Here is a 72,089-nt window from a genome sequence, read left to right on the forward strand (position 1 = left end):
GCAATAGGAAACAAAGACCCACAGCTGAATTTCTTATAAAAGGACAGGCTATTCAGTTAATGGTTGACTCAGGGTCTCTGTATACCATTATACCAAAGGGTTTATTTAAATCCAAGTGGCCAGACGCTAAGCTTTTGCCGAAGGATATCAACCCTGGTGGGTATCAAGGGGAAAAAATTGATATCATAGGCTATATGTTAGCTGATATCACCTTTGGTGACAGGTTTACTCAAGGGAAGGTGTATGTTGCGGAAGCTGGTCCGCCGATCCTCGGGTGGGCTCATCAATTTGATTTGCATATCACTATAAATCCACGTGCCGAGAATCCTGTTATGGTTGTTCAAGAGGTGGCATTGGAAGACATTATCAGGGGTGCAGACTATGTGTTTCGTGAGGAAATGGGTGAACTTAAGGGGTACGTGCATAAGATTAAATTGAAACATGGGGCGATTCCAGTCCAACATAGAGTAAGAAGAGTACCTGTTTTGGTAAGAGAGGAAGTAAACAAATTACTAAATGACATGTTAGAAAGGGGAATAATTGAGCCTGTGGAGACATCTGAGTGGATTTCTCCAGTAGTAATTACATGCAAAGCTGATGGAAAATTGAGATTTTGTGTTGATTTGAGGAGCCTGAATCAATGCGTTGTTGCAGACAATTTTCCACTCCCCAATATCAACGAACTCTTGACTCTATTGAAGGGCGGAAAATTCTTCACGAAACTAGATCTGAAGCATGCATATCATCAGATCAAGTTGCACAATGACTCCAAATCTCTAACTTCATTTATAACCATGGAAGGAACGTTCCGATTTACACGCATGCCGTTTGGACTATGTTCGGCAGCCAGTGTGTTTCAAAGAGTGATGACTGAAGTATTCCATGATATAGATAATGTACTATATTTCCAGGATGATATTTTAATTTTTGGAGATACAGTGGAGAGTCATAACTTCACTTTGAAACAGGTTCTGGATAGAATCTCCAATGCTGGACTGACTTTGAGGAAGGAGAAATGTGTGTTTTTGGTCAGAGAGATAGAATATCTTGGGCATACACTTTCGGGGGAAGGTATCAAGCCTAAAAATAACCTACTAGATTCCATTAAATTTGTCCCACCACCGCAGGACAAAGATCAATTGAGGTCTTTTTTAGGTATGATAGAGTATTACTCGAAATTCGTGAAGAACTTTGCCTCTAAGACGGAGATTCTGAGAATGCTGTTGAGGAAAGGGACAAGATTTGAGTGGTCCAGGGTGCAGCAAGAGTGTTTTGAGGCCATCAAGGAAGAGGTGTGCTGTGCTGGCATTTTGACTCCTTTTGACACTGGTAAAAGATCTGTAATCACGGTGGATGCGAGTGCATGTGGGATAGGGGCTGTGTTAGCGCAAATACACCCAACAGGTGAAAAGACCGTTGCGTTTGCTTCGCGTTCTCTTACGGATTCAGAGCGAAATTACTTGGTTATCGAGAGAGAGGCTTTGGCTGCAGCTTGGGGCATGGAATACTTTAGAGTTTACGTATGGGGAACGTGTGTGACGCTACGTTCTGACCACAAACCTTTGTTAAAGATTCTGTCTTCTGGTGGTGCTGGGAAGTGTTCAGCAAGATTGGCTCGACTAGCAGCAAGGTTACAGGAATATATGTATGTTCTTGAGTACATACCAGGGTGGAAGAATGTGCAGGCAGACTGTCTATCAAGGTTACCTTTAGATTGGGAGGTAGTTGATGGAGAGGGTGTGTTGAAGCATGAGAGAGAAGGTGCAGTTGCGAGTGTCTGTGATGTAGTTCATTGGACTCTTGGTGCGGTGAGTGAAGAAGAGTGGGAGCGAGCTTTGACACAGGATGAAGTGTTGAAGGGGGTGGTCAAAATGATAGTGGAAGGAGGAACGAGAGAAAGCACATTACCCCCAGCTCTTAGGCCATACGGTAAGGTCTTGGACGAGTTGTCCATTTTGGGCAATGGAGTTTTGGTACGGGGAGAAAGGTTGATACCTCCGCTAGGGGTCAGGAAAAGGTTATTTGATATAGCCCATGAAGGTCACTTAGGACAGACAATGTCAAAGAAACGCCTCAGGGCTGAGTTTTGGTGGCCAGGCATGGATGATGACGTGGTAAACTGGGTGGAAAGGTGTTCTGAGTGCATAGAGAGTGAAAAAAGGCTGAAGGTGAGCAAACAAACTGTGTGTGGGACCATGCGGGATCCAGGCATAGCTTGGCATACGGTCTGTGGTGATTTTATTGGTCCTATGGCAGGTGTGGGTTACAGTCAGAGATTTGCGTTTGTTCTGGTTGATTTGAATACCAAATGGTTAGTTGTTAAGTTTATGACGGAGGTGACAACAGTTTCTACGATAAAGATTTTATCAGAAATTTTCAGTGAGGAGGGTTTTCCAGACTGTCTCGTCACTGATAATGGTACTCAACTTACCTCAGATCGCATGAAGCAGTTCTTAAACGAGTGTGGTGTAAAACATGCACACACGTCTCTTTATAATCCCCAGGGAAATAGCACTGTAGAAAGGGCTAATAGGATGGTTAAGGGTGCCATTCAGCTTGCTTTGGCAAATAGACTGAGTGTAGGAAAAGTGGTGAGTGATTTGGTGTGGGCCTATCGCACTACAGCAAACAACACATCAGTATATTCGCCTTTCGAGTTGATGCGAGGCAGGAAGCCTAGTACCAAGCTGACTCCGTTCTGGATTAAAGCTCTTTTAGAAGGTAATGGAGTAGAGTGTGATAGTCAGGAGAGGGAAAGGAATATGGGGAAAAGAATAATTCCCGGTGATTGGGTGAAGATAAAATCGGGAAGGTGTGTTGGAGGATTAAACAAATTTCGAGGGCCATTTCAAGTTAAGCATATCGGCAGGTGGCATGTTGTGTTGGAGAATGGTGAAAAGTGGAATTTTAGGAGAGTGGCTAGATTTGGTGCGCAGGACTCAAAGTTTGGCACACAGAGGGGTGAATGTGAGGGATCAGTTTTGGGTGAGAGTGAAGGAGAAATCTCGGAATACTTGAGTTCCACTAAAGAAGGTGGTTCTAATAAAGAGGTTGAGTGCCCGAGTTCTTCTAATGAGGTTGGGTCTAATCCTATAGTGTTTAATGTGGAAGTAGGTGGATCCAGGGGTGGGACGTCACAGGACATGAAGAAGGGCACTACATGTTGGTCAAGGGTTCTTGTAGAGGACAGTGTATCTTCTTCTCAATCATCAGGGGGTAAATCTCCTGACATAAATCCAGGTGGTGATGAGCGTTTGTCTACAAGAGAGCAGAGGCTGAGACACCCTCCTTCATACTTGCAAGATTATGTGAGATAACCACATTTAGTGTGGTAGAAGTTGTAAGTGACATTTAATATCGCTATCTGATGTTTATCCAATCTATGTTTTTTTTTGTGTTGTATTTACTGTTGTTATAAATCAAAAAGGGGGAATATATTTTTATGTAAAGGAGGAGGATATGTTATAATGTGTAGCTTAGGTACATTAGAATGCTCGTATGTTGTTATAGGAACGTGGTTCCCTAGGAACGGTGACATTCCACTGGAGGCTGTTATTTTCATCCTGGCTGTGGTGGAGGTCACACTTGTTTCGTGTTAACTAAATAAACACTTAATGAAGACATCCTTGGTGTGGAGTCCCCTTTACAACAGGGAGGAACCCCACGGAGGGAGCTCTAGCTCTCCCTCCGGGCTCCAGGCCGAGGACGTAATGGTTACGTCCTCGGCACAGGAGCACTGTGCCGCAGGACGTAACCACTACGTCTGTGGCACAGAAGGGGATAATGCAGTAGTTGTCTCTAAAGCTGAAGAATGGTTGGCTTTACTCTTGTCAAGAACAGTGATACCCACAATCAATATCAGACACAATATCACACACACAATTGCCAACCCAATACTCGAATATTTACAGCACCTGTTCTTCCTACCCTGCTGACTAAAGTTACTCATGATCTTTAAACAATCAGAAAGTAGAAGAGAAGATTTAAAACCATGCAGCCAAATCAAAAACAAAAATCTTTTTTACAGCTTTCAGTCTCACTTTCAGGATCCTTTTTCTCAAAAATTGGTAAGCTTGTCAAAATCGGTTTAGCAGCTTATAAAATCAGGTTATCTTGTCAATATCAGTTTATCAAAGTCTTTTCCAGTTACTTTCAACAGTCTCTTTCTCTTTGCACTTTTCGCAAATTTGTCTCAACAGTTCAATTCATTACTTTCCTTCAAGTGCCGAAATATTGACTTGGAATGCCTTGATCAAAACAAAAAGACAAAAATTATCTTTGCCATTCACTTGTTGTTGCATATGCCCATTCAGGACCTGGGTACCTTTGACTTGCTATTCTCTTTCTTTTCAATTTTCGATCTCCATTCAATTCACCTTCACTCAGATCCTTTCTCCTTGTCATATGTACTTCTTCCTCTATTTTTGGCACAACAACTTTTTCCTTTCTCTTTGCTTGTGACTCTGTCCACTTATCTCCTTTCAGTGGACCCTTGGTCATTCCTCTTTTCAGTGTTGAACTTGAAACTTCTTATTGCTCTGCAGGATTTTCTCTTGACAGACCTGCAACTGGTTCAGGCGGAGTCAGACCGCATTGGCTTTGATCCGCCTCAACTCCTTCCTCCTAGGGCTCTTCTGTTTGCTCTCTTCGTCTCTCAAATTCATCTAGTTCTGGGAGAGCCCTCCTCTGACTAGACTCTCCTGCTGCCTCAATTGGGATTGGCTCACTCTCACCCTCCTGGAGGTCTTCTCCTTCGTCTCTTACAGGAGTGACTGAACTGTCCTCAATGTGATCACATCCGGTCTCAGTTTCTCTTTCCCCTCCTTCCGGCTCTAAGGCTTGTTTAGTCATTGTTGGTACTCTCAACAACTTCTCTTCATCATCCAAAGTACATGCCACTATTCTTGTGTGGTCTGCATGCATCCAGTTCAGAACTCCAGCACACTTCACAGCTGTGGTAGTAGTTATAACTATCTGGAAAGGGCCTTTCCACCGAGGTTCCAAAGACCTATTCTGCACATGTTTCAGGACCACCACCCAGTCACCCGTCCTCAGGGTGTGTCCTTGATCTTGGATCGGTGGCAGTGTGGTGGCTTGCACCTGCTGAGAGAAAGAGATAACCACATCAGCCAGACCTTTGCAGTAGTCCAACACCATATTATCTGTAATGTTTGCAAGCACATTTGCAGGTACTGCTGGTAACCTCATTGCTCTGCCCATGAGGAGTTTGTGCGGTGACAATCCTGTCCTCCCGTCGGGTGTGTTTCTCATTTTCATCAGAACTAACGGCAGTGCGTCAGGCCATTTCAGATTTGTGGACACATTTTCGCCATTCTTGATTTCAAGGTACCATTCATCTGTTCCACTAATCCTGATGCTTCAGGGTGGTAACTACAATGCAATTTCTGCTCAATGTTTAATGCTGCACATAGTCATTTAACTACTTCATTGTTGAAGTGACTTACCCTATCTGATTCTAAAGAGATTGGAAAACCAAAACGAGGTATCAGTTCCCTAAGCAGTAATTTCGCTACTGTGAGGCTGTCATTTCTTCGTGTAGGGTACGCTTCAATCCAGTGACTAAAGATGCAGACATTCACCAACACATATCTCAAACCTCCACAAACAGGCATCTCAATAAAATCCATTTGCATTCTGCTGAATGGACCTCCTGCTCTTCCAATGTGGCTCAAATTAACCACTGTCCCTTTTCCCGCGTTCATTTGCTGACAAATGATGCAACCATGGCAAACTGCTTCAGCAACTTGTCTGAACCTTGGATTGAACCAATTATGTTTAAAAAAGCAAATCATGGCATTTCTCCTAACGTGTGCTTGAGACAACAGGCTATTTGGCAAAAGCAATTGTCCCTCTTCTGAAACCCACAGTTCATCTTGTCACTGTACACAGTTCATTTTGCTCCATGAGCGTTTTTCATCCCTGTCAACATTATTCTGTAATGTTTTCAATTCGTCCAATGTATCTATTACTTGCAATGCAAAACTTGGACATGTTTCATCTTCTTCAGGACACAATTCCCTCTTATCTTTAAACAATATACAGTTCAATGCACAAAACCTTGTGATCAGTATAGGGAAAGGTGCGGAAGACATTGTGACGCAAAGGGTTAATTAGCTTGAACAGTGTAGATGAGCGTGATGCCTGCTGAAGCCAGAGCAACATGGAAAAAATTCACGATGGTCGCTTTCAAGCTTGTTTTTTTATTTTGACATTCCGTAGATAAACTTATTCGCAGCTGCATGTGTGAGAAACAGGTTGTGAAGGAGATTCAGTCTCAACCTTGAGAACGAGACCACAGTAAAAGATGGAATGAAAACAATGGCCAGGGAATGGCAAGGCAGCCAAGAGACATGTGCTGATAACATAGCTAGAAAATACTGGAAGTGGGTAGAATCCAAGCTTCAGGTTACTTAAACACTGAAAGGCGGGTGAGGGAATTGAAGCTCGCAGATGGAGTTGTGAAAACTGTCATCTTCAGACCTAGAACTGCCTCCCTGTTGTGCTGTTCAGAGACCGTGACGCTCGAGGGGGAGAGAGGTCCAAGCAGGCGGTAGAGGGCTTCCCAGCATTTAGTGGACTAAGTTAAGTTCCGCCCAGGGATGCAAGGCCTTTGTTTCTCTGCTCTATTATTATGGTAGATTATTATGCTTGCACTGTGTTTATAATCTGAAGTATTCAGCTCGTTTATATTCTGCTTTCTAAACATCGTAGTGTGAGCCTGCTACAGTAATCGAAACATACATTTTGGTATACAGTTAAGCAAAGCTAATCTGAAAAATGCAGCTCGTTTATATTTTGGTGACTGAACATCGTAGTGTGAACCTGCTGCAGTAATTGAAGCATGCATTTTGGTGTGCAGTAAATCAAAGCTTATCTGAAGTATTCAACTCGTTTATATTTTACTTCCTGAACATCGTAGTGTAACACATTTTGGTATACAGTTATTCCAAGCTTATATCTGTCAATGAACTCTTTGATCATTTATATACATAAATGCTTTTGTAGTGTACTTATATATAAATAGATGCTTTTCATTGCTATTCTTATTCCGTCAATGAACTATTTGCTCATACGTATACATAGATGCTCTTTGTAGTGTACTTATATTTAAATAGATGCTTTTCATTGCTATTCTTATTCCACTATTGTTAATGTGCTAAATGCCTACATTTACCTGAAATTCTAGTAAAGCTAAATTGTATTCATAATTGGCCTGTGGCCCTTCATTGAGCGTCCTTACTGACTTATACCGAACAGGTGTCAACCGGTCACCTGGATAAGACATTTTGGTACCAGAAGTGGGGCATAAGTCAATAATGCCTCTTTGGGGACGTAAGAAAAGTGAGGCAGAGAGCGGAAGGCAGCATGGGGCAGAAGTCAGATCCATTCCCGGGTGGTTCGCAACTGACCCGGTCTCTGGTGTGGCAGGACTCCTGAACCGGTGGGCAGCGCCGTTGTTATGGGAGGCATTAGATGAGAAAGTGACTCCTCTCTTAGTGGAAGATGCGGTTGAGAGTGTGAAGCTAAGAGGGGCGAAGCTAGAGCTGAAAGCAGCAGGGCAAGTGGGATGGCTTTTTCTGTTTGCGCTCCGTATGGTATACAGGAAAACATTAAGACAAGATGCAGAGATAAGAAAACTGCGGAATGAGGTTGCAGCCTTGCAGGAAAGTAAGTTACTTATGAAAGAAACTATAGAAAGTGCAGTGACTAGGGGTGATCAAATGGAGGCAAGGTGCACCGCATTAGCAGTACGAGTAGCAAAACAGAAGAGTAGGCAGAAGCCTAAAATACCCTCAGCTGTGCAAGTGAGGGCATTGGTACGCAAAGAAAACTGGGATCCTTATACTTGGGAAGGAACAGTCTCTGATAATGATGATGACTGGAATTGGGAGGATGAGGTGGAAGTACGTGTAGCAGAACTAGGTGGAGTTGAAAGTGGAGAAGGATGTGTAGGTGAAATTGAAGGTGAAAGGGGGAGTGTAATGGAGGTTCGCCCACTCGTGCAGAATAAATCAAAGGGAGTGAATGGTAGGCAAATACAGAATTCACGTTTGGTAAGAGATTGTACACCGAGTGAGTTGTTGGAGATAACTCGTATGCTTAGGCAGATGCCTGCAGAGCCTTTGTTTAAATGGTTGGTGAGATTGTGGGACACTGGAGCAGATGGTACATATTTGTCACCAAACGAACTTTTGAAAATGGGATCAGTAACTACACATGCTATGTTAGGGCAACGGTTACGAGGTGCACAGGGCCACCAAGCTTTCTCTCTAATGGGTTGGTTGATGGAAGGAGTGAAGAAATTGTACCCAACTGCTATAGATGTGGAAGGGAGTTGGGGCCCTTGGCATACGATTTCAGAGGCAAATGAATAACTGCAAGAAATGGGGATGCAGAACGCAGTGTATTCCCAACAGTTTTTAGGACCTGATGTTGAACCAGTGACAGCAGGGATCAGGGCACGGTTAATCAGAAATGCCCCTCCGCATATGAAAGGTGCCTTGTTGGCTCTTCTAGGACACGCTCAGGTAAGACCAGTGGGGGATGTGGTATTATTAATGGCACAATTAGAAGGGCTTGACAGACAAAAATCAGCAAGAGCAGTGGGGCAGGACAATAAGTATAAGGGAGGAGAATCTACAATAAAAGTGACCAGACGACAAATGTGGATAGATTTCTTGAATGCTGGGGTGAAGAAAGAGGAGATAGATGGAAAGCCTACCCCTTATCTGCTTAATAAGTGGAAAGCATTGCAGCGTAGACAGAAAGAGAAGGGGGCATTTGATGAGAAGCAGCCCTCAGCACCACCCATGGAAGAGTCTGAGAAGGAAAAAACAGAATCAGGGAAAAATAGGAAGGTGCCTGTCTCAACTCTATATCCCGACTTGTCCAGCGGTGGCTGGGAAGTCCCAAACCCCTTATTATGAAGGTCAGGCCAAACCCCAGGGGTCAGAGCAGTGCAAGAGGTAAGCCCCGGGGACAGGCGGCCATTTGTACCTCTCATTATTTATTGGCACAAGGGAACACAACATGTTATGGCACTGCTCGATACAGGTGCGGAAGTAACTTTGATAAATGGAAACCCTAAGAGGCTGCCAGGGAAGGGTGTGATCATTAATGTTTATGGGGTCCAGAGACAGAGGCCAAACCTGTTAAGCTCAAATTGTCAATTGGTAAAGGACCCCTATTCACGGCAGAAGTATTAATAGCCGAAGTACCAGAATACATTATTGGCATGGATTTGTTACTAGGCAAAACTATTGATACGCAATGGGGAACATTTACTTTTGGTGTGAGGAGCGTACATATAAAGAAATCTAGGACAGTTCTGGTTGGGCATGCAAAGTGGAGTCCATTACATGTGCCTCCTCCAAAGGAGCCGGTGTGCATTAAACAGTACCGCATACCTGGAGGTCATAAAGAGATTTCAGAAACCATACAGGGGCTGCTAGATGCAGGTGTGTTAAGGCCGGCTGTGAGCCCATTTAACTCTCCCATGTGGCCCGTGAAGAAACCAGATGATACCTATCGAATGACTGTCGACTATCGACAACTGAATAAAGTGGCTCCACCCTTGGCAGCAACAGTCCCAGACATCATCACACTGGTGGAACAGTTGAGTGAAAATGTGGGGGAATGGCATACCGTGATTGATTTAGAAAACGCCTTCTTTTCAATTGATATTGATGAGGCCAGTCAAGACCAATTTGCAATAAGCTGGCAGGACAGATAATTCACATTCAGGAAGTTGCCCCAGGGGTACGTGCATAGTCCCACATTGTGTCATGGGCTAATAGCCAGAGATTTAGCCAACTTCTCGGCTGGAAACACCCGACTTGCACACTACATTGATGACCTCATGATCACTGGGGACACTAAAGAGCAAGTCTCAGACACGCTGGAAAGATTAATTGAATACTTACTTCAGAGGGGATGGGCTATTAACCCTAAAAAGGTCCAAGGCCCGGTGCAAGAGGTGAAATTCCTGGGTGCTATTTGGTCAGGACCAGTAAAAAGAATACCACAGGAAGTGATTGATACAGTACAGCAGCTAAAGATTCCTTCAACTAAGGCAGAAGTACAACGATTTATTGGTTTGATGGGATTCTGGAGACAACATATCCCTCACTTAGGATTAATACTGAGACCATCATATCAAGTTACACGAAAAAAAGCACCCTTTCCAATGGGGACCTGAACAGCAAGAGGCCTTTGAGGGAGCAATAGATGCATTACAGAATTATTTTGAGTTAGCTCCCATCACAGAAGGAGACCCGTTTGAGCAGGAAATGATAGTACAGGATGATGTAGTGATGTGGAGCTTATGGCAGAAGCAGGGAAAAAAGAGAGTGCCACAAGGATTCTGGTCAAAGAGATTAACTACATCCATGAGCAATTACACCCTGTTAGAAAAAGAACTAGCAGGAGCATATTGGGCATTAGTAGAAATAGAGTGCATAACTGGTGACCGGCGGGTTACCTTAAGAACACGGGTCCCCTTACTAGGCTGGATAAGATAAGGAGGGGTTGGCACTAAAGTAGGCAGGGCGCAGGAGTCTACCATCGTAAAGTGGAAATGGTATCTGCAGCAGAGGGCAAAACCAGGGCCAGCAGGAGAATCGAAGTTACAAGAAGATATGCTGGGGGCAGTGGACTTACAGGCAATGGTCCCCCTGCCAGAGCCATCTGAGATGGAGTCCTCACTATTTAAAACAGCCCCACCTTCTGAACAACTCACAGAAGAAGAACAGCAAAATGCATGGTTCACAGATGGTACCACCCGGTACAATCAAGGAAAAAGACAATGGCAAACAGTCGCATTCCAGCCTGCTACAGAAACGCTGTTGCTGCGAGGAGGAAATAATGGATCAAGCCAGCTTGCAGAACTGCAGGGGGTAGCAGCAGTGATCGAACAGGCCCCCATCGGAGAGAAAACGTTTGTGTACACGGACAGCTGCGCCATCTACCAAGGACTAGTAAGTTGGGCCCCCGACTTGGCATAAGGATGGATTGGAAAATCAAAGGCACCCCCATTTGGGGAGGCGAGCAGCTATGGGAAGAGATGTGGGAGAAAGGGCAAAAATGTCAAATCTATGTGGGACATGTGGATGCCCATTGCCCATCAGACACCTCACTTGCATCTCTATTCAACAACACCGCAGATCAGATGGCCAAAACACGAATAGTGGTCATCAATGAGGAGGCTGAAGCTGCTCTGGCAAACTGGGCCCATGCAACATCTGGACATCTAGGAGAGAATGGCACTTATGCATGGGCACAGCAACGACAGATTCCAGTTACTAAAGAACAGGTGCAACAAGCAGTAAAAGAGTGCCCCACATGCAACCAGATAAGACAAATGCCCCTGCAAAAGAAGTCTGGTGGCCATATCAGAAGAGGAACCGCAGCTGCTACAGTGTGGCAATTGTACTATATCGGGCCGCTACCAAAGGAAGGAGGAAAAAGCTACGTATTGGTCATGGTGACACCTACTCTGGCCTTATGTTGAGTATGCCCTGTAAGTCTGCAGACCAAAAGTCCACTTTGCGAGGGCTAAACTACCTGATAAAACATTATGGGGTACCTGATGAAATCCAAACAGATAGGGGCACACACTTCTCAGGGAAAACAGTGCAGGATTGGGAGCAGGAACAGGGAATTCAGTAGATTTTACACCTTAGTTAGTATCCACAAGCTGCAGGCATGATTGAGAGATATAACAGATTGTTAAAAGAACAGCTAAAAATGTTATCAGCACATCAGACTCTAAAAGGATGGAGTAGTAATTTAAACAAAGCATTGTTCGAATTGAGCAATAGACCAGTTGGGCAGCAGACTCCTTTCATTCGGATGACAGGGTATGATAAAGAAATCACCCACACATTGATTGTCTGGAAAACAGACCCTTGAGCTCGATTACCTTTACAGGCTACTTCTGGCAGTATAGGACTGGACCTGTTTGCTCCAGAGGATGGAGAAATACCCGTAGGACAGGTGAAAATTGTTCCCTTAGAAATAGGAGTAAGAGTACCACCTGGAACATATGGTAGAATTGCCCCTCGATCCAGCCTAGCCATCAAGGGTGTGTCGGTGCTGGGGGGAGTCATAGACCCAGATTTTAGAGGAGAGGTTAAAGTAGTATTACTGAACCAAGGAGATGCTACTGTATCGTATCAAGCACATGACAGACTTGCTCTATTGATTTGTGAACAAGCGTATACACCCACATTGAAGAAAGATCTGCCCCCGATAACACCCAGAGAGGTGAGGGAGGATTTGGAAGCACAGGAAGAAAAGTATGGGTGCATCATCCAGGGAAAAAGCCAGAGGCAGGAGAGATGTTTAGTCAAGGGGTGGGGAGTACGTATTTTGTACTTTTAAAGAATTCTAATGTACCTGTATTTGTACCTGCAGTGAGACTTACCCCACGGTCGTAAATGATGACATCTGCATCGATGACGTGGTTCCTGTTTGCGGTCATGATTATAACCGGAGAAAGTGTATGGGTCCGACCGAATATAGCAGAGAATGTCATTACGGACCTTCATGTCACTTGTGCACCTCAAGCCGCTAATGTAACTGATGACCAGGGAAATGTTTCACTTTGCAATGTGAAGGTACCTGGAGGCAAGTGGATGGCTGCCAAAGCTGTAACCTGGAAGGTAAATGGACAACAAATCTGACATGCCAACAGACTGAGGGGCATATTTATTCTCCGTTTGCGCCGAATTTGCGTCGTTTTTTTCGACGCAAATTAGACGCAAAACTAACTCCATATTTATACTTTGGCGTTAGACGCATCTAGCGCTAAAGTTCATGGAGTTAGCGTCATTTTTTGGCGTGAACACCTTCCTTGCGTTAATGAGATGCAAGGTAGGCGTTCCCGTCTTAAAAAATTACTCCCAGGCATGTGCGTGGTATTTATACTCCCGGGCAAAAATGACGCCCGGGAGTGGGCGGGGCAAAAAAAAACACATTTGCACCTCTTTTTAACGCCTGGGTCAGGGCAGGCGTTAAGGGACCTGTGGGCTCAGAATGAGCCCAGAGGTGCCCTCCCCTGCCCCCAGGGACACCCCCTGCCACCCTTGCCCACCCCAGGAGGACACCCAAGGATGAAGGGACCCATCCCAGGGAAGAAAAGGTAAGTTGCGGTAAGTATTTAAAAAAAAAAAAATTGTGGCATAGGGGGGCCTGATTTGTGCCCCCCTACATGCCACTATGCCCAATGACCATGCCCAGGGGACATAAGTCACCTGGGCATGGCCATTGGGCAAGGGGGCATGACTCCTGTCTTTGCTAAGACAGGAGTAATGCTAATGGCATCTGGGCGCCCCAAAAAAATGGCGCAAATCGGGTTAAGACGATTTTTTTTGCCTCAGCCTGACTTGCCCCATTTTGGGACGCCCAAACGCCATTTTTCCCTACGCCGGCGCTGCCTGGTGTACGTCGTTTTTTTTCACGCACACCTGGCAGCGCTGGTCGGCTAGCGCCGGCTAACGCCATTCAATAAATACAGCGCCCGCATGGTGCTTCAGAATGGCGTTAGCCGGCGCTAATTTTTTTGGCGCAAAACTGCGTTAGCGCAGTTTTGCGTCAAAAAGTATAAATATGGCCTGCAATGAGTTGCAGGGGATGCCAGCAACAGTACAGGCTTTGAATTATACGCTAAACATGATATATAAATATTGTGATACCATTGTACCTTTTACACCAGTACACACATATCCGTGTAGACCTTATGATTGTTCTAACCAAAGAGACATTTTACCAGGACCTATGGTGGTTGTTACAATGACCAATAGAACCAAAGGAGTTCGATACTCCAAACCGCCCACCTTTATGTTTTATGTAGCGGAAAGACGCATGGTTAGCAATTTAGGCAACGTTTCCATAGTTCGATATAGAATAGGATGTAAGCAAGCTTTGCATGCAAGCATAATTAACCATATTGTGTTACAGATAACTATTGCCAAGGGGAATGTTTCTAAGTATGATCCATTATGCACACAATGGACACTACAGTTATGGCCCTTGCCGAAGTTACGCATCAGTAGAGATCTAGGATCCTTGATAGCCGGGGCACCGGAATTGGGGTAGGGGCCCTGAACGCTTTTGATATTGAAGCCATTAGGAATAAGCTATCTTCTACAGGATATAGTACAGGGGAGACCATAAAAGTAATTTCACAATGGGGGCCCATACACTCACAAGAAGTATGGAAGGTTTTGCGTGGGTTACATCGTGATTGGCAATGGCATAATTTCACTTATGAACAATTTGGAAAAAGCTTTCAAAGCACACAAACAGTGTCCAAAGGCATTCAGTGCATACTATGGCAAAGCATTGTTAACCAACAGTATGTAGACTTCAAAGCGGAATGGGGACAGCTTCAGGGTGAATATTGGAGACAACAATTGCATTCGCCTGAGGAAATATGGGTAAAGCCCATACAATTTCATTGTGAGGGAGAGATGTGTTATGCTCATTTTGATATAGCTAGAAGTGACCTTCCTCCTGAAATATGGTGCCCCTTTATATTGCTCCCTGTAGTAATAGGTGAAGAATGGTGGATACCTCACACTGACAAAAAGTGGATTGATCAAACAAATCACACCGTAGATCCCACTAGATGTGCTGATTGGTCTAAGTGGTGGGTATGTAGCCACAATGGACGGGTGCTAGATCCATGCCTTCACCCAATACCAGGAGAATGTGAATAGTTACCTTATCCTATTAATGGCACAGACTTATATCAGATAGGAACAGAGAGTATATGTTACGTTACTAAGCATCCCTTACTTATTAACGGATTTGTACAAACCACCGGAGAGCAGGTAATGTGTATGTGCAATATTACCAGCATTATTGACATAAGTACTCACATCCTATACCGACCAACTAAGTTCACCACAACCACATTACAGACGCAAATGCAAGCACAGTTAGAATGGAACATCCTGCTTGTTGTGAAGCTACCTAGACTAGAGGCAATCAGGCGCTACGCACAAATCACATTTGCTAAATTCGACATGGCTGATAAATATACCAAGGATACCGCCATACAGATGACCATAGATGCCAAACAGCTTATGCACACTGCTTCACGCATCCAGCAAGTAACTGAGCACCATTGGTATGACATCTTCTTAGGTTGGGCACCAGGAGCAGGAGTGTTACATCCGCTAATTTGGTTATTGATTGTCTGTGTCACGCCAATGATTATACTATGTAGACTATATGTACGTACAAACCAGCTTTATACTAAGATGCAGGCGCTTAGAATAATGCTAACAAGTATTCGTAGCAATCTAGCTAGTGAAGTGCTAAAATAAATAATTATTGTTTCACATGCATCGCGCTCATCTAAGGGGTGGAGTGATCAGTATAGGGAAAGGTGTGGAAGACATTGTGACGCAAAGGGTTAATTAGCTTGAACAGTGTAGATGAGCGTGATGCCTGCTGAAGCCAGAGCAACGTGGAAAAAATTCACGATGTTCGCTTTCAAGCTTGTCTTATTCTTTTGACATTCCGTAGATAAACTTATTCGCAGCTGCATGTGTGAGAAACAGGTTGTGAAGGAGATTCAGTCTCAACCTTGAGAACGAGACCACAGTAAAAGATGGAATGAAAACAATGACCAGGGAATGGCAAGGCAGCCAAGAGACATGTGCTGATAACATAGCTAGAAAATACTGGAAGGGGGTAGAATCCAAGCTTCAGGTTACTTAAACACTGAAAGGCGGGAGAGGGAATTGAAGCTCGCAGATGGAGTTGTGAAAACTGTCATCTTCAGACCCAGAGCTGCCTCCCTGTTGTGCTGTTCAGAGACTGTGATGCTCGAGGGGGAGAGAGGTCCAAGCGGGCGGTAGAGGGCTTCCCAGCATTTCGTGGACTAAGTTAAGTTCCACCCAGGGATGAAAGGCCTTTGTTTCTCTGCTCTATTATTATGGTAGATTATTAGGCTTGCACTGTGTTTATAATCTGAAGTATTCAGCTTGTTTATATTCTGCTTTCTAAACATCGTAGTGTAAGCCTGCTACAGTAATTGAAACATACATTTTGATGTACAGTTAAGCAAAGCTAATCTGAAGAATTCAGCTCATTTATATTTTGCTGACTGAACATCGTAGTGTGAACCTGCTGCAGTAATTGAAACATGCATATTGGTGTGCAGTAAATCAAAGCTTATCTGAAGTATTCAACTCGTTTATATTTTACTTCCTGAACATCGTAGTGTAACACATTTTGGTATACAGTTATTCCAAGCTTATATCTGTCAATGAACTCTTTGATCATATGTATACATAGATGCTTTTGTAGTGTACTTATATATAAATAGATGCTTTTCATTGCTATTCTTATTCTGTCAATAAACTCTTTGCTCATACGTATACATAGATGCTCTTTGTAGTGTACTTATATATATATATATAGATGCTTTTCATTGCTATTCTTATTCCACTATTGTTAATGTGCTAAATGCCTACATTTACCTGAAATTCTAGTAAAGCAAAATTGTATTCATAATTGGCGTGTGGTCCTTCATTGAGCGTCCTTATTGACTTATACCGAACAGGTGTCAACCGGTCACCTGGATAAGACACCTTGCAACTTGATCTGGATATGCATTTCCTATTGACACAAAATCTTGCAATTTCCGATGTGCACTGCATTTCACCACAGCAATCTTTTCAGGCATTTGGATGGCATGCAACAATTCTTTAATCCTTTCCCCATTTCTCATTGGTGAACCAAAAGAGGTCAGGAAACCTCTCTGTGACCACAGCTGGCCACATTCATGGACTATTCCAAATCCATACTGGCTATCTGTATCTATGGTAACTTTTAGCTGAGTAGAAACATGGCACGCTCTAGTAAGGGCTACCAATTCCACTACTTGAGCAGAATATACTCCTCAAAGTCAGGACACTTCCAGTATGCCAGTAATTGTGCACACAGCATATCCTGCTCTCAGTACTCCTGTATTGTCTCTTTGACAAGAACCATCAACAAAGATCATTTGGTAATTTTCTTCTAATTTGGTGTCTCTTATATCAGGTCTCAATTTGTCCAAGTCAGTTACTTCAAGACAATCAAGCTCAATGTCTTACAACTTTTCAATCTCAACATCTTCATTCGGAAGTAAGGTTGCCGGGTTAAGCACTATACATCTTTTCAATGACACATTTGGTGACCCTAGAATACTCGTTTCATAACAAGTCAACCTAGCACCTGTCAGATATTGGGTCGTGGTTCGGGTAAGTAAAACTTCAACTGAGTGGGGGACCATTATTGTTAGGGGATGTCCCATCACAACGGCTTCATACTGTGAGAGGCTCTGTCCAACCGCTGCAGCTGCATGCAAACAGCCTGGTAAAGCTGCTGCAACTGGGTCCAAAGTAGCTGAAAAATATGATACTGGGCAGTTTATACCTCCAGGGACCTGCGTCAAGACAGACAAAGAACATGCATCACGCTCATGACAAAACAACGTAAAGGACTTTGTGTATTCAGGCATACCTAAAGCCGGAGCTTTGCACAGACTCTCTTTCAATTCAGAAAACGCTTTCATGCAAGCCTGGTCTAACACTAGGGGATCGGTGACCTTCTTATTGGTCAGCTTCTGCAATGGCTTGGAAATGAATGAAAAGTTGGGAATCCATTGGTGACAATAACCTATCATCCCCAGAAATATCCTGATATCTCCCTGTGTGGTCGGGAAACTCATCTGCAATATGGCTGTGACCCTTTCTCTGGATATTTTTCTTATTCCTTTCTCAATCTGGTGACCCAGTAGTTCACTTCTTTCTGACAGTATTGCAAATTAAGTGGAGACACTTTATGACCATTCTTTCCCAAATGGTTCAGCAATGCAATCGTGTCATGCTTGCACTCATTCCTTGTTTTGTACACAACCAAAGTCATCAATGTACTCTACTAATGTTGATTGGAATGAAATTCCAATGACTCCAAATTATTTTTCAAGATCTGATTGCATATGGAAGGTGACTCTGAAAACCCTTGAGGAATTTGACACCAACAGTAAACTTGGTCGAGAAATGTGAAACAAAAGAGAAATTGGCTGTCCTCGTGAGGAGGCACAGAAAAGAAGGCTTGGGACAAGTGCATGACAGTGAACCACTCAGCATCACATGGAATCTGAAACAGAATCACAGCTGGATTTGGCACCACAGGGCAATATTTGATAACTATGCCATTTATGTTTCTCAAATCCTGGACAATTTGAACTTTCCCACAGGGCTTCTTCAGTCCCATTATCGGTGAATTACATGGGCTGCTCAACACTTCCTTCAAAACCCCTTGCTTTACAAATTCTACAATTATTTGAGCAACCTTCATAAGGATATCCTGTGGAATGTGGTACTGGGGAATCTGAAGAAAAATTGCATTCGGATTTACAGGAACTTTAACTGGCTCAACTCCCTTTATCAGACCTATTTAGTTCTCTGTCAGATCCCACACTTTTTCTTTACCTTTTCCCTGTAGATAGGGAGGAAGCTCCTTCACTATGAACACTGGGAAAAAAAATCAATCAGGGTACTCCTCATTTATCGTCTCTCACTCGGTCTCTGGAGCTGGGTCATCCTCATCATCACTATTTGCCTGTATCTCTATTCTATAGTTTGAACAAGTAATCGAGCACCTGGTTTTACACAGCAAGTCTCTTCCCAGTATGGATACTGGACTTGAATTTCAGACTATGAATTTGTGCAATCCTTTAAAATTGCCAATTTTAACCTAAACTGGTTCTGTAATTGGGTTGGTCAAATACTGATACGCTACTCCTACAATCTGGACTGTCTTTCCTGAAAGGGGCAAGTTCAGAACTTTTGCAGTTCCCACTGTACAGTGTGTAGCTCCTGTGTCAACCAAGAATGAAACCTTATGACCAATTACCTTTCCCTTCACATATGGGCTTTTCTGATCTACTTCTAGAGAAGCTGCAAGCACCCACTCCTGTTCATCCGAACTCTTGCTCACCCAATCATCATTTACTCCATTCTCACTGTGTAACAGAAATTGGTCAACTGTATTAGTGCTTTGGTTGGACCTCTGACCTCTTGAGGATGCATCACCTGTTGCTGTTCAGTTGTGGCTTTAGGTATTTGAATTTGCTGTCTAGGTACCATTGGAATGTGCTGTTGCATTGGCTGCAACTGTGTTGTTTGTACAAGTGGCATTTGCACCTGTTGCAAGGGGTGAACATTTTGCATTTGATTCACACTAATATAAAAATTTGGATTATGACCTCTCATTCTCGGTCCTCTAATATTTTGGAATGAATCGATGTCAAAAGTTTGCTGAATGACACCTTCCTGCACCATCATTGGACACTCCCGCTTCCAATGTCCGACCGCTCTGCAAGCGTGACAAGGCAACACTCTCTTCATTCCCTGCATATCATTCTAGACCACTGCAGTATTCAGATCAGGACTACGGTTTCTATTACCTCCACGACCTCTACCTCTCATCTGATTTTGAAACACCACGTTTCCCTGCTGCTGCTGTGGAAAATTTCCCTGCATCCCTGTTTGTGGCGCTTTAATCTGCATCACCATCGCATTTTCCTTCAACTTTCTCTGCTTCGAATCAGTTTCATCACAACAGTACTTTGCATCCTGCAACACATCATCAATCGGCTTTGCTTGTCAGCAAATCAAATGACTCTCAGTCATCTGGCTAATTTTAGGTCTCAATCCTTCCACAAATCTGAACACAAAATGAATCATGTCTTTCGGCTTGATCATCTCTGTACCACTGTAATGCTTGAATGCCTGCAACAATCTCTCATGATATGCATGTATCAACTCCTTTGCTTACTGAGCTGTCCTGTCTATTCTCTGCCAGTCAATGTTTTTGGGCGAAATTCTCATCTTCAAGAATTTGATCACTTTTTAGTAAAATGTCATTGCTTCAGGAGATGGCGCACCTTTAACCTGATCTCTCGCAGGTTCTTTTGTCGGCCAATCTGTGCTCCTCTTACACTCTATCCATAGATCAGCTGGGACTACTATCTCTAATTGAGTGTTCAAGTCTTCCCACAGGCACTCTGCAAGTTTCACAAACCTGTCTGTCTGCTGGTACCATTCTACTGGCTTCTCTCTCAACCCGGGATAATCATTTGTGAAGGGCAGTTCTGCACCAAGGGAAGTGAACAAAATTCCCTCCTGGAATCTCTCCTATTGGTAAAATTTTCACTGGATCCTTGCCCTGCGGCACATTTGCAGTCATCTCTGCAGAAACCCTTTTTCTTTTATTTGCCCATTTGTCTAATGCCCCCCATTTCGGGACACTTTGGAGTAAATCCCTAAGGTGTGCCTTCATTGCTGCAGATCTCAGGTGTTCGAAATCTTTTGCGTCAAAATTGAACCTGTAACTCCTTTTCAAATGCTTCATTTTCTCAATTTCTATGCCGTACTTTCCTGCCAGGTCTGCTAACCTTTGATGCACATTGCTCACTTCCCTCGTAATTTTCAGACACAGATAGCTCAACTCTGCTTTTGTGTAGGACTCTAATCTGTTCACACCCATAGTCCCTTCAATAAGCTCACCCGCTTCCATTCCTAGTCTTGTGTTGTTCAAGTACTCCTCTCCCCTAGGAGCACTCTGCGGGGTATTCTGCTTGCCTAACCATTCAGTCAATTGTTGGGCTGTGTCAAACATTGCAACAAAATGTTATTGGCCTTGGCTTGTGGCACTTGTTGTACCACTGTATTCGTAGGCTGCGGTGTCAGTAAATTCAGACTCTAACTAACATTCAACTCTATGACTGTTTCCGGAGGAACTCCAAATGGACTAAGGTTTAGCAATGATCTTGATCCGTTAAAGGTCTGTCCCACAGGAGAGACTACTCGGATATTCTCATTAAGTCCTTCCCTCATCGAATTCTGACTCAGGATTCCCTGTCCATCTGCACTGGGTTTTTCTTGAGTGAACAAAGGTACAACTGGACCAACGGTAACAGGTACAGATACAGCATCTGGGCTTGGTCTGACACTCAAGTTCTGTGGGTGCATAGTTCCCATATTCTGACTCATCAATACTGACATGTATGTCTGTGTCCCCGTTATCGGAGTGTACTTTGGCACTGCTTGTGACTGTACTTGAAGCAGTAAAAGTGGAGTTGGCTCTGTCTGAACCAACATTGGCTTTAGAAAAACGTGTCCCGTGGCCACTATTAGGTTTGTGGTAGTTTCCACAACAGGTACATCAGGGTATATTCCCGGGACATTGGACTGTGGCACCTGATTTTGTGCTACTGGAGTAATGGGTGCATTAAGACTACTCTGCATTGGGCTCTATGTGACACTCAGATTAAGCTGCACTGGACTCATAGCCATGTTAACCTGGGTCAGAGCTGAAGGATTTACACTGGTGCTCGGACCACTCTCTTGTGCTGCATATGGTGGGGGACGATTTCTCAATAACTGCAAAATAAACTCATCATTGTCTGACTCTTCCTCAAATGTCAGTGATCCTCTAGACTTCTTTGGTCTCTGCTCCTTACTCTCGGAAGGGCTCCTGTTTGTTTTTCTGATAGCTTTCCTTCCTTCCCTCTCGCTATCTTGTGTAATCGCTGGGAATAACTTAATCCCCTGTAAAGTCTTGGTTCTCCAAAATTTCTGAGCACTGTCCCACCTAGCCTCCGCTAGAGTCTTCTCTGCCTTCCTCATCCTCCTCTTGAATTTCTGTTGCTGTTGCTGACTGGCTACTAATTCCCAGATTGCTAATGCCTCGAATTGTGCTGGTCTCGGAGGGGGTTTCAGATCATACAGCACCCTCCTCAGATTCTCCAAGCTACTCAAATTACATTTTCCATGGGCAGGAAACTCTAAACTCCCATCTTTCTCTGTTACTTTGCACCATTACTTCAACCAAAGACATGGCACAACACCTTTTTCTTCAATTACGATATAAGTTGGTGACCTTCTGGCGGTGCAATATCACCTATAATCATTGTAATGTACGTATCTCCCCTTAAAGCACTTTTTAAAGCTTTGAAAAATTTCATTTTTGTGACCTTTATGTTATTCAAATCAAATCAATAAGTGACTTTTAATCCCAGAGTTCTCTTCACCCACCTTCTCAACCAATTGTGCTTCACGGACGGCTGTCAATCCGTGGGCTACCCTTCTCACTAACCAACCTATCCCAGCATGGCTCCAATAAAGTCACACTCACATGTACTGCGGCTGACAAAGTCTTGCAGCTTGTCCTCCCAAACTCAGATTCACACTGAACTAATGCAAATTATTGTGAGCACTAAACAAAATCAAAGCCCGATTTGTCCATTTACAACAGGTAAGGTAACACAATCTCTTCAGAAACTTTACAGATTTTTCACTGACGGTGTTTCGCTCTAGCAGCTACTCCTTCTTTCTCAGTTTCCCTGATTCACAAGCAAAATTCGACTTGCAAATTTAACTCTCAACTGATCAGTGGGTCTGTCCTGGTACACATAGGACTCACCAGATCTCATTTGAAAATTCTTCCACTCACTTTGACTCACACTCTGACTTATCGACCACACCCAATTGACCTATTAAACCAGAAAAATTACAACAAAAAACAAGTGTCTCACACACTTTTCCAGTATACTCCTAGTCTTAGACCACGCAGGGTCCGTATACCAACAACCACATGGATAATTTTTTAGCACAAAGCACCACACACATGTGAAGTTCAATGACTTCTCTACTCTCACACTTCGGAGTATGCACACTCCTTCTATAACTTCATTTGGAGTAGACAAACTCCCTAAACCATCACAAACATCACAATTCACCTGCGATTTGCATAAGCTGTGCAAGCGCACAACCTACCTCATTCACACTGTCACTAGAGTGCCGAAAACATTCTCAATTAATCATTGGCAAGCTCTGAGGTTCTGGGAAAGTCATTTTAGATCCATAGGGGCACATTTTCCTGCCACTTTGTATCATTGAATCTTAAAAAAACAAAATGTCACCAATTTTACCAAATCTGTGAATTATTTTGCTCTTACTACCATCTCTGGGAACACCTGTTATTCCTCTCTTACTATCTCCGGGACCAAATATTCTAGTACCTCTCTCTCTGGACTGTATGATAAGCTCTTAAGGAGACAAGCATGTACCCGGCCTCTATGATGGGCTCTTAAGGAGACAAACCATCAATCTATGCTACCATTTCTGTTAGCGCGGCAGACCTTATTAAGTAAACTTACAAGGGAGACGCGTATAGGCCAATGGACCTTTTGACTGTGCTTCAAGTTTTTCTAAGCATATATCCCGTACCAATACAGATCAATAACATCAACAATCAATAACATAAATAATCAACAAGGGTCAGTAGTTCCCACACACTATGACCTCTCGACCATGAGTTTCCACACCTTTATGTAAAAGTTAAAATGTTTATTTCCCTATACTAACAATGCTAATGTCACACAACTTAGTCTCAAAATCAATTGATAAACATACAGAAACAATACTGGCTGTCCAAAGTGGCAAAATAATCAGTCTAATCAAATCAAAGTTTGAGCTACTATACATTCCAAAGTTACAGTGCAAACTAATGGCAATAATAACTGTGCAAATTATATTACATACATTTAGATTCAGCAAAGAAAAGACATCAACTGTTATTACATATAGCGAACTTCATAAGTGAGAACCCTAACTAACACCAGATTAGGATGGCATGTTTGGGCTTCATGCAAAACAATTTAGTCACACAAATTTCGAAAAAACATCTAACTTAGTCTAAATAGTGGTTGGTACCTAGAAACAAAAGCAAATAGACAGAACAATCAGTGACATTGTTTGTATACCTGTTCTCAATATGGTTCAGCAAGCTGTGACAGTCTTTATCAATTGGACATCAGTTCGGTCAGCAAGACATCGGGATTCAGCATTAAAGTTCAGAATAAGCAAAGTCTCTCTACTCAGTAAAGTTAAGCATGTCTCTTCTCAGGACGGTCAAGAAAATAACAGACTAAACTCTCAAGAAGAATGGGGGGTATGGCCTCTCCTCTCTCTGTGCAGTCTGGCTAAGTTAGATTTCTTAAAACTACTTCCCACATCCTAATTGGTCAGGGAATCGCATGTCCACACTTAATCCAATAAAACTAAACCCTCAAATCTACAATTTTACTAGTACATGGTTGACATGTCAATGATTGTCTCCTCTTCTCCCGCTCTCGTCATTCAGTTCGTCAGGTAACAATATTGTTGCAGCTTATACTCCAGTCAGTGCATCCGTTGGCTTCTCCTGGAAAAGTCAGTCTTACACACTTTACATTAAACATTGTTTCACTAACAGGTACAGCATCTTCTAGCAAGCAGTTTCTCATAGGAAAGAACTTTATCTAGGAGCACATGGTCAGGACAGTGGAAAATCACAAATTTACTCTCTAAGCACCCAGTTATCAAACGCCTAAGAAATTCAGCTTGACATGAGGCTGTGCAACTAGGCAAAGACCTCGCTAAGTTAAGGCCTACTATTAAGAAAGCTAATACATAATGCATAACCCTCAATATGACATATTACCACATTAATAAAAAAAAAAAACTCAACATTTCATATTAATAAGCCATTAATAAGTACACTTTGTGAACATTGGCGGACACTGTGGTGGGCGCAACTTCATATGTGTGCATTTTGTTTTCTAAGTTAATACATTTTCTACGCAAATCCAACACTCAAAATACATGAATAATGATTAATAAAATCATTAATAACTCAGTGTTAACAATTACAGAAGAAGGCGATATGCAGGTAGACGGAGAAAGTGGGAGCAAAATTGTGATGATTGCCCTGAGAAGAAATCTACTCATTAACGTCATAAGTGACATTGAAGTGCTAGGCACTACTTTTCTCACAATGCTTCTAATCAGGGCTATACCAAGTTGATGACGACAGATGTGATGCTTCAACCAATAGGCTGTAAGTGCTCACACAGTAAACTTTAAACCTTCACATTCTACAATGCTCTTGAGTCTCTATTTGAAACTGCATGCAATGTTATCATGGCTGAAAAGACCAAAACTATGACAATGCCAAAGGATTAGTCGGGCACGTTTAGAAAACTTTTAAATCTGAGAGCATATTTTCTAATATCTAATTTAGTAATGCAGCTTATAACATTTTAGAGTTTGGGTTGCCCTGCCACAAATGCAACATATATTCTGTCTGCCATAAGACATCATGCACTCGTATTAAGGTGGACTGGATATCTGTCACATTTGTGATGGAGTGACACATTTCAAAACTCTTAATTAGGCCCTAGATGTTTAAGGTTTCATTTCAGTTAAAAAAACGTATTGTATAAATGAATTGCTTCTGTGAACTCTTGAAAGAGAGGAACCATAGTTAGCTGTGCATGATGACACATGCACATTACACTTGTCTCTTTTTAACTTAAACTTCACAATATTAAGGATTGCCGCTTTCAGAGCAGATCAAGAAAGCAAAGCATAGCCACTCCATAGCCCATCCTAACAATTCATAGACACTGGCAGGACACAATACAACACATAAGGCAGGAGTTCGAAAAGGTGTGGTATTTCAGTTTTGCTGTGAAAGTGGTATGAGGCTGGGTGTCAGTGACAGAGCGTTATCTAACTTCTCTCTTCTTGCGTTTTGTTCCGTGGATCACTGGGCATTTTCTTGGTTAGAGACGAGGAGACTAGATGACTGGAAGCTTTGGAAATTGTTCTGCAGGGATAAGGCTGAACAGACTTTAGATGCTTGTATCTGAGTCACTTGAAGGAAATTCTGGCCTACACAGGAAGAGAGTGAAAGCTTCTTAACTGGATATTGATTACTGATGCATCTTATGCCTGTCTAACATGTTCTCGGTAGCAGTGAGAGCTTTCTTGAGGTGATTGTTTTTTGGTATTTTAGGAGACTGGCAATGGGGGTATTGCGGCGGTGTGAGCACAGTTTTCTTGATGTGATAACAACAATGGGGTAGTTTTATACTGGGGAGAAGGGCCGAAATGTTGTAGAGTTTGGTTTAGAAACTTGATACCAATACGTTTTCCATTTGGGGGTTGAGGCTGAAGTTCACATCTCATTTAACACCTATTACTGATTCCATTGGTGTTGACGGGGACTGATTCTACAAAGAACACAGGTCTACTAATTGTGTCTCAATTTTCAACACATTAAAGTTTGTTCTGTTGTGGCCCATCTAGGAATCTGATCCCATATGTTTCTTTGGCATGGCTGAGAATTGGTCCTTAGCTCATTTCCAAATAGAACATTGTTACACTCTCATAATATGACTGTGAATTTGAATATTTTAAAAAATATATATATAATCGTAATTTTTCCTTTATTTATAAAAACCTGCTCTCTTTTCATTAGTGTTTATGTATATTTTATGTCATCTTTTTCCACTATTTCATCATTCGCCTCTTCTTTTACTACCTCACCCTTTGTCTCTGTTCTTCTACCATTCTAATCGCCAATGTGCTGCCTTCCCTGGCTCACATCGACTTGTATAGGTTGCTGTGCTCTATACAGTGCTCTGTTTTCCCCAATGTATGCACCATATCAATACCTAAAATAGGAGTGGAAGTGACAGTGCTGGGCACTAAGAGGATCCTGTGAGCTTGACATCGATGCAGAAGATAGAGGATAAATTGGGGAAACCTTGAGGTACTCTGACTGAATATTACATGTTTGGTTACTAAAGATAAAATGCCAGGTTTCAATTTTTGGCTGTGAGCTGCGATGAAACATCTAAACTTTTTGAGGGAGTGTGTCTAATATGTTTCTTTCAATATGAACCTTTTTATTTTTGTCCATTATAAATCAAATGCAGAGGAAGAACAAGGATGGTCTTTTAAAATAGGAGTTTTAATTAGATAACTTATGATATAGGCCATTACAGAGAAATATATTCTTCTTCTTCTTAGATTTAGATACTGGGAGATTTCAATGTAATTTAATCTTTCTTTTTCTTTTAGGCACATTTGAGTAGAGAACGAAGTGCCCAGATATCTTGTGTCATCCTGTCAGCTTCTATCCTGAGACCAAGGTAAATATAAGTTGGCTGGTAAAGGTTATATTGCTTATGCAAATGAACATATTATTTGTCACTAGATGTGCTAAGAGGAGCAGTCTTTCCAGAACTTTCTTACTGGTTATTCACTATTACCGTTATTCTCAACTAGTTTACTAACATGGATCCCACTCGGTTTTCTTTTTGACTTATACACCAATTTAAGCCTGTGAAAATGTTCACAAAGCTCACCATCACAAGCTATACACACCAGAACAAGAGGTACTTACTCGACACATGGCTGATACAACATGCCCAAAGCACACAGATGTGCACACTATACTCCCACAATGAAACGATCAACCACGTCTCCAGAGTGTGCCAACTGCAACACTGGGAACACAAACTTTAATGACGAAAAGAAAAATGCAGTGTCCAAATAAGGCCATTGGCCAGTCCAGCTGTAACAGGCTGAAGGGCCCAAATGGCCTGGACTTGACCTCCACATGTGCACATGGTACTCCATCATAAAGGTTTATCAATGGGGCAGCTAGACACTTCAGGGAACAGGGGTAGGGAGTGGCGGGTGGGGACTTACATCTGGGAGGGGGGGCTTGGGCTTACGTTTGGGAGGTGGAGGGGTCTTGGGTTTGCTCTTGGAAGGTGGGGGAGCGGGCTTGGACTGGGGGTTGGCAGATGGTCCTGGGCCAGCACAGGGCTTCTTGCTCACTGGGGAAGGGGCATGGGAATGGGAAGGGCAGACTGGGGCAGACCTCGACGTGGAAGGAGTGGACAGGGCAAGGAAGTGGGTACGTTTAGGGAAGAGACAGCGTGGGCCAGTGGGTTCGAAAAGGTCAACACGGGACAGGAAAAGCTTTTATGGGGCAGTTGGGGTGAACATGGTGGAAGGTTTAGGAGTGGAGGTTGAGGGAGTGCTAGTAACTGATGTAGGTGTGCTGGTTGTGGATTCAGGTGCCTGTGCAGGATGCTGAGGTGTGGTGAATGTGTGTTGGGTGGGTGTCTGGGAACGTTTGAGTGTTTTGGGAGGAGGGGGTGGGGACAAGACAGGCTGTCAGTGTACATGGATGTTGTTTGCAGCAAATTAGGGGGTCAGGGCCCAACGGGCACACCTTCATCGTTGGGAGGACTTCCCTAGCTGGGCCTCGCAAGTCTTCCTGGCTTAGCGCTGCAGGTCCTCCCACCGCTTCCTGCAGTGGGTGCTCCGCCGGTTGCAGACGCCCAGGGTCTGCACCTCCCTGACGATGGCCTGCCAGAGTGCCCTCTCCTGATGGGCACTCACCTGTATGGGACACACAGAAAAGAAAAACAGAGTTCAGGATATGGCCATGTGATACCACTGACTATACGTCCCCCTATGGGATCATTTCACCACCTCACTCAAGATACTTGCCACACAATCTATGCCTGTGCAGGTACATACCGACCACACATGCATACAGGCATCCGCCACCATCACACACATCCATGCACGTCATCCGCCTACTCACCTGCACCTCTGGTCGCCCATATAACTTGGCATACAGGGGTATCCACCAGCTTCTCCAGCTTCTCCGTGGTGAAGGCCGGGGCCCTTTCCCCTGTGACTTGTGCCATTTGAGTAACCAGAGTTAGGCCACAGCAGCACACTCAGTGGAGTACTTCCATGCAGAGGGTCCAGGAGTCAAGTGAACTTGGGGCGACGACATGGTGTACACTCCACGGCGGTGTGCACCGTCACCGCCGGTGGCGATCATGATAGGCCCAGGTTCCCCATTGATAACTATGTTAACCAATGAATGGGTACACGGCGGTGGACACCACCTTACACCATAACAACAACCGCCAGCGGAATTAGGTCACTTCCACTCCTACATAGCTGGATGGCAGGAGCCTGCCATTTTGCTAGCATGACGCAGCTATTACCTGGTCATCGGCCCCATTCAGGCCCTATGGACCCCAGCCCTTAGTCGCATGCCCACATGAGTGTTTATTTCCCACAACAGTCCAGACGTATCACTTCATACATGCCCCTACAGTTGTAGATCATACATCGCTTGTGTGTGTAACTTACATATTGTACAGCAGTTACTCATACATAACATGTTTTGCATGTGAATGTGTGTTCCTCACATGTGTTCTCTCCTCCCTCTAGGTACAGACCCATGTGGCGAGGGAGGACCCCATCTGTGTACAGACCTCTTGTTCCTTATGGATACCATGGTGGAACGTCACATCATTGGCACCTACAGACTCAATCGTACAACAATCCGTGAGCTTTGTGCATTACTGGATCCTGTACTGCGACTGGCTAATCGGAATCAGCATGCCATCCCTAATGAAGTGAAAGTGCTCTCTGTACTCCATTTCTTGGCCACAGGCTCATTTCAGGTGACACTGGGCATGGGTGCAGGATTCTTACAGCCTATGTTTAGCCTCATCCTGTCCAAATTCCTGGAGACATTTGTAGTACACCTAGGGCCAGATGTAGCAAAGTGTTTGCGCCTCGCAAACGGCAAAAATCGCCGTTTGCGAGGCGCAAAAGCCACTTTGCTATTCAGAAATGCATTTTGCGAGTCGTCTCCGACTCGCAAAATGCATTTCCGATTTGCAAATAGGAAGGGGTGTTCCCTTCCTATTTGCGACTCGCAGTGGGATGCAATTCCATTTGCGACCGCGTACGCGGTCGCAAATGGACTCGCAGTTACCATCCACTTCAAGTGGATGGTAACCCACTTGCAAATTGGAAGGGGTCCCCATGGGCCCCCTTCCATTTTGTGAATGGACCCAAAAATATTTTTTCAGGGAAGGGAGTGGTCCAAGGGACCACTCCCTGCCCTGAAAAAATACCGAAACTAAAGTTTTTTTTTTTCTTTTTAAGTGCTGTTCGTTTTCCTTTAAGGAAAACGGGATACACTTAAAAAAAAAAAAAAAACTGCTTTATTTAAAGCAGTCACGAACACGGAGGTCTGCTGACTACAGCAGGCCTCCATGTTTGCGAGTGCCTATACTCGCAATGGGGCCGCAATTTGCGACCCACCTCATGAATATTGATGAGGCGGGTCATTGCGACCCCATTGCGAGTCGCAGTTGGTGTCTGAGACACCATACTGCATAGCAAATTGCGACTTGCAATTTGCGAGTCGGATGGACTCGCAAATTGCAAGTCGCAATTTTGCATTTTGCTACATCTGGCCCCTACAGACATATGTAAAGTTTCCCCAAAGGGCTGAACTCACTGCCATCATGTATGACTTTTATGCCTTTGCTAACATTCTCCATGTGATAGGTGCCATCAATGGCACCCACATAGCTCTAATACCCCCAAGACTAAATGAACAGGTGTACAGAAACAGGAAGAACTTCCACTCAATGTTCATACAATTGGTGTGTACTGCAGACCAGTACATATCACATATGAATGCCATGTTTCCAGGATCTGTCCATGATTAATTTTTCCTGAGAAACAGCAGTGTACCACACATGATGGATCAACTACAAAGGGACAGACGATGGCTTATAGGTGAGTGTGTATGACACTGGATTAGTACATAGCTGACAACCAGACTGTCTGCAAGTAATGGAAGTTTGTTACAGTTCTGTTCCAAACTCTTTTGCAGGTGATCCTGGCTACCCCAACATGCAATGGATACTGACACCTGTGAGAAATCCCAGGACAGATACAATGAGGCCCATGGACGTACTAGGAGGGTGATAGAGCGCACTATAGGTCTCTTGAAAGCTAGATTCTGTTGCCGCAATCTCTCTGGGGGTTCCCTGTGCTATGGCCCTAAGAAGGTGTGTAAAATAGTGGTGGTCTGCTGCATGCTGCACAACGTGGCTGTGAGGAAAGCTATCCCCCTACTCTAGGAGGAGGGTGCTGTATATCCAGACCCACTTCCTCTGAGAGGGGATGAGAGTGATGGTGAGGATGATGAGGGGGAAGATGTCCACTCCAGGAACCAGCTGATTCAACTATACTTCCAGTGACTATGAGGTACCGTTCACTGATGATGTTGTCTGCACTGCACAATGTCTGTCTGACTTATTCACTATGGGGATGTGGGGTTTGTAGTCATTAACACTGTTACCTGAAGAATAAGGTGGCATGTGCCATGGAAACAAACATGGTGTACATTTATGTTTACTCCACACAATGTTGTGCATGGGGTGACATTCCTGCAATAAATGTCTGATTATGGAATTGATTGACAAATGCATTGACATTTACAATTGATTCATCATTATGACAGGGGACATACGAATTGGTGTACATGTGTTTTATTTGGTGTCATATATGCATTGGTGTGCTTTACAGAGATAGGGAGTGGGCTAATGGTGGATGTCCATACTAGGTACATGGGCTCAGCGATTGGTGGCAGTGGGTATAGGTCCATCTGTCCCTTGCAAGTTGTTATGTTGCTATTGGCGGGTGAGGATGGTGGCACAGTGGCACAATTAGGAGACAGTCCATGTCAGAATCACTTCTTAGTGGGGGTCTTGGTCTTGGCAGGTGTTCCTGTGCCATATCTAGGTCTGAGGGACCATTTGAGTGTCTGGTGCTGGGCTGCACGGGTAGGGGTGTGGGTCTCCTATGTGTCCTTTGCCAGTGCCACCAGTCCAGTTGCTGCTGCTGATGTTGATGGCTGGTCGGTGTCCTGGGCAGTTGTAGAGGCTTCCAGGATTGTGTGGGTCTCAGGCTGGGTTAGGTAGTGGTGCTGCAGCAACCCTGCAATAGTGGCCATGGTGGCATTCAGTTGTTTCCTCTGCTCCATGGTCTCTTGATGATGGGCTATCTGCAGCCTTTGACTCTGTTCCAGGGTGGCCAGGATCTGGCCCATCCTGTATTGTGTATGGTGGTATGCTCCCAGGACCTCAGAGATCACCTTCTGGGCTGCAGCATCCATCCTTTGGCCTTCCCTGTGGGCCACTGATACCCTCCCACTTGGCCTGGCCCCCTGTGCCTGTGTCCCCTGCGTAGGTCTGACAGTACCACTTTTACTCGGGCTATCGCCATCCTGCCTGTTAGTAGGTGGAGACTCTGACCTCTGTACTTGTGTTCCACCAGTCTGTGGCCTGGAGACACTGGTGTGGGGTCGTTTGGCCAGAGCTGTTGTTGATGCTGGGTGGTAGGGGTGTCAGTGGTGTCCTGGGTGGGGCTGCTGAAGGGTGACAGTCCAGGACTGTGTGACGGGCCAGGGTATTCCTCACTATCCACACTTCCCTGTCCAGTGTCCTGAGTGGGGCCTCTGTCTCCATGTGGGGTGCTGGCACTCCTTGGCGTTTCCGTCAGGGTGCCATGGGTGGTAGTGCCTGTGGGGGTAATGGACATGTATGTTACATGTACTAATTCGAATAAGGATGCACAGCTCAGCCCTATTTTGTGCTGTTTATTCCCCTGTTGGGCCATGCAGGGACCTAGTGTGGGATTGCCATTGCATTTTGCATCGGATGTGGTGGTGCATTGTGGGTGGTGTAGTGCCATTGTGATTCCTTGAAGGGGTAGGGGGATATGCACAGGGGAAGGGATGTGGGCATGTTGGTGGGTTTGTGGGCATGCAGGGTGACTGGATATAGTGATTTTGGCCTGGGTGGGGTAGTGGTCCTGGTGGTAGTTGGAGGGGTGGGGTGGTGCATGCATTACAGGTGTGGTGGATATGGGTTAGTTGTAGATGACTTACCTGAGTCCATTCCTCCAGTGAGGCCCTCAGGGTGCAGGATGGCCAGTACCTTTTCCTCCCAGTCAGTGTAGTCGGGTGGTGAAGGGGGGGTCTTCCCCCAGTCTTCTGGACCCCAATGTTGTGCCTGGATGCCATCAACCTCACCTTCCCGCGCAGGTCATTCTGTCTCTTGCGGATGTCGTCCCTCTTGCATGGATGGTTTTCCACTGCGTTGACCTTGTTGACAATCGTCTGCCATAACTCCATCTTCCTGGTGATGGGTGTGTGCTGGACCTGTGCCCTGAAGATTTGTAGCTCAACCTTGAGTATTTCGTCCACCATTGTTCTTAGCTCCCTATCTGTGAAGCGTGGGTGCTTAGGGTGTGCCATGGTGTGTGTTGTGTGTAGTCTGTGGTGTGGATATTGGTGAGGGTGCTGTTGTGTGGTTGGGTGTGCGACTTGTGTGATGTTTCATTCTGTATATGCGTGTTGTGTTGTGAGTCTCAGTTGTCCTATTGGCGATGCAAAGGATTGTGGGGTGTGTATGTGGGTGTATTATAATGTTGTGGATGTGTGTCAGGTGTGTGGGTTTTAAAATTGCCAATATGTGCATTTCTTGCTGTTGGGTCCACTTGCTGGCCGTGGCAGTCCGTACCGCCAATGGTTGTTCGACATCCACTATCCGCTGCAGTGATTTGTGCATCATTATTTGGAGGGAGGGAGATTTGTCTGCTTGGTGGTGGCGGGTGGGGTGTTCAGCCTTTCCGCCATCAAGGGCCCTGGCGGTTGCTGGAGGTAGCAGAATTTTTGGAGGTTTCTGTTTTTGGCATCATTATATGGCATGTTTCTGTTCATCGCCAATGGCGGCCTTCTGTTCACCGTCGCCACGGCGGCCGACAGTGTTTACCCCCATGTTCATAATGAGGGCCTTAGTGTATCATGAAACTCACAAATGTAACATATTTTGAGCATTAATAAACAATTCGCACAAGCCTAGCTTTCAGGTAGCTTTGGACACGTATGTGAGAATAATAGAATTGGACATTCTGGAAAATAATATGCTGCACATCGTTAATGTAGGTATACACAAGAAACACAAAAAACATTTGCCTGACACAGTGAAGTAGACATAAACAAAGTGAAGCTGAGGGGAGATTCCTGAGGTTGTCCATATTTTAGTCTGTTAAAAGTGGATCAGCAATGAGGGTTTGCCGCTGCCTTATGGCAGCAGCCTTGAATAAAGTTTGTGAAACTGAAAAACTCTGAATTACTGTGTCCTTCACTTCATCAGGGTTTGAGATGTTTCAACAAGATGGCAAATGACTCCATGATGAACTGACAGAGTGATACAAAAATAAGGTTTTTGGTCATTACCTTCATCAAGAGCCCTGTGGAGGTTGTCAAAGCAGCCACCAGAACCTACTTGTTGCAGTGGTTGTAGTGGCCAAGACAAAAAGCTGCTTGGGAAAGCTTCCTCTTAAAATCATCCATGTAAATCATAGCCACAATAGGAAGTCAGTATATGTCATGGTAGTTTTATAAAGTACTTAAGTCAGCAGGTGGTTTCTTCTGCAATGAAACCACTGTGGACGGTTGTTTTTGAGAGGCAGTAACATGGTAGTTTTTCAGAATGAAGTTATCTGTGAGGACTGGTACCATAATGTGAGAGACGTCCTTGTGAATTCTAGTATGCCAAGGTTGCAGTCAGAACTCAATTTGGTGACACTGTGTGTACCAGGTGTACTGGGTAAAAAGAGAGATGCAAAATGGGTGAAAAAGGGAGAGCCAGAAGGAATGGTTAAAGGGGTATTTTCTGTTGAGATAGAGTAAATACATTTTGTTAATTTCAGAAAGTCTTATTGATTTTTTAAATTTGAATATAGACATAGACATAAACATAAATATAGCGAATGAGTGCCTGCACAAAAATAACATATCACATAATAGTGTATAAAACATCGGGGTCGGCTCCTTAGCAATGGCGAAGGAGTGTTGCCCCCCCCCCCCCGGCTAAGCCAGGAGATGAAAGATAAAACGATATTTAATTATCGTTTTATATTTCATCTGCTCGCTCAGCCAGCAGTGCGTTCAGGGTGGGATGGGGCTGGGATGTGGGAGGAGGGGAGAGTGCACTAAGTGAGCATGTGTGTTTGCCGGCTGTCTGAGGCATCCAAACACACATGTGCACCTAGGTTTCTCCAGCCCGGCTGTATATACATCGGGCTGGAGAAAAAGCACAGATCCCAGGCTTGAGCCTGAGTGGCACTCAGAGCCGCTCAGGCCAATCCTGACACTGCTTACATGCTATGTTTAGCATGTAAGCAGCATAAGGATTACTAGGGAGCCTGTGCTGGTGTCCCAGCAAAGACCAGAGGAGCAACGCAGCAGGAGGCGGTGGTGACAACGGGAAAAAGGTACTTTTTTAAAATTACATTTTTATTTCTTTAGCCCCCCTCCCCCCTACTCCCCTTGAAATTTACAGTAGCGATCGCTGCAAACTATATAATTTATTGTCTGTGAAGAGCCCATATCCTATAAAGTAGAAGAAGTAGTAGAAATAGTGATTACAGGAATATTTTCTTTTGGGAAGAACAGTAAAATTAATTTTTACAGTGCAGAAGTTGGATAGTTCTTGACATAGATACTGCAAATGGGGAACCAATACCTTACCATAAATGCTTGCAAAAAGTTTGGAGACTATGGCAAAAACATCTTTAGTGATATGTGTGTTGCCTATTTGGCTTTTATGCATTTTTGTAGATTTTAATAGCATTTCAATAATCCATTTTGACCTTATGATCAAAATCAATCTGTTATTGGCACGGTAGTGTTTTCATGGTTTTGTTTAAGTGATCTAACTGCAGTAGAACCTGTATCAGCACCTGAAATTCTTTGTTTGACTTTGAGAGCCACTTTAAGGTGTACGAGAGACAGTACTATTCTCTTTATTTCAAGGCTCCTCCCTCTAATGGACTTCCAATGCACAATCACTTTGATTCACACTTGACTTACACCAATACTTCAAAGGACACACAGGCAGAAACAACATGACTGCATGGCACCAGCACTCTGTCCTGACAAAAGGAAAACTTGTGTCTCCTGAAACTAACTTGAGAACAACAGTGCAAGCCTTGGTCATTTCCCATATATAGCGAGGGAACATTGTAGCCTTTGAGCTATTGCCACCAACAGGCTCCCCTGTAAGACATCCTACATGCTGACGCAAGTCTCATCAAGGGTTTCAAGAACTTAATCACATTGCTCCAAAATTGAAAGAACTTCATTGGTACACCTGCGAGTCCCACATCATCCTCAAGACTAGATCCATCATGCACAAAGTCATCTGAAAACAATCTCTTGCATATTTGGATGAGGACAAATACCACATCAGGTGGACAGCACCACACCAAGACCCAGTGGAAAGCAAGACTGGAGAAGAAGAAATGCATGAAGAAAAAGACCAGGAGGCAGATGTTTCAGCATTGTACTTTGATAATTCCACTTTTCATGAGTGGTAGAACCTGAAGTGTTTTGCAACTGGGATTTTGTCAGAAATCTGTGAAGCTCTTTGGTGTTTCATATTATCTTTCTTCACTGGGAACTTGGGACTTCCTAGTTAATTTCATAAGTCTTAGAACTGTAAAATAAAAAAATAAAAAGTCTGATTTACAATTAATAACCATGCTTATTCTCCTCTGTTGTAAATATTAGGGTGTTACGTATGCCTTTGTGTTCCTGCTGTACTGACAGGTCTTTTAGTTTGAACATTCATAGAACCAACTTTTTCCTCCACCGATGAGCCCTATTCTTCTTCCTTTAAGTGGCTTTATATCAATGTGTCTCTCTGGAAGGTTGCTCTTCTGAATGTAAAGTAATCTGGAGTCATTTTTCCACAGGTCCTCAAATCAATGGATCTGTGTATTACACCCCACAGTGTTTGCTAAACATCTTTTACATTTAATCTGTATCTTTATTGGATGTGTACTGGTGTTTCTTCTGTCTTCTTATGTTCTCCAGCTTTCCTGAATAGTTGTTAGTCTCTAATCTTCTGTCTTGCTCTGTTCACAGCTTTTACTGGTACCTTCTCTGGGCTAGGTACCACCTGACTCTGAAACTCTTTAGCAACTGTTGTTGCACCAAAGTAAGAACTTCTTAGCACTCCAGTTATGCTTAGCCCTGTGCAAATCCCTGTACACAATATTCCACAGAAGTGCTGATGGTTGATTACTTATTCCATGCAGAATGTGTTTGCAGGCTAAAACCTCCATTGACAAGCTTAATGATGGACTGAAGCCCAGCCACAATGCATCCTCCAACCAGAACAACACATCCTCCTTCAGGAGAAGTGTAAAGACCTTGAAAATGGGTCTCGTCACAACAACATTGGCGTTAGAGGAATACCAACCACAGTTGCAGATGCTGATGTTTCCTAATATCCTTCAGACCTCTTCCTCAAGAGGAGAAAGGGGGACTCAATTCATAAGGGCAGAGCAATAAGATTATCCCTCTCCAAAGAGCTGGGAAGCATACATGAGATGTTCTCAACTGTGTCCATCATTTCAAAGGAGGCTATTATGACCAAGATGAGGCAGGAGAGCTCCATGTGCTTCAATGGCGTACAGCTTCTCCTTTTCAAAGACTGCTCGTCAGCCACACTTGCTAAACAACATAGCCTTAAACCAGTTACTGACTTTCTTGCCACCCACGACACTAAATATCGCTGAACACACCCATTCTGCATCGACTTTTGATAGCATGGCTGAACGCATGCTATGACCTTGCTCATGGAAACAAAGCAAGTCTTGGGACTGCCTTTGGAGACTGTAGAGGATAGGAGCTCTGAGATAAAGGGGGTTTGTTGAACCCAGGGATCCGGGTATTGCGCTGTCTTGGGGTGACGGGCAAAACCAGCCAAGCCCCACAAGGTCCAGCTCTTGGAACACCTGTGTCACTCAGCAGATGACAACGCACAGGACACTGAATAAGGGAATGGTCCTCCCAGTGGCTCTATCCTCCTTCTAGGACTGGCCCTCCCAGTAGCACTCTCCTCCTACTCATATAAGTCTGACTGCTGCTGGACTGGTTCTGCCTCAAACTTTTCCCCTTCTCACTGGATCTGGGCAGGAGGCCCAGGATTGGAATCACATTTGCAAAGCCAATAATCATCGAGAGGATGGCTTCAGCCCATACTGTGGGTAGCCTGTACTATTTGATATTTTATTACATTTTCCCTAGGATGTTTCTTATTTTTTTGTTCTTTATATTTGGAGGTTGGGAGGTGGAAGGGAAGGGATACACTGGGGTTCATCTTTCACACATGCTACTTTTCTGACATAGGACAGGGAAGGGAGTAGCAAACCTTTCCACGTGAATACCTCTTAATGGCCACTGGTCCTGCAACGCTAATGGTTGTAACCTAAAATGTTCAAGGCTTCAAATGACTGGGTATTACGGGAGAGCTTCACTCAATGAGTGCTGCTATCTTCCTAATTCAAGTGACTCATCTTTTGAAGGTGGCTACCCATTAACGTAATTCCCATATGTTTCCCCTCCAATACCACACTCCTTCCTGCTCCAAAAAAGCATGAATGGCGTTCCTTATTGATGCCCACACCTTTCACTACATACAACCACAAATCAAATAAGAGTGGCAACTGGATGGCAACTGGGAGCTGCTTAAGGTGCTTTGGGATGCCCAACAGATTTGCATAGTCTCTGTACATGCTCCCAAATCTGGCCAGGACTTATTCAGGAGGGAAACTCTGCAGATCTTCACGGCTTTTGCTGAGGGATTTTGATATACTGATGGAGACTTTAACATGGTCCTTAGAGCACCATAAGATAAATTGCAACAGCATCAGAGTGGGTGAGTGATCAATTGTGTATGTACTAGGGGCTCACTTCCGTGCTGGGGACAATTAACCATGTTAGACCATAAACTAAGAACAAGTCTGGGTCGGTGACACTATCAGTGAGATCAAGGATGACAATGGCACTATTTATTCTCCGAGCTTCAGAGCACACAAGTTCAGATTCTGTTATTCTCCCTCACCTCTCTGCATCCATTTACTCTGCTTAATTTAGACCACAAGCTTCTTGCTAAGATACTGGCCAGTAGGTTAGACAGGCTTCTTCTTGACTTTATCCATTCCAACCGGGGCCATTTTTATCCTTAACAGAGCTACCAACAATAAAACTAAGAAGGTCCTGCAACTGATTGATATAGCCAAGAAAAAGGGTAGAGCGGTGGCCTCATATCTGTTACACTGACAAAACACTTGATAAAGTTGACTTGTGAATACTACTTGATGTCCTACAGAAGTTTGGCCTAGGTGCCTATTCTTATGCCCGATCTCTATTCTTTATATCGCCTCTATTAGAAATGGCCCTTTTTACAGGGTTATCCCCAAATTATCCCCAAACTTTTTGCCTCTGGTCTCCTGTTTGTGACTGTGTGCTGCATTTCGTTTTTGATGGTTCTAGGACTCTGGGCACTTTACCACTGCTGACTAGTGCTAAAGTGCAAGTGTTCCTAGTGCAAATTGTATTGGTGATTGGTTTCTCCAAGATTGGCATATTTAATTTACTAGTAAGTACCTAGTACAGTGCATTGTGTATGCCCAGGGCCTGTAAATCAGATGCTCCTAGTTTGCCTGCAGGACTGATAGTGCCACCCCCATAAGTAGCCCTGTAAATATGGCTCAGGCCTGTCATTGCAGTGACTGTGAGTGCAGTTTTAAACTGCCATTTCAACTGGGCATGTGAACCCACTTGCCAGGCCCAAACCTTCCATTTTACTACATGTAAGCCACCCCTAAAGTAGGCTCAAGGCAGGATGCAGTGTATTTAAAAGTTAGGACAATATCTGGTGTGTTTTGCATGTCCTGATAGTGAAATACTGATAATTTAATGTTTCGCTACTGCAAGGCCTCTCCCATAGAGTAACACGGGGGTCACCTTGAAATATCTTTTAAGTGTAATTTCCCATTGGGAGCAGATAGATATGTGGAGTTTGGGGTCTCTGAACTCACAATTTAAAAATACATATTTTGGTAAAGTTGATTTTTGAATTATGAGTTTGAAAACGCCCCTTTTACAAAATGGGAATTTTCTTGCTTAGCCATTCTGTGCCTCTGCCTGTCTGCTGAATATAAGCCTGGGTCAGGATGACAGCCGGGCTATTTGTGCATTCACTCTAGACAGTCACACGAAGGGAGCTGAGGTGTGCCCTGCATATCCTGATGGCCTATCACCAGACCAATGGGTCTTCCTGAGCTAGAGTGGTGGGAGGAGCTGACACTTGCACCTCTATAGGGCTGTACCTGTCCTCACACAAAGCAGTCTCCAACCCCCTGGAGTGTGGCTGGGGCCAGAGCGGGGGAAGGCAGGGTTGTGCACACTATAAAGACCTCTCTTCAAAGACAGAAATGGGTATAAGTAATGGACCTCTGACACCACCTAGTTAGAATTCTTTTAGACTGAGGACATTCTGCCAGGAAGAACTGGATGCCATAGAAGGGACTGCCAATCTTCTTGTTGCTTTGTTGTGTTCGCCTGCTGCTTGCTGCTTCTGTCCAGGGAGTGAAAGGATGGACTTGGCTTTCTACATCCATCTTCCAAATGTTCTCCAAGGGCTTGCACTGAGCTTGCCTCCTGTTAAGAAGTCTCAGGGACACCAAGACTTCACATGCCAGTGCCTGGGCTCTCTTGCTGAGAGTCCTGATTTCCCAAGTGGTGCCAAACCCAGTTCCTGGGCCCTTGGGAGTGAGTTCTGGTGCAACAAGGAAGAAGCTAATGCATCAACTTTCAGAATGACTTCAGAACCTGTGCTCCTTTCTGATCCCATGCACTGCCGGCCCGGATCCATGGTCCCCACTGAGTGCAACAACCTTGACCTACAATGCAGGCCGGACACCGCTGCAGCACCTCTGAAGTCCTTCCACAGCGTGAGCCCAGAGTGCATGTCACTGACGTCCGTGGCACACGACTCCAATTCCACCACAGCACCTGTGGCCCCGTGATGTGATTGCGACACTGTAAAGTCAATGCCTAGGATCTTGACCTGCTAGATTCATCGACAGCGCCTTGTCGTAAGGAACTGACGGCTTCACCGCGAAAGCCACATCACCTCCTCTGCAACCGTAAGGAACCAGTGCCTCACCTCCCCGGTGGCACTAAGAAACCAATGCTACGCCAGCACCAGTGACTTCTCACCTCCCCAACTCCATGCAATATCTTTGTTTTCTTATTGTTTTCCAAAGGTACTGTAACCGAGGTCTACATGACTCAGTGGCCAGCCATGCTCTCTCCTGGGTGGCGCTGTACTGTTGGAAGTGACTCCGCCAAGCCATTTTGATAGCCCCAGTTGCAGCTATTGTGTTTCTAATGGCTACACTACATTTAACATTTGAAAATTCATATCTTTACATGAGTGTGTTGAATTTTTGTCATTTTGGTCTTATTTAACTCAGATTAATATTGGTTATTTTGCTTAGCTGGTGTTGAGTATGTTTCTGGTGTTTTCACTGTGTTACTCTGAGTGTGTGTGTGTGTGTGTGTGTGTGTGTGTGTGTGTGTGTGTGTGTGTGTGTACAAATACTTTACACATTGCCTCTGAGATAACTGTTTGAGCCAAGCTACCAAAGGGGTGAGCAGGGTTATCTTAGTTGTGTGACTCCCTTAGCCTGACTAGAGTGAGGGTCTCTACTTGGACAGTGTGTGCACATCACTGCTGACTAGAATCCCCATTTCTATCAGCCTCGACAGCTAGGATCATAGTTAATGGTTAGGGGGAAGCAGCCTCCCTGACCTTGTCCACTGAGTTGCTGTTTACTCGACCCAGCACTAACATTAAAAAAACTGCTAAATAAAGAAACAAGCATTTATTTACCTGTCAATTGAAGATAAAAAAAGGAAGTAAGTAGGGTGCCCTGCACTGCTTAACTTTACAAACACCTTTTTTTAAAGAGCCCATATTTAATGACACCTTGCAACAAAATTGTAAAAGTATGATAAAGGGCTTGATTTAGATCCAGGTGGATGGAGTACACCATTACAAACATGAAAGATATCCCATCCGCCGTATTCCGATCCCTATAGGCTATAATGATATCATAATACGGCGGACGGGATAACCATCACAATTGTGACAGAGTAAATCCCTTCCCCAGGATCTAAATCAAGCCCCAAGTATCTTCAAAATTCAAAAAGTGTATTTCATCAACATGCAGAACTAATTCACATCAATACATCAGCTTATATCTAAGCAGTGATGAGTATTTTTGTTTTAAGAGAGGGCTGTCAAACAAGATTTTAAAAACATTCATCCATCCTCCCACACTTATAGCAATGCCAATAGTGAAAAAAGAGGCAGGTCAGTTGTTACATGCAATCCTTGGATGGCCTGGATTCCTATTATACATGAACCACTTTGTAGTTTATTAAATCAAACCCAGGGGAGGATTTTTGTAGAGCAGAAATCCTGAAGTTTTGCATTTTAGGTCCTCTTAGGTGTGATACTTAAGAAAAGTTAGGGAAGGTGAAATAAAATAATTGCCTTGGATCACACAATTTGGTTAAGGGAAAAGCCAACATTAACCCCAGGTTTTCTGGTTTCACACTCTGCATTGCAGCCACTAGATGTATATGTTTGGCTTCCCCTATACTCAAATTACCACCAAGCCTCCCCCACATCCCCACCAACTCCCTCTCTGCCACCTTGCTGACATCAACGCTGCCCATTGACACATCACAGACAACATTTTTTGCCCATTAGAAAATGTTTGTGAGTCACCATGTTTTACTGGAATCCCTTTAACAGAAGATTAGAGACCACTTGCAAACTTACAGTATTTCCTTCTGCCTCAACACCTTCAAGGTGTCTGCATTCATGGGTGTCCTTCTTGACTTCGTCGCTGAGTCGAAGGAATCATTCCGTGCCCTTGTTTCCCCATTTGAGGCATTTTGGAGAGTGGCCTTAAGGTTAATTTGACTAAGTCAGAGGGTTTTGGTTCTTGGGGAGGCAACGTGTTGACAGATCCTCTAAGCTCTGCTATCCCATTTAATTGGTTCACCAAATCCTTTAGGTACTTAGGGGTCAACTGACACCAAATATTCGAATATGTGCAAGGACCAATTTTGATCTCCTCATCTGTGAGGCCTAATCCTTGTTAGCTGCACAGATCTGCATGTGATATCTCATGGATGGTAGGTTAGTAGTTCCAAATCTCACTAGTACTAAGCCCCACAACTATGATGCTTGATTGAATGGCTGATGGGAAAAACAGATAAACAGTGGAGTTATTCTGACTAAAATTTGGCAACCAGACCTATCAGCGAAATACCATTGGTCCCTAAAAGTATGAGAGGTCCGCTGTTGTATGTCTCCCCCAGTACCTAAGCTCTGCTTGCTGTGTGGGATTCTGTTGCACAAAAAAAAAAGGCTTCACTTCTGTGCTCTCCCTGCTCACATCCATTGTGGACAATACAGACCGTAGACCTGGTATATCCACCATAACTTTCAAATCGGGAGATCCAGTGATTGTTTCCTCCTCTGACATTTTTACGCTGATTGTGTTCTGAAGTTCTTTCAGGACATGGAGCACGAATATGAGATCCCAAATTCTAAATGCTTCCATTGCCTCCAAAACAGGCATTTGGTTCTGTAAGCCCATAATAAGTTTGGTGCCACTAGGACTCTCACACATTTTGCAAAATTACTCCAACACCTTACATCGACTAAACACCTGGTCTCCCAAATATACAACATGCTAAATACCCTACAGCTTCCATGTAAAGCACCTTTTCAAACCTGATGGGAACCAGAACTTAGTATCTCTCTGGATCCCAAGCAATGGCAGGAGAGCTTCCTTCTCACCAATAACATTCTGTGCCATGCGCAAGGCAGGGAGATTCTGTACAAACTGCTATTTTACTGGCACTTCACCCTGGCCTGGCTTCATTCCACTGATCCCTCTCATTCTGACTCTTGCTTGTGAGGCTGTGGGAATTTGGGTAGTCTTCCACACATCATGTAGTCCTGTCCTCTTTTGGGGGAATTCTAGGATGAAATATTCACCTCCAAATGCAAGGTCAAGAGTTTGACAAAGTTGTCAAACTCCCTGAGCTGACCCTACTTGTCAGACCGTCAGAGTGTTTCTATCCACTCCACTCCACTTGATAACCAACAAGTGGAATTCTCATCTCTGATTGGCAGCTAAACACACCATCCTTTCCTTATGGGAGAAGCCTGTTACACTCACCAATCATCTCTGGCTTAATAAAGTTTAACACCTTTTGGGCCACAAGAACCTGGCTTAGGACCTCAATGATATAAATGGACTCTTTCTTAAATTGTGCTACCCAGTTATCTCTTATTTGAACATGAATTTTAGGGACAGGACCGGCCACCAGACATTGAGAGCCCTTGGTCTACTTGATCCTTCACTGATTTTACAAATTAGCTCCTTTGTCTCTTTGGAGGACTAGTGTTTTATGACTGCCTTCTTATATACAGGGTGCAAGGACTACAAATTTGGGGGAGTTGTGTGTGACTTATTAATTGGTGGCTGCACCCACCAACAGTTATGTTCATTCACTCTTCTTCAGCGTCACTTAAAGAAAACACAATAAAAACTATTGGAACTAGAAAGACTTCAGAGATATTTCTTGCTACTTTTCCAAATCTATGGTTAAATCAGATGTTTGAAAACCTAACTGAAAAAGTAGATTTTCAAGAATGTACTTTAAGCTGTCTGAGCCAGAACTGGCTTAAAACCAGTTTTGCTTGCCACTCATTACAGCCTCAGAGCTGGAATGCACATCCTCGGCTGGGAGACTTAGACTCTGGCTTGGATTTTAATAGCCTACCTCTGGGACCAGGAATGACAAATGAGAGTTATCTGCTACCCAGTTAGCAGAGATTAACTATTTAGGATTGGATATAATCAGTTTGTGGATAAAAGGGCTGCTTTAGCACTACACATTTTTCTAACACCTTTATGTTGCTTTTAAGAAAAATAAGACACACATGGCAGCATTGACACATCCACATACCTATAGCCAATCACATTCAACTTCATGAGAGCATATAGTTCATCATGGTCATAGAGGGAGTCCTGTTGCTAACCCCAACTCCTTCTACCACCCCAGTGTAGCATTGCCAATTTTGGCTTGGAAGTGTAAGAGGGCTTATTCTATTAATCCCCAGGACCCTCATAGACAGCTTAGCTCTAATTGTGGTAGGTGAAAGAACTAGTTCAGGCTGTGTCAGATAAGAGGAGAGATCATCTAATCACGGGAGTAGCAAAGAAAATGCAAACAGGCCAGTCTGGTAGCCACTGGGCTCTTCCATCTTGAAACAGGTGCTCTTGGATAATTTGCAATACAAGAAATAGAAAGTTGTACAAAATAAGAGATGGAGGACTACGAGAAAACAATTAGGATTGAGCAGTAGAATTTCTCTTGTCAGCAGCTCCCTTAAGGGAGCCAAGGCCAATACCATAGGCCTGACCGGCGGGAACGTTGTGGTACAAGGTTCCCACCTGTCAGACTGGCAGGAACATTGTAATACAACAGAGGGGATGCCACAGGCATGACGGTGGCATCCTTCCTGCGGCTTTGGTAGTCCTGTGGTGGGACCACCAAAGTCGTAATAAGGCCCTAAGTGCTAGATTTAAAGTTTGGTAGATGGGGAAAAGGCAGATAGGGTGGCAGAAGATTTTTTGTCCACCACCCTACCTTTACTCTACCCACCAAACAGAGATTTCTGCCAGCCTGGTAGACATCTCTTATTTATTTGTGTGTTTTTGTCTCTTTAACTGGCATTCCATTATCACACTGGATAATCCTCAGCAGCTTGTGGGCTTTAAAAGAATGGCTAAAAGGAATGCAGATTCTTCAGCATGTGGACAGTCAGTTGCTGACTCGGGGTTCTTTTTTGAGAAAGTCCTGTACAATGATATTTATGCAGTGCACTGAACACAGGACCCTGAAATGGCCACCATCTGACATGGCCTTAACTATTTTCTGAGATTGTTCATGGCAAAAAATCCAATGTTAAGCCTTCTGGGGTGCAGCCATTCAATGACCTTGCTGTTAAAGTCATCCAAAATGTTTGCAACTGTATGGGATTTCTCACTGGCAAACATAGCTACCGTTGCATGCTTCTGAGCACCATTAAAAATTTCAGCAGTCTCAACACCTGCCAATATAATTTCTCTAACCCCCACAAAAGAGATCTAGTGTGCAGTGATGCACATGTAATCAGTCGTTAGGTGGATTGTGTGGGCAGCACTCTGCTGCAAAGTTTGTCCAACTAATTCCAGCACATTGTGATGTAGCGCTAGAACAGCAACTCTGGAGAAATAGGTAAGGCTGGGAACCTTTCATTTCGGGCAGATGGCCGCCACAAATTCTAGAAACGCCTCTTTCTACAAAAAAAAAAGGGAGAAGGTCCAACACTAACATTTGAGCTGTCTTCCCATTGTACAAACATGCCATTGGGTGGTGGCGTTCATACTTTCCCTTCTACCTAAACATGGCAGTAACAGTAGCCTGGATTTTTTTTCCTTACTGGTGCCACTGATGCAGGCAACTTCAAAGCAGAAGGTTGTGGTAGGCTCAATGTGTGTCTTAGGGGGCAGCCACTGTATGTTCTTGCCTGGTGCTTCAACCTAACTCTGAATCTTCCTGTGCCATTGTGATGTTGCTGATGCGGGCGGCGATACTACTGCACTGCTGTGGATAGCGCTGGTCTGTGTAATGTAAATGTCACCCTCTTCTTCACCTTCACCGTCCATCATGATTGGATCAGATTTCCTGCTTTCAACACCTTCACCAACACCACTTGCAGGCTTTTGGCTGCTAAGGTGCGCCTCCCAGCGGATTGTGTGGTATGTTCTCAAATGGGTTGTTTGGCCTCCGGTTCCATAGTTTATATGAAGCTTACCCCAACTAACACTTGCTTGGGCAATTGGAGCATATAACAATGTTTGGCTCCTTTTCACTAACCATAAAGAAATCCCAAACTGGGGAGGTCAACTTTCTAACACTGGGGCCAATGTCTGAAGTAGGGGCGGTAGATGGATGTTGTTTTGATGACATTTGCCTCTCTGCAGTGCTTTCTTCTACTGAGGTGGCTGTGGATGTAGGTCGCAGCTGGGGCCGTGTAAGTATGGAAGCTGGTGGATTTGCCACATTCCTTGGAGCTGGTTGAAAAGACGGGGTAATGTTGGACTCCACTGGGGCTGGGCTAACATCCAGGATGACTGGCTCATGGTCAGACTCGTCATCCTCCTCTTCTTCATCCATAACTCCAAGTCATTCAGTATCCTTCCTTTTCACTCTTTGTCTCTCCTGGCATGTCTCAGACTGAGATGGCATCCAAGTGGAGTCTTGATCATCAGAAGGGGGGATTGCAGAAGAAGATGGCAGAGATCTGGGAGATAGCGAACCTCATTAAAGAGAGGCTTCTTTGGCTTCCTCAGCATGAAGCACAACATCCTGATGTGCTCCTACTTCAGGAGGAACTGCTATTGCTGGCCTCAGCTGTTGCTGTCCACTGCCCTGAGTTTCCGGCAATGATTGGGTACTACTTTGAGAAAAAGTTAAGTCCAATTCAACATCACTGCTCATCGGCATTCCTGTGATTAGAGAGGCTGCCTCTGTGCCAGATATGGGCGTGGCCCTAGCTTGGAGTAAGAGCACTGATGCCGGAGTGCTGTTCGCAGCTTGCTCCCCAGAGGCTGGAGCAACAGGAACACATTTTTGCCCAAAAAAGGTCTGGGGCGACATACCAGTGGTGGGAAACACTTTCTTGTTAGTGGCCACTTTCTTGGTAGCAGTTTTATTTGGGGCCATCTTGAAGCTGTCAGTTGGCAGTAGCACTTAGCTTCACAAGCTGAAGAGATGTCCGTTTGGTCGTGAGTGTGGTCCCTCATCAGGTCGTGCACCTTCTGTCTGGGAGGACTTTGTGTGATGTCTCTGTCTCTTTGTGTACCTAAAAGCAAACATGCAAGAACAATCACTGAAGCGTGGCATTGTTGCAGTTGCACTAGTAGTAGAAACAATATAATGTAATGGTTACTTAACTTATAAATAATTATGAAATAATATAGTGCATTCATTTGTAAAAGCACACCAACATTAAGTTTCACTATCATGTACATTCATGAATGATACGAAATAGCAACAACTACAACACACAGAATGTTACTGTTAGTTGTATGTGCATCAAGTTGTCACGTGCCACTCAGGGAGGTGCTGGTAACAATAATCCTTGTATAATGTAATGTAGTGCAACTGTACACATATGGCAGACATGGGACTAATGGGGAAAATTGAAAAAATTTCCAAAAAAGTTAAAATAATTCAAAAACAAAAAAAATATTTTCTTTTGATTATAAATCTAAATCCCCAAAAAATAATAATAATAATAATAATTTCATACAATTAAATAAATTAAAGTTTGTGAAACAAATTATCACAAAAAAAATACAATTAAAAAAAATAGAATTCAATTGCTGATGTACTAGTGGAAGGGGACTACTATGAAACACCACAGGGATTTGGGAGGCAAAGAGCGGTGCAGGTGAAAAAGGCAAAACAAATATATAATAAAATATAAAACACTGCTCATATGGTACATTTAGTAATAAGCAATGACCTAATAGGCCTGAAGCATAACACACAAAATGGCCACCAGCCACGTGGTCAAACAACAAGCAGGATGAATAGAAAACAAAAAACACATATAGGTATAGGACTACAACTGAATTTACAAAAACGACCCATGGCCGCATTGCCTGGGGAACCCTCACATGAGGCCAGAGAAACATGGCATTGGTACAGGAATAAAAAACAGCATTAAATCAGTGATTCCAAAAATGAAAATTAAAGGGGCTAAACATTTTAGACGATCAACACATATTATACAAAGGCACCAAGTATTACCCCACCATACATCGTCTGCAGAAACAAAATCTGAAATACCGCGTAACAACATTTTGTTATATTTAATCCAATGCCACCCATGGTGTTTCAATTCAACAGACACCACAAAAAGCTGTTTAATCATGCACCCATGACTAGTACTGGGCCTACAGCTAGAAGGCCTATTCCTTTAGCAGACTAGGCCACTTATCATTAACATAGTAAATCAAATGAATATTGCAAATTTAACAAACAAAACATGGAGAAAATAATTTCAATTAATCATATACATCACTTTTAATAATCATTGGTGCATATTACATTTTTTCTTTAGGTGGGGATTTCTGTTTTTCAATTTAAGCTTCAGAAAATAATTTTTATTTAATTAAATATATTCCCATTAATTAAAGATTTATTTCAAAATTAAATTAATAGTGCTGTAGCATTCTTTTATATGGTTGTACATTTAACATAAATATACTAAATGAATGCAAATTCATACTGAACATACACATATCTTCAATATTTATTTTAGAGTTAAATTTGTTCTTTTTATTTTTTATTTACTTTACCCTAGGGAGACTCTGCAGCTGAGGTCTCTGCATGGATACTGTTTGTGGCTACTACTTCTACTACGACTACTGCTAATAATAGTACTAACAATAATAATAATGAGTATGATAGTAATACTAATAATAAATATTAATATTAGTAGTAGTATTAATGTTATTATTGCTATTTTTCTTATTTTTCTTAGTCTTATTATTAATATTAATAATATTATTATTATTAAAAGGAGGAGGAGAAGAAGAATACACCATTATCAATATTATTAGAAGAATCTATTCTGAATATAAATATAATAACAATTGATTCCGAATATGAAGAACAAACATGAGGATAGCAATAAGAATAGGAATAAGAATGAACATTTGTGTTTGTTATGTACAGAATTTTCTTTCATCTTTCATTGTTCATGCCTTTTTGCAATATAACCATAGTTGTGCATGTTCCTAGTTTTTCTAACCAGCGTACAGTACATTCTAAGTTTGGCAAAAAATGTATCATTTACTTACTTCTTTGAAGACAATAATTGGTGAAGTGGGCGACAAGGGACGCAACACCAAAGTAACATCCATATTCCTCTATCACTAAGATCAAAACAATCAAATCCAGACAATTAGCATCAAGAAAAGCAATAAATCGTCTTTTGGTGATCCGATGTCATCAGGTAATTGTTTCACCTTTCTCCAAGATTTATTTAGAAAAATATTGAATGGGGGCCTTGATTCAACTCATTGAGGATTATTTTTATTTTTTTCTTAAATTCAGATTTGAATTGTTTTTAATTCTGAGTGAATTGGGAGTTGTGAAAGTACTTCACTGAAAGGGAGAAAAAGAGAGAGAGTGAGAGAGTGAGAAACATACATCACCATAGATGGAAAGTACAGATATCAGGCTAAGAACTCAAGAATGATACAGTAAGTGTTAGCCTTAAGGAAGTGAGTTTAACTTGAAGCAAATAATCTCTCACGTAGCTCTGAATTTTATAACAGGGAGATAATTAGTTCACAATCAAAGAATGTAGTAGAGGTGGCAAGGCATGGTTAGAAATCAGGTGTTCTGAATTAAAACTTAGGCACTAGACCACATCACCATTAAACACATGGGCCATTCATTCATAGAAAATAACAGAAGCTGGAGTGCATGCCTAATTCTAGACACTTTAAAAACAAGATTGACAATTTGCTTCAAAAGCTAAGAGGCCATCGGGCCTAAGGGGGAAATCACCCACGTGATAAGGAGAGGCTGGTGTCTTTCCACCTTCAATGCTAGGGATGAAGGGATAGCCGCTATGAATTGTTTGCCCTTGTGATTGATCTCTGTCATTCTGTCATTCCTTGTTGTGGAGACGTTCAGCTTGTCTTCTTTACCAGCCACCTATGTGGGATTGAGGGACAGGTGGGGGAGATCTTGAAATGCAGAAATGCTGATTAATGTGTAGAGAAGTATAGCTGCTAAGGACCTTTATACTTCTCATTCTCAGCCTTTGAGCGTGCACCTCTCAACTCTCCTAACATCAGTAAGGAACATCTATGGTCTTATCAACTCAGTAGATCTTTTAAAACATAGATTATACAAATCCCTGGCCCAGAACATTCCAGGAAGTATCTATGGAAATCCATCAAGCCAAAGAATGTATGAATATGAGTGAGTTCAATGGGAATGGGAAGGGTTCCCCCCAGACCTCTATAGGTTAGAAAGTTAATCAGCCTAAGCAGATTTATTCCCCACCCACTTCCTCTACCAAGAGACAAGTTACTCTACTTCAAGTGGGCAAGCTGTTTGGGGGAGGCCTTTGATTTACCTGTTGGAAAGCAGAGAAATTAATTTGGCTCAGCAGGGTAGTTCAAAGCCTGAATCTCTTTAAGGGCAGACACAACAAATACTACAAAAAACAAAGAATATGAAGGAGCACAAACATGGCCAAATTATTATTGTAGTTGCACTAGGAACATTTTTAAAAGTATATAAGTTGTCTTTAATAATTTCTACTTGATGAGTCAAAGTGACGTTAATATTTTGGCACAGCTTTCCAAAAAGCACATCGCGATGCCAAATCCCCATTTTGCGAGTCGGTAACCTGGTTACCGATTCGCAAAACGGGACTGCGAGTCGCAATTAGGAAGGGGTGTTCCCTTTCTAATTGCGAGTCGCAGCGCGATGCTGTATTGTTTTATGACTGCGAACGTGGTCGCAAAACAATCGCAGTTACCACCAGTGTCACACTGGTGGTAGCCCATTCGCAAAAGGGAAGGGGTCCCAATGGGACCCCTTCCCCTTTGTGAATGGCATGAAAAAAAAAATTCAGAGCAGGCAGTGGTCCAATGGACCACTGCCTGCTCTGAAAAAATGAAACGAAAACTTTTCATTTTTTCGTTTTGTAATGCATCTTGTTTTCCTTTACGGAAAAAGGGCTGCATCACAAAAAAAAACAGCTTTATTTAAAAGCAGTCACAGACATGGTGGTCTGCTGTCTCCAGCAGGCCACCATCCTTGTGAGTGCCGCCACTCGCAAGGGGGTCGCAAATTGCGACCCACCTCATTAATATTAATGAGGTGGGCCTTTGCGACCCCCTTGCGAGTCGCAGATGGTGTCAGAGACACCATCCTACACTCTGAATTGCGACTCGCAAATTGCGAGTCGGTCTGACTCGCAATTTGCAAGTCGCAATTCAGAATTTTACTACATCTGGCCCTTAAACTCTAAGGGGCATTAAATGGTCAGAACAACCTCTCTCATTCCATTGCTATCTATTGTCCCTAGATCAAATTGTCCTTACCCATCTGCTCGACATCAAGAAGTAAGAGCTCTCCTTCCTGAGGTACTAGCTGACTAGCTACTCAAATTACCAGTTTGGTCAGACTGGTAAGTTCTTCAACCTTCCAGAAGAGAGAAAAATGTTTTTTTCTGTTCACCACAAAAAGTGCATTTGTAGATGTTCCTGTCCCCCTGCTAAGCTTTTACAAATCTCAATGCTTGGTTTCTATTGCTGTCCTCTCTTTTGGCAAGAATTACGTCCAACATCTGTCATGGTTTCCTGCACTCTAGTTCATGTATCCACTGGCCGGCATTAACTTTCTCTTTGGAAAGGTGAACATATGGCCCGACAGCTAAAGAACTCAATCAAAAAGTTTCCCAGATTTCTCCAGGTTTTGTCTGGAATTCTGCAATAACCACGGAATTCGGGACATACTTCGGGATACGCTTTGTGAACTGACAACTGTTACAATGCAGAGTATTTTTGCATGTGCAGTTGTGCATAGTGCCCAAAGGCAATTGAGAAGATGTTACCACATTTGTGGAATACTTTCTAAACTATGGTGTATATTTATCATTATTTAGACACTAAAATGGAGCTCACCTAACTCCACATTTATATTTTGACGCAAGACCCGTTTAGCATCAAAATATTGAAGTTGGCGTCATGTTGTGGATGCGGCAAACTACTTTGCCCTAATTCGATGCAAGGTAGGCGTTCCTGTCCACAACATGAGGCTAACCCCTAGTGCCATATCTATCCCCAGCGCAGAAACAACGCGCACGGAGGAGGCGGACCCAAATAATGGGGCTAAGCCTGCTTAGTGCCATTATGTCATGCCTGGGTCAGACCAGGCATTAGGGTACCTATGGACCCATTTCCATGGCCTAACACCATGGTATGGGCCCACAGATGCCCACACCAAGCCCCAGAAACACCCCCACCCACACCGGAGGGAGAACGATGGGGGACTCCATCCTGGGTAAGTATAGGTACGTATTTTTTTTTTTTTGGTGTGCTGTTTGGAGCCCCTGGCATGGGGCTCCCTGACTGGCACTGGGTCTTATGGCCTTGCCCAGGGGACACTAGTCCCCTATGCTGGCCATTGGGGTGGTGGGCATGAATCCTGTATTTACTGAGACAGGAGTCATATTTAGGTGCTAGTGCATCAGAAAATTATGCTAGGCTAGTTAGTGGCATATTTATTGCCACTAACCATCCTAGCATCATCTCTATCCCACTAGCACCTTTGTCCCTACCGCCATCCCCTCCCGGCTAGCGTCTTTTTAGTTGACGCTTGTGTCAAAAAGTATTAATATTCACCTATATGTTCTGCATGCTAACAACATTCATTCTCCCATACTGATGTTGGTGATATTCTCATCCCCTTATCACCCACTCCTGTCTTTCAGGACAGTACATTTCTACTTTTACATGGTGGGAAGAGGGCATTTTAGTTCTGTAACAACCACTGCCCACCCAACTACCATCTATACTCATAGATTTAGCCACACAAAGCCAACCTTCCTGAATTATTAATGTGATTATGCACGTGTAAATGTGGTTATTTGCACGTGCAAGTCTGTATTACACGAGCAAAAAGCTTTTAAAATAAAGCTAGTGCTAACGCGTCCCAATCTGATTAATTTATTCACTCTGGGACTCGTTTTAGGCCAATGAATCTTTTGACCCTGATTGAAGACACCTCAGAACGAGATAACTAATCAACATGTCAATCAATATGTCAATAACGTCATCAATAAGACTCAGGAACCACCATGACCTTGCAGTCATGAATAACCACACCAGTTTAGTACGATTACATGGAGTTTATTCCCTATTGATAACAATTCTACTAGCAAGTTTATTAGTCTCAGAACCATAAAGCACATTAGCATTGTCATAATATGGCAACTCGAATAAAATTTCATCAAAGCAAAGATCACAAACATTAGTACATAGCACGATGTCAACATAGGTTAACATTAGCAGAGTAAAATTAGCGCATCATTCAACAAAGCATTGAACCAGTCATTTGTCTGATTTCATCCGTTTTAGTGAACCCCTTATCTAACCTCGAATTAGCATTGGCATGTTGGGCTTCATGCAAAACAATTTGGTAACACCAATTTGGAAAACATCTAACTATGGTCTCTGTCAAAAGAAGCAGTTGGTACCTAGGAAGAAAAGGCAATCAGACAATTACAGTTCATCATCATATAGTTACCCTCCGTATTGGGGCAGCATACAGATTCAGTCTTCGTCCTCAGGACATCAGTTGATTCGCCATCAGCCAGGGAATTCAGCAACAACGAATAAGAAGGGACACTTCCCTCATAAGGAGGAGAAGTACAAAACGGGCAAGGCAAGAGCAAGGTTGGTTTGAAAAACCAAACTGCAATGTCTCAATGCAGAGTGACAAAATGTCTGGGTCATATCAAAGTTCGCAACGGCATCTCCTCTCCTCTATCTAAATGGCTCCCCGTGTCATAGTTTTTTTTAATCCCTTTTCTGTTGTACAGTCCCCTAATTCTTGATTGGTTGGGGTTGGTACCCCACTATCTCCATCCAATGGGTTTACAATGACTTCATTAAAATTGTCACCCATAACAGTTCTCACGTAGTTTATTGGTTCCTATGTTTGACGTCTCCAGCGGGCAGAATGTCCGGTATGATTTCATACTCTCGTGGTCCTCTCGCATCTTCAGTCAGTAGGTCCATTGTCTATACCGGTTCAGGCGACCTTGTACCTGCTATCAGTCTACAGTGTTGCATTCAGCAAAAATGTTTCTTCTAACAAGTCGAATTTCATGAGAACGGGTCTACTATGGTAACACTTCATCCTTTAGCTTTGGAAAAGCACGAGTACATGTCCTTCAGCAAGTCAGCATACTGCACGTTAGAAAAAACACATTTAATATGAAAACCGGGCAGCTAGGCCTTGACTCATGCTAACTAAGCCTAATGATTTATTAGCAAAACCTTAACATATAATTCTTAATATTAGTGTAAAACTATTTTAACATATCATCTTTCATTAATAGTCAGTTTCATTAGTCATTGTATAGATTGACGACCACACCCTGTGGGCACATTTCAAGCGCACGTTTAGCAAAAACACATTAATAAATTTTCTATGCGGCATTATTACGCATTAGTTCATAAACATTTCGGCCCATATTTATACTTTTTGACGCACAACTGCGCCAACGCAGTTGTGCGTCAAAAATTTTACTGCCGGCTAACGCCATTCCAAAGCACCATGCGGGCGCCTTATTTATTGAATGACGCGAGCCGGCGCTGCGGACTGGTGTGCGTCAAAAAAAATGACTCCCACCAGGCAGCGCCGGCGTAGGGAAAAATGGAGGTTGGGCGTCAAAAAATGGGGCAAGTCAGGTCTGAGGCAAAATTCAGGCCTCAACCCGATTTGCGCCATTTTTTTTTGATGCCCAACCTCCATTGACATGACTCCTGTCCCCCTTGCCCAATGGCCATGCCCAGGGGACTTATGTCCCCTGGGCATGGTCATTGGGCATAGTGGCATGTAGGGGGGCCCAAATCAGGCCCCCCTATGCCACAAAAAAAAACGAAAGAAAATACTTACCCCAACTTACCTCAACTTCCCTGGGATGGGTCCCTTCATCCTTGGGTGTCCTCCTGGGGTGGGCAAGGGTGGCAGGGGGTGTCCCTGGGGGCATGGGAGGGCACCTCAGGGCTCCTTCTGAGCCCACAGGTCCCTTAACGCCTTCCCTGGCCCAGGCGTTAAAAAACGGCGCCCATCAGGCTGGGCGCCGTTTTTTAAGGCCTGCCCCCTCCTGTGCGTCAAAATGACGTCAGAGTATAAATATGGGGCACAGGTCTTAAAGTCATTTTTTGGAAGGGAACGCCTACCTTGCATATAATTAATGCAAGGCTGGTTCCCCCTTCCAAAAAATGACGCACATGGTGGAACTTTGACGCCCGCGGGGTCGGATGTCAAAGTATAAATATGGGGCATGGTTTGCGCCGATTGTGCGTCAAAAATTTTTACGCACATTCGGCGCAAACAGAGTATAAATATGCCCCTTCATGTTAATTTTTGAGTATAAGTGCTACGCTCTCTCACTAGTAAGTAGTGTAGAGAAATACAAAATATGCAGTAAATAAACTGTCTTTAGTATTGAAATTGACAAATTGCAGTCACGTTCAAAACTAACAACGCGCACCAACCACATGTGCCTAAGTTAGAGTTTTTGTTGTTATAATGCGGTACTAATACAACTCATCTGCCCATGCCTTGATGTGGTAATCTTGTCTCGATGAGACAGAAGAGTAGCCACATCTACGTGTGGCCCTTTTGTGCATAAGAGGTGGTAAATGTATTTGCCTTTGTTAATAATCTACTTGGCTTTGGTTTGCTCTAAATCCTTCCTGATGCTGGAAGAGGGACATTAAAGAGGGGCAGAATATGCAGAGAAACAAGACTAATCAGGATTTCACCATCAAAGCAAATACATCCAATTAACAACTATTAAAGACAAATGTTATGGCACTGTGCACATATCTAGTGGAAATTAATCTTAATTATTGGCGTCTGTGTGCATACACACAGGGAAGCAAGTCACATTAATCTGCATTACAGTTAATACACAGTTGGGGTATTATCTATTCTGACTGGAAATTGACTACTGGCCATTGCATATGTAGCTGTAATGCTAACACAAGTAATTAGAGTACGAAGAATTGCAAAGTCAGAGTTCGCTTTATATCCCATTAATCAGCTGCATGCAGGGGTGTTACCTCAGAAACTTGTGCACGCGGAGGTATTTTGATTTTCTTTACATGTGGATTAAAACAGGATTTAACATTGGGATAACCAGAAAAAAAAATGCAAAATAAAGTACAAACGTACGAGACAGTTGCTCACAAACATAATCTGCAGTTAAACTAATGATAAATTCAAAACTCAAACAGATTTTTATCTTAATTTTAAATTTGAATGTTATTTCAACTCGCCCCTATAAAACAGTGCCGATGCATTACAGAACTGTGCTGTTGACTGCCGCAGATATGTTCAGGCATATAAGAAAAGCATGCTAGTGAGATGAGGCGTAACTTCATGCACCATAAGTCTCGATATTGATGACTGGGACATATAAAAGCCAGAGTTCCCCTTTGTAGAATTGAAAAATGAATTAGCCGGCGGGTACTTATGTGACAGAAGAATAGCTAAAGCTAAGTCTACTTTTCAATACTGTAATTAAGGTTTTGTTCAGTTGAAATCACTTGTATTGTCAATGGAGGCCTGCACATTAGAAATGAGAGAGGGCATAGTGCATACCTTTCTATTAAGGAGATAGTCGAAAATCCTTTCTTGGTTTGGAAGGTATTCCATTTGCTGCACCCACAAATGTAATGTTTGTAAAATCCATTCTATACCGTCTGTACACGGAAAACTTCATGGACTCGACTCTTCTCAGAATCCACAACTTAGTGACAATTCTGGGGCACAGTATTTAATATCATTGTGAAGTCAGATGGTTTTCTTCAATTAGATGCTAACTCAAACCACGAGGCCAATCCAGTAATGGCTTTAAAAATGATTATAACCACACTTTCTCTCTCCCTCATATGCACACACACATCTACACAAATATACAAATATATACATATTTACACAGTTGAGGGGTGCAGAAGGGGTGGGGCAATGCGCAAAAAGGGGGAAGGGAGAATAAACATTACTTTAATAAAAAAATTAAAAACCCACTTAATTGCCGCAGCGCCACTCCACTCCTCTGTCGTAGTCGGCAGGCACAGGCTCCCAGGACTGGCTGGGACACACAGCCGGGGTGCTCCTACACAAACTAGGAGCCTCGGCAAGTTCTCTCCAGCCCGCCAACTGGGTTGCTGGGCTGGAGAGAGCCTACTGCGCATGTGTATTTGGCTGGCCCCCAGTGCTTGTCACCCCCGTGGCCCCGCCCCTTTACAAGAAAACAATATTAAACTCAGTTTATTATTGTTTTCTTGTAAAGGTTTTGCAGCTGCCGCTGCTGGCGAGGAGAGCAACGCTCCTCTATATATATATATATATATATATATATATATATATATATATATATATATCACCTACTGCAGTTGCCAATAGGTAGTTATAGGGAGTTTCCACATGGAGAGAATTTCTTGTTTTGCCAATAATTTGGGGCCGCTCGATGAATCTTCACGAAATGTTCAACATATCCTTCACTGGGTTCAGATCTTAAAAGTTTTGTGGTGATCCGTCAAACAAGATGCGTTTTCCCCATTCATTGTTACCTAGGGTCTTTAGACGGGCCTACAGCCCAAACCGCAGAACGGAATTACATCAAGATTTGGCAAGAAGCTAGATCTTGTTGCAGGGATTGTGCTTTTTCTGTTTTGGTGCAAATCTGTTCAGTAGTTTTGCCGATATTAAAGGGCAAAAAATATAGTTATCTAGGAATAAGTAACCTCTGGGGATCCATCTGTGGCCATGCCAATATCTGATTGGCTCCCAACACTTCAACAAGAAAGGGTTGGCAGCCATCTTGGGACTTGGCTTTAGCTGAGTCACACAAAAAAGCTTTAAAAAAAAGAAAAGGGGCCAGGGTAGGGTCACCCTCAGCCCCTAGCTTTGGTCTAGGGTCCGTCATAGACCCCGCCAAGGCTACAAAAGCATTTTTCTCTTTAATCTCAAAAAGATGAGCAGATCTGGATCCCCAGATTTTTCTGGGGATCCAGAAAAAGGGGGGGTCTCACGCCCTTTTCTTTTATTTGGCCCCTGGGTGGGTCAAGTCCTGGTGGCATTGGGGGATTGAAAAACGAGGAGGCTGCAAGGAGACCCCCTCCTAGGGCTTATATTAGCTCTGGGGACAACCACCTTCCTGGGGAGATTATGTAGAAATGAGCAGGGATTATGTAGAAATCTGTGGGGCAAGATCTTTATTTAAAATGAGGGTGGTCCATATGGCCTGCCCCCACAGACCCGGGGACCTCCACTTTCTCGATGCAATTTGCTCCAGTGAAGGAGGGGCCACTCAGCCCCCTGCAGACCCAAGGACCACCACTTCACTGGGGCAATTTTCTCTAATGAAGGGGGGGCATGCCCCCCTCCGGAGCCCCAGGGACTGCCACCTTCCCAGGACTTAAAAAAAATAATGAAGGGGGTCAGTCACGGACACTCGGGCCCAGGGACCACCACCATCCTGGGGCTAAATTGTAACATTGGAGGGTGGGCATGTGGCCCCCCTCGTGGAGCAATACATGGTCCTGGGGACCAGCACTCCCCAGGACTGGCTCCTGCTATGTCCTGGGGTGACCACACAGCTTTGACAGTAACCACCAAGTCAGAGCAAACACTTTGCTTCCAGTGGGAAAGAGCTGTCAAAGTGCTCTCACACGCTGGAAGCAGAGGTTTTGTCTTTTTCCCTGTCCACAGAGATGTGTGCAGGGAAAGAGATGAACCAATTGCTCTTGGTACAGGGAGCTGCATGTTAGCAGCTCCATGTGTGGAAAAGCAGTGTTGGCTCCCGCAGGAGTCAGGGAGCCAGCTGGGACGACGAGGCCCTGGGGTTTGAAGCCTTAAAGCTATTTGCTCATGTGATACAGACTTGCATGTGCAAATAGACACATTTACACACGCATAACCACCCTCGTCACGCACTCCTAATTACCCCAGATCTTACAACACTTATGACAACTTTAACAGCGTCAATAACGATATCAAGGAAACATTAGCAGTGAAATTATTGAATTAAAAACTGAATGGCACGGCCAGGAGTTATAGTTACCTTGGGCCGCAAGTTAGTTACTTGAAATAACTCTAACTGCTGAATTTCCCGGGTTTTGTGCAAGTAAATTCAGGACCTAACTCTAACGTCTCTGTAACCTGTGGCCCCTTCACTGCCCCAAGGCCCACCCCATCCCTGGTACTTAAATCATAAGGAAAGAGGGAGTCTGCGCAGCACCCTGCCCCCTGTGCTTGGATGAAATTTAATGCAGGAGGCTGCGCAGCCCAAAGGAACACCACCTCCCCAGGGCTTAAATCATAAGGAATGAGGGGGCCCACGCAGCCCCCCACTGCAGCCCCGGACCTCTATCTCCCTGGGGCTTTGATGAAAACAAATGCAGGGGGCTGCGCAGTCCCCATCCACAGCCCCAGGTACCACAGCCTCCCTGGGGCACAATCTGAAATGAAATGCATGGGAGCTGCCCAGCCCCCCCACAGCCCCATGGGACTGCCACCCCTGGGGCTTGGATGAAAATGAATGTGGATGGCTGGCCAGCCTCCCTCCCGCAGTCCCAAGGACCGCCACCTCCCTGAGGCCCAACTTAAGGAATTGGGTCAATCACAGACCTTCGCAGCCCCAGGGACCACCACCTCCCCAGGGCTACTACACATTGGAGGAGCGCCACTGGCCCCCCTCATGGAGCCAATGGGACTGTCACCCCTCAGGGTCAGCTTTTGCTGTGTCCCGGGGTGCGCACCTCTGGGTCATAGCTGTTTGCTTTGACTTGGTGGGAGAATTGACAGCTACCGCCAGGTCAGAGCAAACACTCCGCTTTCTGCAAGTGAGAGCTGTCAAAGAGCTCCCAATTGCAGGGAGTGGAGTTTTCATCTGTTTCCCTGCATGCAAATATGTGTGCAGGGAAACAGATGAAAACATTGTTCCTACAAACAGTGTGTCGCTATTTAAGGCAGCTCCTGCAGGACGTTGGGAGCCAGCTAGGATGGCGGGGGCCTTGAGGCTCTCCCCATGGTCCTGTCACTCTCTCTCTCACTCTCGTCCATCCCATAATAGGAAGGAATACAGGGAGAGAGATTCTTATTGCAACGGCCACTTTATACAATTACTTCAAAGTGTCAAACTAGCAAGATGTTTGGCACACATATCGTAGTTATCTTTTGATGGACAGGAGACCAGGGCACTTCTGGCCTAATTGTAAAGCTCTTGGACTGTCAGTGGGTTAAAGGTTCAAATCCTAGTATCTCATGACAGTGTGTCTGTTTATTTTCTATGTTTTAACTGTTAAACATTCCTAGTGATGGTACACTGAAGTCAATGCTCCTCAAAATCTGTGGGTTGAATGTCATAGCTAAGTCTGGACACTGCACAATGAGGAGTCACCTCTGGCCTAGTGGTTAAGGTCTCAGACATACACACTAAAGTTTAAGGGTTCCAGTCTAAGTGAGTCTTTGATCATTATCTGCTTTAGTTTCTTTTCAACTAAGTTTAAGTTACATATTGAAAGGTGATCTCACTATTTTTAATTGACAAAAACATTTATATTTTCAATTTGTCCGGAAATGTCACATTCTAAATATATCATTCATCAAAGCCTAAAAAAAAAAAACTCACTCTCTCTCTCTGCCCAAGGGTAACCATAATTCGCACCCCACCATGCACAGTTTTCTCATCAAACATTTTACTGCAAATATTATCAATGATGTTATCAAAGATGTCACAAGTGCCATAATTTATTTGTGTGGTACTCAGCAGTGTATGGCGAGGGTGCAGGTTATAGTTACCTTAGGGCACGATTTATGGTTACTTGAGATAACTCTAACTATAACAGGTGAATTTCTATGGTTTTGTACGTATAAAATGTGAGCCTAACTATAACGTCCTTGTAACCTTTGTTTTTTTCAAGTGATATTTCTATGTTTTTAAAAAATTCTATTTTGTAACTATAACGTTCTTCTAACATTTGGCTTTTTCAATGAATTGTTATTTTTTTTTAAACATAAAGTAATTCTCATTACTATACGTTAACCCAACTACCTGCTTCCAGGCCCTGAGGCCAAACCCCTATAACCACCCAAACTTGCACCGTGCAGGGTCTTCGTCCAATGCGTGGTGGGGTTGGCATCAGAGCCTGGCCTGCGACCAATACCCCTAAACACCCAACTTTGAGAGAGAGAGAGAGAGAAAGTCAGAGATTGAGAGAGAGAGCGATTGACGCTTTGATGAATGATATACTCAGAATGAGATATTTCTGGACATATTGAAAAGAAAAATGATTTTGCCATTTAAAAAGAGTGAGATCACCCTTCAGAGTGATCCTTAAACTTTTGAAGTTTAAAAGAAATTAAAGAAGGAAAATGACAACGGATGCACCTGGAGTAGACCCTTCAATTTTCAGTGTGAGGGTCTGTGACCATAACCTCTAGGCCATAGGAGACTCATTACTGTGATGCTTCCAGACATACCTACGGCAGTCAACCCATGCATGTGCCTGGAAAAAAACATGAATGTTCCATCACTAGTAAGGCTTAACAGTCAAAACACTACTAAATAAACAAACACACTGCCAAGCGATACTAGAATTTCAACATTTTGCCTATTGAGTGACAGCACATGACCTTGACCATGAGGCCAGAAGTGTCTCTGTTTTGCTCTGCATCTAAACGTAACTATAACATTCGTACCAAACATCTTGCTAGTCTGACTCTTTGAGAGACATCTATATATATATATATATATATATATATATATATATATATATATATATATGTATATATATATATACAAACACATGCACAGCGCCACTTACACTTGAATAGTCTGTGTCCTGTCTCCACTCAAAGGGCTGCAAAGCCATGCCTCTAGAAGCTTCTCCCTACTTCAAAGAAGGACCTCAGAGACCAACTCTTCAGTACACTTCTGGACCTGTGGATACTCAGCCAGGAAGAAGGACTGCTGTGCTGCTGAAGGACTGCCACACTGCTGGACAGCACTCTGCTGTACTCCTGCTTTACTGTGCTGACCTGCTGCCATCTTGCCTCAGTGAAAAGGACTGGACCTGCATCTCTTTAACCCATAATGACTGCAAGTGCTTGTTAGTTTGCCTCCTGATCTGAAGCCGCAGGGCATAACAAGATTCCAACCACCTTGCACCTGAACCAACCTGGACTCTGCCATATGTGAGTCAACCCTGCAAAGTGGTGCTATCGCAGTCCTGGACCCTTGGAAGTAGGCTTCCATTTCCTCTGCTGCACAGTGTAACCCCGAACAGAACCGATTCATCTCCAATGCTGTGTGGGTTAGGCCCATCCCAAAGGCTCACATCACTCCTGCAGCCTGCATTGTCTTTGGAACTGGCGCTGCACGACACATCCCCAACACACGCCTTCACATCTCTCATCAATGACAACCTCGACAATGACGCCACACTCCATATTGCAGCCTCACAGCTCCCCAGAACCGATGCACTGCCCTGACTGCACGACGCATCCTTGACTTCAGACTTCGCATGACAAGCCCTCACCGACTGGGTCCTCCATGTCAATGCAGCAGGACCACGCACTGCGGCCGTGCCGCATCTGGGAGCCGATGCATCACTTCGGCTGCGCAATATATCTTAAACATTTCTAACACTGTTGTGGGCTCCGTTGGTGGTGTATTTTTGCTGTGTTACTGTTTGAAATGTTGCCCAAATACTTTACAAATTACCTCTGACTTAAGCCTTACTGCCCTGTACCAAGCTACCCGAGAGTTGAGCACAGGTTAAGTCAAGGTCTGCTTGTGATTTCCCCTGAGAAGAATTGTTGTTGCTGCTTGTGTGGAAGCATGTTCTTTTTTTATGTGGAATCCAACTTGTCCTGTCACGTTTGTGACATTCAGTGATAACAAGGCCTGCAAGATGAGCCTAGGGGTTGGATCACCTCAGGTAAACTGATGTACTCTGCTGAACAGCTTGTAATGAGAGGCTTGTACAAAAGGACATCTGTTTTGGTAGGCCTTGTCTCAGTTAGGGGAGGGCGGCAAGCTCCTCTGGTGGAGCTAATGATGTTTTGGGCACTGGAGTGTGGAGTTTGCCCAAAACTCCTTTAACCCACCAGCAGAGTGGAGTTCACTGCATGCACACTGCAGCCCAGTTATGGGCCACAGAGCGCCAGCTCAGGCAGTCTGTGCTTGCGCTGTGTGGCCCCTAACTGGGCTGCAGTGCGCAGGTATCAGCGGAGCTGCTTGTAGGCCTCCCTCTGACGAGGCTGTGACAATGACAGAAGGAGGCAGAGAAACAGGTCACTGCCTGGCAAAGAGGACCCCCTGGGTGAACCCAGGTAAGTCTTTGTTTTTGTTTGTTTGCCACTGGTACACAAGAGGCCTGAAATGGCAGCTTTCACTGCCTACCGCGAAAGCTGCAGTTTCAGGCACCTTGTGCACCGACCTGCCCAGGCCTCTTGTGCACGACCTGCTCTGTGTGCACTGCACATGTGAAATGCCAGTGCACAAGAGGCCTGAAACAGCAGCTTTCAGTGCCTACAGCCCTCTCCTTAATGGCCTGATCTCAGAAGTGTTACCAAGGACCTGCTTAGTGCTTCTGAGATTGGGCACATTCAGGACCCCATGGCTCATGGAACTCCACCTCTGCAGAATTCCACAGAGACTTTAATCAACTCCACAGAATTCCGCAAAGTGGAACTCCGTGAACTCCACCCAGGCCTAGTCTCGCCTGCCCAGCAACAGCAATAGCAGGGGTGTGGAATTTATTAAAATATCTACTTGTCCAGGGGACAGGTTGCTTCTCAAATCTACTTGTCCCGTAAAAAGATCTACTTGTCCCTTTGGTGCCATGTAGTGTGGCGACAAATTATGGCAGCAATCTCATTATGTAAGAGCTCTGATAATAGCCTCTCTGATTATGCCAGGGCTACTACCATAGTAGGGCTTGAATACTTGCAGTTTCAATCCCTACTGTAGCAATTTCCTTATTTTGCCACCTTTCTGCAGATCTGCATACTGGGCCTGGAGGAAGCAGTAAGCAATAGTTCCAGGGGTGGAATGCCTTTGAGTCTGCAAACCTACTAACCTGCATGTTTTAAAGATTTTCACCAGCTTCTCTCTAATATTTTCCCATAATAAGAAAGGTTGGACATTTACTCCTGACAATGGCAGAATTAGAACTTCTTCCAGGGTTGGGAAGAAAGTGGCCGGAGGGAAAATGAACTTGCAAATGCTCAATAGATTTTCACATGAGCAAATCTACACATGCGTATTTACCCATGCTAAAATACAGTTCACAAATATTTTAAAGGGGTACGACATATACCATGGGTGCACTTTTGTGACTTTCTTTAAGAATTTGGGGCCACATGTAGGTAGGTTCAGATTTGCGACCCGCAAATTGCGAGTCAGAGCGACTTGCAATTTGCGAGTCGCAAATCCGAATGTAGGATGGTGTCCCTGACACCATCTGTGATTCGCAAGGGCTTCGCAAATGCCCACCTAGTGAATAATCATGAGGTGGGTCGCAATTTGTGACCCCCTTGCGAATAGCGGCCCTCACAGGGATGGTGGCCTGCTGGAGACAACAGACCACCATGTCTGTGACTGCTTCCTTAAAGGAAAACGAGATGCATTACAAAAACGAAAAAGAAACGCTTTTGTTTAATTTTTTCAGAGCAGGTAGTGGTCCGCAGGACCACTGCCTGGTCTGAATTTTTTTTTACAGTGACATTCACAATGGGGAAGGGGTCCCCTGGGGACCCCTTCCCTTTTGCGAAAGTGTTAGCACCTATTTGAAATGGGTGCAAACTGCGATTGGTTTGCGCCCGCGTTCGCGGTCACAAAACAATCTTACATTGCACTGCGAGTCGCAATTAGGAAGGGAACACCCCTTCCTTATTTGCGAGTCGCAAACCCGTTTTGCGATTCGGTAACCAAGTTACTGAATCGCAAAACTGGGTTTGTGCATCGCAATGTGCTTTTTGCACATCACAAACAGCGAAAGTCGCTGTTTGCGACATGCAAAAAGCTACCTACATGTGTGTCTTGGTCCCTAATTAGGTCTGGTGTTAACAAAGACATTTTGTTTTTACCAAACTTCTATTTCTCTCTCTTTCGGCTGGCTTTACTGCGAGTGATCGCATTCTGCTCTTCCACAAGGAGCATATTGGCACACAAAGTAGTTTTGTTCAGTGTCAGGAACTACAGTGGCAATCAGTGACGTAAAGAAACTGGAGGGTGCCCCTTTGCAAAGAACATAGAGGAGCCCCCTCTCCAGACTCACTCAGGGCAGGTGCTGTGCTGAAGGTGCCCCCTGGAGGGCGGCTGCGGGGCCTTTGTTATGCCACTGGTGGCAACGTGTGCTTTTAGAGTTCAAAAACTTTTTGGGGGGGTTTTTGCCAGTGTTTGCTACAATGTTGAGGGCCTGGTAGCTCCCACAACAATAAAGTGTTACAAAAGCCATGTCAAAACAAGACACTCATTGATGAAACTAAAAGACTTATAAAAAATATGTCAGACCAGTTGGCTTTGTCAGTGTTTGTTTATTTTCATGCTTCCCATATTCGTTTTGAAATGGTTACACTGATTTTCCATTAGAAATATTTTTGGGAAATACTAGCATGCATCAACACATTTTACTAAATGACACTTCATTTGCATCTAATCAGAGAGCATTCTGGGAGCATTATACTTTGCCTCATAGCCTAAACTTTTCAAACGTGTATACACGTTTTTTTTTTGCACTGGAACCAACGTCAGTGGTGAAGTGTGACCTTAAAACATTTATTTACAGCACTCACCCTAATAATGAAGGCTTTCAAATAATGAACCATAAATACAAGTTCGAACAGCATTATCTTTTGGAAACATATTACCTCAACTGCAGAGAGTTCCACTCTCTGTAAACAAGCAGCCAAAGGGTTTGTGCTGCAGAGGGTTGGGCCTACTTGTCCCAAGGACAAAGTAAACATAAAAACTTGTTGCCCTTGACCCCAAACAAGATGTCCCGGGCGTCGGGCGATAGGAATTCCACATCCCTGAATAGTCACACAAATCTATGACAGTATATTGCCTACAGACCTGCATTGGATTGGGTAGGGATTGTGCAGAATTGGTATATTCACACAATGGAAAGTCCCCACTATCGGGCTTGCAAATGTCACACCCACTGCCATCTTGTATCAATCACTCTTTTACCACAAGTTGTCATTTAATTTGAATTGGATGGATACTTATTGATTGAGTAATTCCAGTACTTTCACATCAACATCACAGGATATTTCCGATTATAATGATGAAATATTCATTATTTCTGTATTATGATTGTATGTGCATTTTCACACTTTTTGTGGTTTTCATGAAGGAAAGATCGAATGGAAATTCCACGAATCAAATATGCAGCTGCCGGCTCTTGTCCCCATGAATTCAAGTATACATTTATGCCTATTAAACTTGAGAGTTGTCTGTGTTTCTTTTATTGAGGTTCTAGACTTGATAAGGATTTCACCCCCCTCAGCCAGTAACCCAACTTCTTACAGCATTAAACAAAGCAGGCACTGAGGGTGCCCCAGGGGGACATGTGGACAGCCATCAATAAAGATAGCACCCAGCTCCCGCTAGGGAAGCTGGTGGGGGCCAGGCGGCCTTGATGCTCCTCTAACACCCCCAATAAAGCCTGCATTGTGGGTGCTCCAGGCGGGCACAGGGGCACCCACTGAAAGTGAAGGAGACTTAGGGCTCCCCGTGCCGCCCTCATCTTTAAAAAAAGAAGTGAGTGCCCTGGGTGGGTATCGGGCAACTAAAATTTCTATTAAAAAACATGAATAATAAATGAGGAGCAGGTAGTGCTCATTTATTATTCACTGCTCCCCATAATGCCCTGTGAGGGCTTTTTATTTAGATGTTATGCAGCCTGGTGGGGCGGGGGTACCACCAAGCATTTTTTGTTTGTTTTAATGTTGAGAAGGGCTGCAGGGATTGCATTAAGTCCATGACCCCAGGAGAGCTTACCATATTTTTTATAGTACTCCAAGCTGCAGCGGTATGCTTTCTAGCTGGAGTGCAGGGGCCTCCTAGTGGTGGGTTCTAGGACTGAAATTTATGGCCCCAAAAAAGTTAAAAGAAAGACTCAACGGCATTTTGATTTTTTAATGGTTTTATTTAAACAAACTTATGACTGTCATTTTTATTAAACATTGCAACTTGTGAATTTATGTTTTGTACATTTGATTATAATCACTTGCGATTTGTTGATAAAGATAATAGGTCTGCTTTATATATTTTAATATGGTGATCCCTTCAAAAAGGCAATAAGTCCACTTTTTATATTTTGATGTTCTGACCCTTTGACAAAGTAGGTAGGTCTTCTTTACTTAAAATGACACCCTTTATACAGTAACATCAAATAGCCAATCGTGCACGCCCACAGGGGTTTGGACTGTGCACAGTGGAAGGCAATGCACAGCAGGGGATTGGGCACCAGCAGAGGATTGGCTGCTTGGCCTGGCCAAAGGACACAACTTTCTAGCTAATACAAATAACTATAACTGGTGAATTTCAGTGGGTTTTGTTTGTTCATAATGGTATGCTTTAACTGGCAATTTAACCCAACTTTAGCCTTTGTTTTTTTCAGTGAATATTTATATATACACACACACACAAACATGCATGCACACATACACACACACACAAACATGCACACACACACACACACACACACACACACACACACACACACACACACACACACACACACACACACACATATATATATATATATATATATAAATATTACCCAGTGGTTGCCACTGGGTAGTTATAGTTAGTATTGTGTTTCCATAGAAAATGCCTTTTTTGTGTTGCTAATGAATTTTGCGCCATTTGACAAATCTCCATTTCCCAAAAAAGTGCTACCTTTTGACTAGTTTGCACATATAAAATTTGGGGGTGATTGGTCACGCAGGGGTAAGAAAAAAAGGGATCCCAAAACACAAATCCCTCATTCATTTTCCATTGCAATTTAGACACAGCTACAATTTAAACCCCTGAATGGATTTATACCAAATTTACAGAAAGCTAGATCTTGGTCCAGAAAGAGTTTTTTTCTTTTTGTGTTTTTGAGTAAATCCATTCAATAGGTTTGGAGAAATTAAGTTTAAAGAAACTTGCAAATATCATGCCGCCGAGGATCTGAAGAGCTGACACACCTTGTGCTGAAATCTGATTGGCCACTACTACATAAACTAGTTAATGGTAGCAACCATCTACAGATACCCTGACACTCTAGGCCCACAGGGACTCCACTTGTGACCTAAAACCTTTTTTTCAAACTTTGCTCAGAATTTGAGGAGGATTCACAAATCGTTTTTTAAACAAAAAAGATGCAGGCTCCTGTGCTTGTTTCAGTAAATCCCCCGGAAGGGGGGGAAGGGTGATGCACATTATTTTTTTGGGGGAGGAAGGCGATGTGTTGTCCCCCTCCCTCAGCCTCTGTGGGGCTCCAGGAACCCCATTCCCTGGGGCTGAGGCAAAAATAAGGGAAGGGCTCCAAACCCGCCTCTCCAAACCTAAAAAGGCACCTGGGACACCATCCCCAGGACAAAGTAATTAAATATAGGGAAGGGAATGTTGCCCCCATTGCAGAGCCTACTTAGGTCTTGGAGACCCTTTCGCTGGGGCCAAGATGTACAAGAAAGGAAGAGACCCTAATAATGTTCATGGGAGGAAGGCAATGCAGCACTCCTCCCTTTTTTTAATTATATTTGACCACATGGGATGGGGACTCAAGAGGGCTCAAGAAAGTCTGCTGCATGCCCCCTCCTCTGTATAATTGTATTTGCCCCTGAATGAATGGGTCCCTGGGGCCTAGGGAGGGGAGTTGTGTGGACCCCTACTCTTTTTTTATTGGCTTTTGCCACGGGGATGGGATCCCTGGGGCCTGATTAGGCTTGGGGTCACACACCCCTTGCAGCCAACCCAAAGTCTTGTGCACCGTAGGGATGGCTACATCCCTACAGCCAGGCCCTGCAGCCAGCCCCCCACCACACATGGCCTAAAGCCATGCGTAGCGGGCTTGGCTTTACACAATAATAAAATAATACTTTACTTTAAAAAAAACTCTAGAAATTCACTGGAAAAAAATGAAGGTTAAAGTAATGTTATAGTTAAGTGAAATGTTCTGTAACAATGTAAAGTTTTAAACTCTTAGGCCCCTATTTATTCTTTTTTAGCGCCGCATTTACGTCGTTTTTTGACGCAAAATTGGCGTAAACCTACAAAATGCAATTGTACTTTGTGAGTTTGCGCTGCTTTTGCGTAAAAAAATTACGCAAGTGCAGCGCTAAAAAAGTATAAATATAGGCCTTAAACTCTAAAAACCACAGAAATTCAAAATTCACCAGTTTTAGTAATGGTTATCTCAAGTAACTATACCTTGCGCCCTCGCCATGCAATGCTAATTACCACACATATCACATCACTCCTGACATCTTCTATGACATCATTGGTAATATCACTGCAACATCTGCAATTAAATTATTGATGAGAAAACTGCATGACAGTGGACAAGAGATAATTATAATAGGTGAATTTCTGTATGTTGGTTTTGGAGTTTAAAATGTTATGTTGTTACTGAACATTTTACAGAACTAAAACATTACTTTAACCTTTGTTTTTTAGTGAATATATATATACACATATATATATATATATGTGTGTGTGTGTATATATATATATATATATATATATATATATATATATATGTGTGTGTGTATATATATATGTATAGATATATTTACATATATGGGTATAATATAGATATAGATATATAGATATAAATATAGATTAGATATAGACATCTCTGCAGGACAAACCGCTCCTGTGGGAGATCCTGAACCCATGAGGGGAGGAGTGCTGAGCCAGCAGAGGGAACCAACAAATTCAAAGGCTCAAGACAAATTTTAAAAAAAACGATCTCTCAAGACAGGTTGCAATGAATAAACAAAGTTTACTCCAGCACCATGATGCGTTTCGGCCAATGAGTGGCCTTGATCATATGATAGAATTCAAAACAAAAGCGTGTGTGTTAAATACCATATAAAATCAAAGATGGAGAAACAGATTGTAAGCCCTGAAAAGTGCCAAAAACAAGGCCGCCATTTTTAATCTAGCAACACTACATACAAAAAGCAATGTACAACTGCCCAAAAAATAAAGCATGTACATAAATCGATGCAAGCAAGAAATAATCACACTGCATTTGCAATGAATCTCACAGCTAGTATAAGCACACACAAACAAATGATGAACAACTAATGTTAGATCAATAATGTTGTCAGCATAAAATACAAAAGAATGTGATGTGTGTAGGTCACATTATCCTTTACTTATGCTAGAAAAGTTGTAAGAGAAAAAAAATTGGCACAATGTTATGAGACTGGGCACAGTGTATTGAGAAAATTATTACCATGCGTGACGCATCACAGCTCTCAGGATCCCCAGGGCCATGTGTATGCAAAAACATGGAGAAGAGGTTGGGAAGCCCTGTATCACAGTAGGAGGTACTCAGACACGATGGCGGCGTCAACTGTAATTCGAAAGTGGATGTAAAAAACTGTGTAAGTAAATGTTTAAATGGAAGAATGTCAAGTGCCATGACCAAAACCATGTACAGTGGCTGTGAGACAATAAACAGCACAATGTACTGCAACTATAAAGAAGACAAGGATCTACTAGGGAGCAATGTCCCTGACGAATCTATCTATATAGAGTGGCCATATGTAAAGGAAAAAATGAAAAATGTCAAAAGTATATGTGTGAGGATGAGAATAACATCCTATGCGTTTGGGGAAACCCCATGTTCCCACAGCCCAGAATACCGTGCTGTGTAATTTAGAAGTGCATCATCCTCTGGGAAAACACTGGAGTAGGGGTAACTGGTATGTGGTAGCACAAAACATAATCCAAAATGAAGGCAGGTGTAACAGACCTAATAAGCAGGGACGTGGTTTATGCCCTAAAAAGGGACCCCCTGCTTATGAGAAAGAAATCAAAACAAATATCACACAACAGTAAAGGGTGCATGCTCCTGTCAACTTTCAACATGTAGATAAAATATTCAAGCCCAAGTGGGCTAGTTCTAAAATTTAGCTAGAGATCAGGGATAGACCCCAAGATACTGTAGGTAGGTATAGATAGGACCTAATTTCCATAGGAAAAGTCTTTTTTATTTTGCTAATAACTTTGAAAGCATTTGATGAATCTTCACAAAATTTGTAAAACTAGTGTTTCAGTCACTTCAGCTGTTGTCTTGAAAGTGTTGGGGTGATTTGTGAAGCAGAACCGAGAAAAAGGATGTGCCAAAACACATTTTCCACAGGCAATTTCACATAGGGATATTAGACACTACTACAACCCAAACAGC

The sequence above is a fragment of the Pleurodeles waltl genome, chromosome 3_1, assembly GCF_031143425.1.
Source record: "Pleurodeles waltl isolate 20211129_DDA chromosome 3_1, aPleWal1.hap1.20221129, whole genome shotgun sequence".
NCBI classification, from domain to species: domain Eukaryota; kingdom Metazoa; phylum Chordata; class Amphibia; order Caudata; family Salamandridae; genus Pleurodeles; species Pleurodeles waltl.